This window comes from Chenopodium quinoa, unplaced genomic scaffold (assembly GCF_001683475.1).
Source record: "Chenopodium quinoa cultivar QQ74 unplaced genomic scaffold, ASM168347v1, whole genome shotgun sequence".
Taxonomy (NCBI): Eukaryota; Viridiplantae; Streptophyta; class Magnoliopsida; order Caryophyllales; family Amaranthaceae; genus Chenopodium; species Chenopodium quinoa.
The window spans coordinates 1,045,896-1,117,984 of record NW_018745063.1 but is presented as its reverse complement, the minus strand read 5'-3'; the positions used below and the strand labels follow the sequence as shown (position 1 = coordinate 1,117,984).

Sequence of the window (72,089 nt, the reverse complement as noted above, 5' to 3'; positions counted from 1 at the left end):
AGAGGTATCGAAAAAGGGTAAATAAACAACCCAAGGGGGACTATTGGCCACTAGGCCCGACACCACTATCACCCGCATCCCCATCATAAAAGATACCTGATGGGGGGCCATAGGGTTCCTAACCACCAGTGTAACTGGGTGGCCACCCATAATGACCTTTGAAAAGGTCAAGTTAGGATGCGGACAATTGTTCATAAGGCTCGGGTTGGATGCAAAGCTCGGGGCGTAGTGGGGTGAACTTAGGGGTAGTTGGGATCACCCCTATAGTCACTGCCCCCCGAAACCTAGTAGTCATAATGACCGGAATCGTCAGGGAAATCACGCCTAAGCACATCGGGGTTTGAGACCCCTTTCCAATAAGGGTACGTTAGGAGGTTGTCACCACCCCAAAATGGCACGGGCCCTAGTTGGTGAAAGGAATGGTGTCCTTGAACAAGTGTACTATTCCGTTAGTGGGTTCATAATTATTAGAAAGCTAATATATTCAGTGAGGTCAAGTGATTGGAATGCCTGGGTGGAGGTCGCTTCCGATCAGTAATATTATTGAATAATTAATATTACAGCTTAATCTTGACTGAACCCTTCGGATCACACCCAAGCATTCAACAAACCGAAACGACGAATTAATTTGGAAGGAATTAATGAGTCGACTGAGTAAAATTTATTTAGACGTCGGAAATTCGAGCTTAGAGCGTCGAAACCGAGCGTCGGAAGTCGAGTCGAAAAATAGTGAAAGACGAGACGAGAAATAGTAATAAATCAACAAAAGACCAAAATACCCCTAGCATCGGAATGCCCAAGAAAACCGAGTGCTTAGGGCGTATGGCCTAGCATGGTGGCTAGCATGCGCACCAAGCCGAGCCTAAGCTGGCTGGTGCGTGCTAGCGCACCCATGCTAGCATCGCAAGGCTAGGCGCTGCCTAATGCGTGCTAGCATGCTAGGCGCAGCCTTGTGCGCGCAATGGCTAGCAAGCCATGCCGCAACAAGCTGCAGGAGCTACCATGCTAGGCACGCCAGCTCGCCACAGCTAGCAGCAGCATGGCTAGGCCATTGCTTGCTGCCTAGCAGCGCTGGCCAAGACCAGCAGAAGCCCGCACAAGCATGCTAGGCTTGCTGGCCAGCAGCGCCTGGCAGCCCGCATGCGAGTGCTGGGCCCGCTGGGCTTGCTGGGCGTGGCTGCCACGGACAGCAGCACATGACAGCCCACCTTTGCTGCCTTGGTGCCCAAGGGTGGGTGCCATGTGGCTTGTGGTCCTTGAGTGTGTTTGGAGTGAGGTGGCCGGTTATGGGAAAGGGAGTGGGGAGCAAGTTTGGTCCCCCCCTTCTCCAAGTGGTCCTCACCTAACCACTCACATGAGCTTGCCACTTGTTGATTTATTACTAGCTTGATTATTTATTTTATTTTAGCTTTAAAATAAAATGGAAAAATCATACTATCCCACATTAATGGAAGAGTAAATGATACTCCCATCATTTCCTATAAATACCCAAGTATGGGCATTTGGAATGATGCTTGAGTAAGAGTTGGAAAAGGCATCACAATTAGTGAAAACCTTTGAACTCAATATAATTACTCGGGTTTTATTGGTCGGGTCATGCTAACCCTAAGACATTGGACCTAGTCGGTTTTGTTGGTGCGGGTAGACTTCGTAGGAGGTCTCCGTGTGAGCGGGAATTGAAGCTTTCAAGTAAGAGCTCATTTTGGAGCAAAGCACGCGTCAAAGGTAATTAGCTTATCTTAATCTTGTGATTAATTTAATTATGTTTATGGTTTTATTTATTGCGAGTGCCGTCTTGTTTTTGGGTTTGTTTCCGCGGTGAGTCGGACTCACCAAACCCCAACAGCGGTATCGGAGCCTCGCTCGTTTATTTTTAAAATCATAATATTTTCAAGGTGTTTTTATGGCTTAATTTTTCTGGTTTTAAGTTACTAATTAGATTAGTAACTCGTTTTTCCAATTTTTACCTCGTGTTATAGATGTCTTTAGCTCCCGAACTCAGATTTCGACCCAAAAATAGTGAATTTTGGGTGGAAAAGGCGTTCCGGAAATGGTTTTTCCCTTTCAGGACTCGGTTTTTAGCCAAAAAACGACCAGAAATGCATTTTTCGAGGGATTTTTCGTTTTGACGAAAAATTTTAGTCTTTCTAACCTTGAAAATCGATTGCATATTTATGGTGGTTATGTATTTGGTTCTTTCCTTTATTTATATGCAATTTTTGACCACTTTAAGCATGATTACTTGGTAGTAATTGGTGCTTGAAAGTTTGGTTTTATTTTTTCACATAATTGCAAATTAATTGCATTAAGTGTGAAATAGTTGTTCTTTGTTGCTTCCAAGTACTAAAGATTCAATCTTTATTTATGATAAGTGATTGAAACTTTGAGTTACTAAATTCCATGAATTTTGGTTAAACTTTGTTGATTTAATCATTTTTTAGTTGATTGGAATCATAAAGTTTAAAACTTGTGATTGAAATTGGTTTGTCTTCATATTGGAAGATATAATTTTTCATGAAGTCACAAGTATTAAAGTTGGAGTTTTTATTGAACTTATGTTCATTTTTTCCAACTCCCTTTTATTTTGTCAAAATCTCAAGATTAATTTAAAGTGATTAGATTAATAGTGAGAATTTCCCTAATTTATTTTATTACACAAAGTTAAACCAATTTTATTAAAGAATGGTTCTTGGAAATAAATTTGGTTAATTGCTTTTGGATGAATTATTTAAGTTGGACTTGTAATTTTTCATTTTCCCTCAAAATTAATTCTAAAATTAATTTAGAATTGATTTATAATGTCACACACAAAAATCGATAATTTTCGAAGCATTAGCACGCAACACGAGGCCTAAGAGCCCCGAGCTAGCTCTCGGCCAGCTGGGCTGCTCACGCAACTCATATGTGGCTGTCGAGGCTGCTGAGCGCTTCGTTCTTAGGTGTGTGGTGCTGGGCGTCTGTGTGTGCGAGGAAGGGTGTGGGCTGCTGCTCGCGCCAGCAGCATAGCGCGCCAGCCAGCAGCAAGCAGCAGCATAAGGCTGTGCGCGCTGTGATTGATGTGATTGGATTCCACTTTCCCTATTTTTACTTAATTGCTCTTAGTATTACTTGGTTTACTCTCTCTCTATCTCACAACCTTTCCTACTAGTCTAATTTGCACAAATTGATACACTTAGTCCTTTTGGGTTCGACCCTTTACTTGCCACTAACTAGTTTAGTGTAAGTTTAGGTATTATAAATTTCTAATTTGGTTAGGATTAGTAGTCCTAACGACCTACTTTCACCCGCGATCACATTGTCGTCTTGGCCACATTAACATCAAACGCATCAAGAGACTTCTACAGGAAGGTGTTCTTGACTCTTTCAATTTATAATTATATGAGAATGCTGAGGGATGTTTATTAGGCAAGATGATTAAACATCCATTCTCCAAGTTGGGAGAAAGGGTAGGAGACTTATTAGGTCTTATACACACTGATGTATGTGGACCAATGAGCTCCACCACAAGAAATGGACACCGATATTTTATCACCTTCATAGATGACTATAGTAGATATGGTTATGTCTACCTAATGTCGCATAAATCTGAATTGTTTGAAAAGTTCAAAGAATTTCAAAGTGAAGTTGAAAATCAGCTTGGCAAGAAAATCAAAGCCCTTCAATCGGATCGAGGTGGTGAATAATTGAGCCAAGAATTCGATGACCATCTGAAATAAAAGGGTACACTTTCAGAATTCACACTTCAGGAACTCCACAATGGAACGGAGTATTCGGAAAGAGATACCGGACCTTGTTAGACATGGTACGATCAACAATGGGTCTTAATGATCTTCCTATCTCTTTCTGGGGACACGCACTTCTAACTGCGACACTAACACTGAACCGTGCACCATCAAAAGCTGTAGAAAAGATTCCATATGAATTATGGACGAAGAAACCTCCTAGGTTGTCTTTTCTAAAGATATGGGGATGCGAAGCATATGTCAAGAAATTGATTTCTCACAAATTTCATCCTAAATCTAACAAGGTTTACTTTGTGGGCTACCCAAAAGAAACCAAAGGGTATTACTTTTACAACAAATCTGAGAACAAAGTGTTTGCTACTTGCAATGGTGTCTTTTTGGAGAAGGAACACCTTTCCAAAATGACAAGTGGGAGGAAAATCGAACTCGACGAAGTTCATGAGGATGAGCAACAAAATCAGAATTACACTCAAAGTGCTCAATCAGCATCTGTTGACACAAGTCAAAATGATCAAAATGTGCAGAGTCAAACCGACAATGCAAATGCTCAATCCATTACCCTACGTAGGTCTTAGAGGCCGAGATCTCAACCTGATAGATATCTTGGTTTAGTTTTAACCGAGAATCAGGACATCCTGATTATGGATGGAGATGAACCGGCAACCTACAAGCAAGCGATGGAAAGCACCGACTCTGTTAAATGGAAAGAGGCCATGAGATCTGAAATGGATTCCATGTTTGAAAATCAAGTCTGGGACTTGGTTGACTTACCCGAAGATTATAAACCTATCAGATGTAACTGGATTTTCAAGATGAAAACCGACAAAGATGGAAATGTATTCATTTACAAAGCTAGATTGGTGGCAAAAGGTTACAGACAAGTTCATGGTATTGATTACGATGAAACCTTTTCACCAGTCGCAATGCTGAAATCTATTCGGATCCTCCTAGCGATTGCTACATATTACATGGAAGATGGACGTCAAAACCGCCTTCTTTAATGGTATTTTGGAAGAAACTGTGTATATGACACAAACTGCGATTCGATGAAGCCATCGATAAGTTTGGTTTTATCAAGAATCCAGATGAACCTTGTGTTTACAAGAAGGTCAGTGGGAGTGACATCGCCTTTCTAGTCTTTTATGTCGATGACATATTGCTCATTGGAAATAGCATTCCGTTGTTAGAGTCTGTAAAGGCTTCGCTTGGAAAATGCTTCTCAATGAAAGACTTAGGAGAGGCTTAGTACATACTAGGCATCAAGATCTATAGGGATAGATAAAAAAGGATGATTGGATTGAGTCAAAGTACTTATATTGATAAGGTACTTGCTCGATTTGGCATAAAGGAGGCTAAGAGAGGTCACCTGCCAATGTCACATGGCATAAACCTAAGAAAGAAGCAGTGTCCACAGACACCTGATGAGCGGGTAAGAATGAATCAGATTCCATATGCTTCTCTTATTAGAATGATCACGTATGCCATGATATGTACTAGGCCAGATGTATCGTATGCCTTGAGTGCTACGAGCCGTTACCAATCAGATCCAGGAGAGGGTCATTGGACCGCGACCAAGAATATCCTAAAGTACCTTAAAAGGAACAAGGTTAAATTCCTGGTGTATGGTGGTTAAGAGGAATTAGTTGTGGAAGGTTATACCGACGCAAGCTTCCAGACAGACAGAGACAATTTCAAATCACAATCAGGATATGTGTTCTGTCTAAATGGAGGGGCGTTTAGTTGGAAGAGTGCCAAGCAGAGTACAACTGCAGATTCTACAACTAAAGTCGAGTACTTATCAGCTGCTGAAGCAGCTAAGGAGGTTGTTTGGATTCGTAAGTTCGTTGGTGAACTTGATGTTGTACCCTTCATAAAGGGTCCAATAGCCCTCTATTGTGACAACAATGGAGCTATTGCTCAGGCCAGAGAGCCAAGGAAACATCGGAAGGTCAAACATGTCAAACTGCAGTTTCACATGATTCGAGAATGGAAATCAGAAGGTTAAATCAGAATTTGCAAAGTTGGAATGGATGACAATTTAGCCGATCCACTTACTAAACTGTTGCCTCAAGTGAAGCACAACAATCACGTTGAGGCAATGGGAATCAAGCATGTAGGAGACTGGCTTTGTTTTCCTTGTTTAGTGTTTTAGTTAAATTTTGAACATTTAATGTAAGACACTAAGAAAAACCATTCAAGTTTTAGAGTAATATAAATTTCATGCAATATTTTATCACTCCGTTTGCTATTTAATTGTGGTTTAGGATTAAATAATGAGTCCATTCGATTTTGAGAATATTCAAAATAGGGTATCAAAACCAGTCTTGGTAAGGAAACACCTATTAAGTGAACATTGAATATTATAATCGAAAATTATCCCTAATCAAGGTCATTTAAACTGTGGACGATTAATGACTAATTGAGATTAGTGTGTAGTCTGATTTATAGCAATGTTTCTTATGCTATGAGGACATGATTGTCATAAATCATTTGCACAAGTATTGGTTTAGAACCATACTGGATCGACCTATGAGAATACTTTAAGAGATTAAAAATCTTCATAAGTATACTTCTCATTATGGCTATCGGAACCTATATCCTCGACCATGAGTTTAGTGAGTTCACTTGTTTGCGTACTAGTCTGCTTTGATGTTGTCAAACGTCTACCGTAATAGGGGATTATAACGGCGACACTCGGGCGGCTAGTTTCTCTCAGTAAGAGGAGCTACAATACAACATTGGGAATGTCCCCTTACTAAAATAGGGAAGATGTCTTTGTTGTATACAAGGCCTCTCGTAGAGCGAGACTGTGAAAATGCATGGTCGTGCTCGGATGGATTTTAGAAATCATCTATTTATTGAAAGTCGGACTCGGAATCGAGAAACACTTCAGGACGTAATAAGGATGACGAAATAATCTTACCTTATAGTTCATGAAGAGACATTAAACGACACAGGAAACAGGTTGTACACTAAATGCACACTTGTCCGAAAGGACAAGTGGGAGATTGAAAGGAATGGTGTCCTTCGAACAAGTGTACTATTTCGTTAGTGGGTTCAGAATTATTAGAAAGCTAATATATTCAGTAAGGTCAAGTGATCAGAATGCCTGGGTGGAGGCCGCTTTCGATCATTAATATTAATGCATAATTAATATTACAGCTTAATCTTGACTGAACCCTTCGGGTCACACCCAAGCAACTAACGAACCGAAGCAACTAATTAATTATGAATTAATTAATAAGTCAACCGAGTAATTAATATTTGGACGTCGGGAATTCGATCTTAGAGCATCGAAAAAAACGTCGGAAGTCGAGTCGAAAGATAATAAAAGAAGAGACATGAAAATAAAAATAAATCAATAAGGATCAAAATACCCGTAGCATCGGAATTCCCCGAGCAAACCGAGTGCTAGGGGCATATGACCTAGCATAGTGTCTAGCATGCGCACCAAGCCGAGCCTAGGCTGGCTAGTGCATGCTAGCACACCAAGGCTAACATCGCAAGACTAGGCACTGCCTAGTGCGTGCTAGCGCTTCCTTGTGCGCGCATTGGCTAGCAGCCATGCCGCAACAAGCCGCAGCAGCTGGCACGCAAAGCGCGCCAGCCGCAGCAACATGGCTTGGCCATTGCGCGCTGGCTAACGCTGTTGGGCCTGCTGGGCAGCCACAGCAAGGCAGTCCACCTTGGGTGCCTTGATGCCCAAGGGTGGGTGCCACGTGGCGCAAAGTGAGAGGAGTGTGAGGTGATGTGTTGGTCGGTTTTGGGAGAGGGAGTGGGGAACAAGTTTAGTCCCCTCCTCCTCCAAATGGTCGTCACCTAACCTCTCACATGAGCTCGCCACTTGTTAATTTATTACTAGTTTGATTATTAATTTTATTTTAGCTTTAAAATAATATGGGAAAATCAAATTCTCCCACATTGATGGGAGAGCTTTTCACTCTCTAGCTTTTCCCTATAAATACCCATGTTGGGTTATTGGGAAAATCACTTGAGTGGGAGTTGGAAAAGGCATCACTATTGTAAAAACCTTTGTACTCATTAATCACTCGGATTTTGGTCGGGCCTTGCTAACCCTAAGGCATTGGACCGTTTTTGGTGGTCGAGTTGTGGGTCGACTATCGTTGGAGGCCGTCGTAAGTTCGAGGCTTGCTTTCGAAGTAAGAGCCCCTTCCGTTTGGGCAAAGCACGCTCCAAAGGTAATTATCTTATCTTAATCTTGTGATTAATTTATTTACGTTTATGATTTTATTTATTGCGAGTTCGATCTTGGTTTTGGGTTTGTTTCCGCGGTGAGTCGGACTCACCAAACCCCAATAGGCATGCCGCGCGCAACTCTATTTGTTGCCCCGCGACACCTGCTGCGGCAGAATGCTCGAAACCCTAAACCTAATCATTCCCTATAAATACAGGCTTAAACCGTGGCTTAAACGGACAGAAATTCACCTAAAACTCTGGCGAAATAACTTATGAACTTGTGCAACCTAGCCCTCTTGTCCTAAACACTCACCCTTTCGATATCTTGTTATCACGGTGGAGGTTCCCCAACAATAAGGAGTCCATAAGTGTTCTAAACGGAGATCTAGCAAAGAGAAGTGGTAAATTCTCAAGCACTTAGTTAAATCACCTTCTTTTTCTTGTTTAAAAGGACTTTAATTAAATAAATAGTGTTGTTTGATCACCTTTAAAATAATTAAATAATCAATTCTACATAGTATCTTGTGTTAAATAAAGATTAGAATTGAATTAAATAATTTTTGGTTGATCACTTAAGCCAAGGCGAATCTTGTTTATTTTCTTGTTTTTTTCACGAATTTAATTAAATAAGAATAACGACATTACAATGTAAATCCTACGTGAATTAATGTTTCTAAATAAAATCAACTAACATAGTTTTAGGTGTCGCGTTGCATATATTGTTTGGTGATGAAATTGTAAAAATGAAAAAGCTAGTAGAGGTTGTACTAGGGCTAGGATGACGATTCCCCTCTAAAAGGAACGTTATCTTAGTACCCTCGCTCCCAAACTCATTTCTTGTTTATAGACCAATTTGGGCATGGGTAAACTTATGATTTGTGCTAATTATTCCATGAATTCCACATGGAAGAAAGGCATGAACGTGGTTTATGAGTTTTTCCTAAAACTCATTAGCGACTCCTACTTGTTTCTTACAAAAAAGCGTGATGATAGAATAAATTCTAATTCAAGGTCCCCCAAATAGTCAGGAATTCAAATCCTAATACACTATAACAAGTGTAAAGTCCTAGGCTTTTAAGTGGCCAAGGGCATTTAAGGAAAGTACCCCTTACGATGGGATCACCCTCCGTACACTTTCGTGCAGCTTTATGGTAAGATTCGATGTTATATTTTTCGTATAATTATGAATCTTCCACAGCACAACTCTGGGGGTTGCGCTGGGTGTCGAGCGTAACTGAATTAGTAGCGCGCAGCAGCCCAGTGCGACTCTTTGAGATGCGTGCGGCTTTTCTGCGGCAGCACTAAGATGTAACCTACGCGCTCCTAAATCCATCATTATTAGGTTTTAAGCACGGGCTTAAGCCTAATTATGATCGAGTTTAGTTAATTGGACCTTTGTTTTGGCTTTTTCTTTAATTTGGGCTAGTCTTTTGTGTTTTGTGGCTTAACCAATTATCCATAAGTATTCTTCACTTCGATCCAACACGAAGATGGTTTTATTTATCGTCATTGCACTTCCTGTCGGGATAGGAGGCCAAAAGTAGATGTCTACAGTTTACAAATTTAGTTTGGCTCTAGGAAAGGGTAGAAAATGACCTACATTTTCCTTGTGTCAGGAACAAGTAATTCGATGCAAAAAAGTTTGCTCCTCCCGCAGGACTTGCTTTACCGTAAATGTTCGTGGTTACAGACTTGCTAATGTTTAAGGTGACCAATAATTCCCAAAACCATTTAATGTGTTTTACTTGCACCATGGCATTAAAGGGAGTTTATTCTAAGCTTTATGCTTTGACTTTCCCTTTATCTCTAGACCCAACCGCGAGAGAGTGGTACTATGGGCTAGATCCTAAATTCAAAACAACATGGGAAGATGTAGTTTTGGCTTTCATTACCCAATATGAGAGTAAAGTAGAGTTTTAATCGACTCTATGTGAACTTGAAATGCTTAAGAAAGACGACGACGAAGGTTTCCTTACTTTCTATGGTAGATGGCGGGAAAAGGCGGCTCACCTTGCACAAAGGCCACCTGAACTCGAGTTAATACAAAAATTCATTTACAATTGTCATGAAATGTACAACAAGAAACTACATTACCTTGGTTTAGACACTTTTCAAAAAGTCTATTATGTGGCTACTAGGATTGAAGATGATCTTGCTAAAGAAAAAGCAAACAAACCTTATCATCATCAACCTAGGAATAACTACAAAAAGGGGAATGATAATACCTCATCCTCTATTGATGTATTTGCGACCTCCATGCAATATAATAATACAAATCAATATAACATTAATGATTCTAGGAGTCAATGGACGAAAGGAAGAAAATTTACGCCATTTCCTGTGAGCTATAAAGAATTATTAGAAAAATTGAGCGAAAAAGGTCTACTTGCACCAACAGGGCCAACACCACCCACTCCACCAAAAAGAAGGTACACTCAATGGGATAGTAGTGCTTATTGTGCTTATCATAGGGGCATTGGGCATGATTTCGAACGTTGCTATGTCCAAAAACACAAAGTACAAGATCTAGTAGACGATGGGAGAATTCTCACGCATAAACCTAACAACAATGTATCCCTACTAGGGGCATTTCACATTGATGAGGACCATATGGGAAGTGATACGTTCAATCCTTTGGACTACATCACACCTATAGGAAAACCTCTAACCACAACACTCGTAGGGGCAACTAATGAAGTGATGGGTTATGGGACGATGACTTCCAAGACTTATATGTCTCTAAGTACGCCGCCGTCCCACCTCCATCTTGTCTTCAGAATGAGACAAATGGAGCGCTTGATTGGGATCATTTCTTGGGGAAGTCAAAAGACTTATCAAATCTCTCCTTGGATGAACAATGGCATCAAGCACAACTCATGGAACATCTTGAAATGGAGGCACGTTCAAAGCCTCTTGAAGAAAGTTGGTTCATCATACCTACAACTAACCCAAATGATATAGATCATCTAACTCATTCTAGGCGAGTTTATTAAGCACCACCAAATGGATCTTCGACCACACAAAATCAAACTCAAGGTCAAGTAAAAAACCCAATACCACCTCCACTTAAGGTGGAAGATCCATTTATCAAACAACTTCGCCAATCCAAGGCGATTGTTAGCATTTGGGAATTCTCTTATGAATGCTCTAATGGCTTTGTCTGTAAGTAAAAAACAACCACCTAGGATCTCGTTAGCTTAGCAAGAAATCCGACAAACCAATCATTTTCACTAATGATGATTTGCCTTCAAAAGACACTACCCAAAACAATGCATTATACTTAACTGTGGGGTGCAAAGGGTACAATATCCCTCTTACTTTAGTAGACAATGGGTCAGCTGTAAATGTATGCCCATTGCAAACAGATTAATATCTAGGCCTTAATCCAGAAAAATATTTTCAATCAACAACACAAAGCATTAGGGCCTATGACAACTCGAGGAGATCGGTGTGTGGAACTGTTAAGCTACCAATTACCACAGGCCCAATTCAAAAGATGGTTGAATTCCATGCAATGGATATTAAACCCACATTCAACCCTCTAATTGGACGTCCTTGGATACACGAGCTTGGTTTAGTACCATCCTCACTTCATCAAATGATTAGGTTGAACTATCAAGGGCTTCCTATGACTATACATGCTTCTCCTCTTAAAATAGCCATAAATGACCAATATCTCCAAGAAATAAACCGCGATAATGATGAAGAGGACATGTGGGGATTGCCGCAAAGCCAATCTGCACAATCGAAATGAAAAAAAGCCTTGAAGAACCATTCAAGCTTGATCCATATTCCACCCGGATAGTAAATAACATCTTGTTTAAGAGTAGTTACTTTCCTGGGATGCCTTTGGAAATAGGAATGAACAAATCTCTTTTACTTCCTATCCCAAAGAAAAGTCTCTCTTTTGGATTTGGATAAAAAACCAACAAAGGAAGAACTAGAGTCTCACGATGCCAAAAACAAAACACGTAGAGACAACAATAAGAAAGGGATGATCAATTTGCTCCCATTTTACCAACGAACCCTTAAAGGACAATTCATTAGGGAGGCAGAAGATTACCCTTGCTATGACTTTCCAAAACCATTAGCTCTGGAAGGAATCAAGATGCCTGGATTTGAGATATTTCATGATTGCTACTTCTTGAATAACGATCTTGAAATTTTTGAATCAAAACATCCAACCCCAGGGTGCTATGATAGGCAAGCATTCAACTTGCTATTTGGACTAGAGCAAAACCATGTTGCTACCATGACTAATCAGAATTCCATCCAAGATGAAGCTTTTGATCCAACTTCGTTGATCACCCCTTCCAATAAAACCTTCGAGCATGGATGGAGGAAATCTTTTAAATGGACCAATCATAAAGGTGACAAGCTGGAAATCGTCATAGTCGAGGGGAAGATGTTTGAAGAATCGGATGACGAGTTTAGCTTAGACTTTAAGGAAGCTGAAAATTTGAGCCTTGTGGCCATTACTGAATCTTAATTTTCTAGTTCTAAGGATGAAGATCCCAAAAAAAAATTCCTCTCTTGAAGTACTCTCTTTTGAAATCAATAATATGAGCTCTATTTCCGAGTATATCCCTTATCTTCAATCTTTTGAATGTTATAACCATCAATCTAATGAAGATGATAATATTAATAAATTGGTTGAACTAATGAATGAACGAGAACAAAAGAACCCTGTAATTGAAGAAACTAAAACAGTCAATATAGGAACTAATGAAAACAAAAGGGAAGTCAAAATTGGCTTAACTTTAAATTAGAAAGAGCGATCGACCCTTATATCGACGCTCAAAGAATCTGAAGACGTGTTCGCTTGTTCATACAAGGACATGCCTGGAATAGATAGGGAAATTGGAGAACATACCATTCCCTTGAACCCTACCTTTAAACCGGTAAAACAAAAACTTTGACAAATGAAACCTGATGTCGCTTTGAAAATAAAATAAGTACAAAGAAATTAGATGCAGGTTTCATTCACTTATGTAATTACCCAGAATGGGTAACAAACATCGTCCTAGTCCCTGAAAAGGATGGACGAGTTTGCATGTGTGTCGACTTTAGGGACCTTAACAAGGCTAGCCCTAAAGACGACTTTCCTCTACCTCATATTGATATATTGGTATATAACACTGCTGAACATCGATGTTATCCTTTATTGATGGATACGCAGGTTCACAACCAAATCCTAATGGCAAAAGAAGATGAAGAAAAGACGTGCTTTATCACCCCTTGGGGTACATATTGCTACACAGTCATGCCATTTGGTTTAAAAAATGCAGGAGCTACGTACCAAAGAAAGGCTACGACTCTCTTGCATGATATGATGCATAAAGAAATAGAAGTGTATGTTGATGATATGATTGTAAAGTCCAAACATAGAATGGGACACATAAAAGCTTTACGCTAATTTTCCACTCGTATAAAAGAATATAAAATGCGATTGAATCCACAAAAATGCGCCTCGGAGTAACTTCTTATAAGTTACTCGGATACGTAGTAAGCACACGTGGTATTGAGATCGATCCCTCTAAAATAAAGGTAATCGGTTATATGCCTACCCCTCAAACAGAAAAAGAAATTAGAGGGTTTCTTGGCAAACTACAATACATTAGTCGGTTTATCAACAAATTGACTATGGCCCTGTTTGGTAGTTAGCTTATTGGGGGTATATTAGCTTATTTGACTAACTTTAGCTGATTGACTAGTCAAACAAGCTAATACAAGTGTTTGGTAGTAAGCTTATTCCACTAAATAAGCTCTTTTTGAAAAAGCTCATTTTAGGAGCTTTTTCAATTAGTTTATTCATTAATTATTGTGAAATGACACTTATAACCTCATTTAATTTAAAATCCTATCTAAACTACCTACCCCATAATTAGCTTATTGGTCATTTCACATACTCAATCACCTTTAAGCTATCAGCTATTTACAAACACTTTTATATAATCAGTTAATACAATAAGTTAGTCGAATCAGTAATAAAATCAGCTAACTCAATCAGCTTCAGCTTTCAGCTTTCTCCCAAACAGGGCCTATGACTTATGAGCCAATATTTAAAAAATTGAAAAAAGAAGAAAAACATGAATGGGATGATCAATGCTAAAGGGCCTTTGAGAAAATAAAAGATTATCTCAAAAGTCCACCAGTTTTAGCACCACCAGTACCCAAACTACCTCTTAGGCTATACATCACGATTACAGACACGGCCACAGGTGCCATGCTAGCACAAGAGGTAGAAAAAGTTGAGCGTGCAATATACCACATAAATAAAAAAATCATTCAATATGAAACACAATATAGCACCTTGGAAAAAACGAGTTTAGCATTAGTGTGGGCAACTAAAATACTACGACATTACATGCTACCACTCACCACTCATGTGATTTCTCAACAAAATTCGATAAATTATTTGTTTGAACAACCACCTACACATGGAAGAATATCCAAGTGGTTGGTAATGTTGGCCAAATTTGAACTAAAATATATTCCTGAAAAATCAATAAAAGGGAAAGTAATTTCCGATTTTCTGGCCCAACATCATATTCAAACAAGTCATGCAGAAACTACTCATCTTCCGGATGAAAAGATTCTCATGACGCAAGTTGACAAAGGGTAATGTACTTCGACGGTGCATCCAATCAAAAAAGATGTGGTGTGGGAGTGTTACTCATAAGTCCAAAGGGGGAACATACTCCAATCTTTGTCAAACTAGACTTTGAGGTTACTAATAATGCTACAGAATGCGAAGCGTGCATTATTGGACTGGAAGCAGCAGCTAGCATAGGTGTGAAAAAATTAGAGGTATATGGAGATTCTAGCTTGATTATAAATCATATACTAAAAATGGAAAATAAAGAACTCTACAATGATATTATACCAAGCACACCTAAAGCAACTCATCGAGCATTTTGAACATATTGAGTTTAAATACCTCCCAAGGGATGATAATCAATTTGCCAATGCACTAGCAAAGTTAGCCTCAATGATCAACATTCCAGCTCACTTAAATATGATGCCATTATGCGTTGATAGAAGAGAAGAACCAGCATATGCAACGCAGTAGAGAAAATAAATGACATCGAAGGAGACAATCCTTGGTATGATCATATCTTCCAATATATTACCCATGGCACATATCCTGAAAATACTTCATCGAAAGACCAACGAGCCCTAAGAACACTTGCGGCCCAATATGGTCTATTAAATGGTCAATTATGCAAAAAAGGACCTAATGGTCAAAGCTTATTGTGTATAGACCAACCCAAATCCACACACCTTATGGAAAATACTCACAAAGGTGTTTGTGGACCTCACATGAATGGTAAAATGCTTGCTAAAATAATTTCACGAAAGGGTATTATTGGTCCACTATGGAACATCATTGCATACAATATGTTAAAAAAATGTCCAGAGTGTCAAATGTTTTCTAATTTACAACATCTTCCATCATCCGTACTATACAATCTCACTTCCCCTTGGCCTTTTTCGACTTGGGGAATTGACATAATTGGAAAAGTTTCTCCAACAAGAGCAGGAGGGCACGAGTACGTATTAGTAGCCTTTGATTACTTTACCAAGTGGATTGAGGCTGCTTCTTACGTGAATATCACTTCTAAACATGTCGCAAAGTCTCTCGAAATAAACATATTTTGTAGATATGGAGTTCCACACGAACTAATTAGTGATCAAGGATCTCAATTTAAAGCTGAAATTGAGACCCTCTTAACACGTTATAAAGTAAAACACCATCACTCATCTCCATATAGACCTCAAATGAATGGAGCTGTAGAATCGGCAAAAAAAAACATACCAGTCATCATTAAGAAAATGGCAGAAAATTATAAAGACTGGCCGAATAAACTACACTTCGCTCTATGGGGTTATAGAACGTCCATACGAACATCAATAGGAGTAACTCCATACTCCTTAGTTTTTGGAACGAACGCAGTTCAACTAGTCGAACTAGAAATACCATCCCTACGCATCATACTCGAAAGTAAGCTGCTGGAAGATGAATGGGTAAGAGCAAGGTATGAAGAGCTTTTATTCCTCGATGAACGACAATTAAGAGCTTTGCATCATGTACAAGTCTACCAACGACGCATTGCACGACATTTTAACAAGAGGGTACGACCCAGAAATATCATAGAAGGTGACTTTGTACTAAAAGAGGTTAGGGTTCCACAAACCGATCCAAGAGGGAAATTCAAAACTAATTGGATAAGACCCTACCGCGTAATTGAAATTCTATCAGGAGGAGCTGTCAGATTAATGGATATTGGAGGTGATGAAATTCGCCAATTAATAAACATTGATCGACTTAAAAAATATTACATATGAAATCCGGATAAACTCGTTCATTCATTAAATAAATCATTTTCTTTAGCATTCAATTAAAATATTCTAAGTGTTACGCACTTTAACGAATAACACGGTAAAGTTCAAAACAATTGGGGGGTAATTTAAAAAATTAAACATAGACCAATCAAGTGTTCAGATTTTTTCGAACATCACAAAAAACTCTTAACACTTGGGGGGTAATAATGTGAAAAAAAAATTTAACATTCGTAGCACAGGTTTTGCGCGCAACTAAAACAGTTGCGCGCGGATGTCACGCGCAATGGAATCTGTTCCACTCCCTTAGATGTTGCGAGCGCCACCTGATGACGAACTGCGAACCCAAAATTTTTGCACGAGAATAAAACTGCGATTTTTACTTGCGATATAAAAAGGGGCGTTTATCGAAAATAACATATATTCGAAAAATAAAAATTAAGCTTTGATTTAAGTTACTAAATAAAGTTTGATTAATTTTTCATTTAATTTCTACATAATAGGTTGAAGAAAAATAAAAAAAAAATTATAATAATACATACATTGCAAAGAACTACGCAAAGACCTGATTTCGTAATACGAATACGTAGGCAATCTTTATAATTCGGTCATATAAAAAAAAAAAAAAAAAATATATATATATATATATATATATATATATATATATAGGGGGAGGTTCAAGTGAGAACCTTTCTTAAAATAAGAACACAATTTAAGGTAGGAACTTTCAATACTAGCCATTGGATTAAAATGTATGGCCCAGATTGAAGGGTTTACCCCATATAAAAACTTAAAAAAAATCAGCCCCTTCCTCTTCTACTTTCTCTCCTCTTGAGTTCTTCTTCCTGGTTTCTTCTTTCTCTCTCCTCTTGAGTTCTTCTTCCTGGTTAAGCTCTTCTTCATGTTCTTTTATTTCATGTTCAAAAACTTTGTTAAAGGTTCAATTTTTCTTTAATATACATGATTATAGATATTCTACTCCATTTTCTCACAATATTATTCTAACCAAATGGCTCGGCAATTTTAATTTCGTAGATCTAATTATAGCGAAATCGAGTAATGTGTATGAATGAAGAGCAGCAAACTCTCAGGTACTTTTAGATCTTTCGATTTCAATCTTATAATTCGGGGGTATGAATGTATGATATCATCATATCAATTTGTACAACATTGTTTTTGCGTCAACAATTTAGATGATTTTGTGCACTTTTTGTCATTATTAAAGGAGATTAGTAGAATGAGTTCTGAGTTTTTTTGCACTTATTTCACAAACGTCAATTTACCACAAATGAAAATTGCTTACAAATTTAATTTGATTGTATAATCTATATTTCAATCTCTTTAATTTATAGGCTATTAGCTCAGATGGTAGAGCAATGTGTGTTATTGTACACGAGGTGTGGGTTCAACTCCCACATAGCCTAATATTTATGGTTATTATTATTGTATATCTTGGTTAGTTATTGATGGGTAAAGATAAAATTAGTTTAAAAGAGGTTCAAGTATTACTCAAATGATATGTAAAAGCATTTAGACCATCAGACTTGTGATAATAAGTTAATAACATATGACATTAATAGTTTTACAAAAAATTATAATCATGTATCTGAATAACAAGAACAAGTCTAATACAAGTGGACAAATGCATTAACATCTGCATAATAAGGCTCAAGAAAAAGCAGCAACATCTTCATCTTCAATGTAATGATGCGCCATTGACCAAAAACAGCAGCACAAGTCACACACTAGCACGAGCAAAATCACTAGAAACAACACGAGCAAAAACAACAGCATGAGCATATAAAATATAATAAGTAACAACATAACCACATGAAAACAAGATAAGCAAATTTTAATACCTTACCTAAGATAATTGTTTGGTAGGGAAATTCCGACTATCATGGTAAGCTTGTTCTCCACATGTTTTGCAATGTCTTTTCTTTTTTGCTTGTTGTTCCATTGACACTTCCTTTCCTCCTCTAAATCTCTTACCACCTCCACTTCCACTTCCCTTGGTATTGGCTTGTTTGGGTGGAAGTATCTCTACTTCCTCCGGAGCAGACAATCCTATAAAAGACTCTAATTCATATGTCTTGCTTTCGGTTACATTACCCTTTAACTCTATTAATTGTGTCGAGATATTTTCAATTCCCTTCAACACAATAGTGAGTTGTTTTGGGTCCCTTCCTGCTATATCCATGCAATTTAAGAATTTGCACCAATTATCTGAAATTAATTTTTCTTCACTTTTTATTTGTGAATTCCCTTCTTCAACATCATCATCCAAATTAAAAATAGGCTTGCTTGCTGCCATTTTAGTCCATCTTCTCAAAATATAGTAGCTTGGCACTTCAGGTAGACATTTTCCCTTTAAAACACACAAGATATGACGACATGGGATCCCTTCACATTCGAACATCTTACATGAACACTGAGCAATATGATTTAAAGGGTTATAAATTATCTTTCTTGTCTTGGAATTCTTGTAGCTTACATCTGCAATTATTATCAATTGCCCTTCATCTACATCTTTTTTTTCCTCAATTTCAAAATCCATACAAGCTCCCCAAAACTCCTTTTGAAACTTGTAAAAATTTGAGAAGGTGTACATTTCACTTGCATGCCTTTCTAAATCTCTATTTGTCCTCAACTCAGGCTTTGAAGAAGACATACATTGTCTTCTATGGACTGGTTGTACCTTTGCAACTCAATAGAACTTTCGTATCTCATCCAAAACTCCACTAAACTCAAATGTGGATTTGAGAAATTACTAAAGAAACTATTTTTGCTTTCGGACCTAGATGTTGTCCTCAAAACAGCTCCTAGAAACAAATCTCTAAAGTACGCAGGAATCCACATATCACGAATGTCATATAACTGTGATAGCCAACTATTATTTTGGAGTTTATATTTTTCAATAATTAATTTCCAATACTCCTCAAATTCAATTGAAGTCTCTGAACTATACACACATGACTTGAATTGAGTATTAAAATCATCATCACTATTTAATGAACATCCCACCTTTTCAGAAAGTTTTCTCATTATATGCCAAATGCAAAATCTATGAATGGATGAGTCAAATACCTGTCTTATTGCTGCCTTCATAGCAAGATCCTGATCAGTGATGATAGAAACAGGCTTATGACCTCCCATAACATCCAAAAACTTTTCAAACAACCATATGAATGAGTCGGTTTTTTCATCCGCAAGAAATGCAGCACCAAATGACACACAAAGTCTATGGTTATCCAACCCAGTGAAAGGAGCAAAAATCATCTTGTATCGGTTAGTATCATATGTAGTATCAAATGTCACTACATCTCCATACAAAGCATAATTTTTCCTGCAAATGCCATCGGCCCAGAACACTCTTTTTAAATGCAAATCATCATCAACCTCATATGCAAAATAGAATGATGGATTAATTTTTTTCTTCCTGTTGAAATTTTGAATGAACATGTCTGAGTCCGCATCATTAATATAAACTTTCAGATCTCTTTGAAAATTTTTCAAATCTTGCTTACTACATCCTACATTCCTAAAACTACCTACTTGCTCCTTCATTAGACGATGTGCTTTACTAGCTCCAATATTAGCCCGAGTATATGACTTAAACAAGCATCTATGCACACTTGTAACTTCTCTATTTGACTTCAACATGTGACGCTTGCTAGGAGTGGCGAGGACATGGGTGTGACCTTCATAAAATTTATAAATCTCATAGTTTCCTCCGATATTTTTTCTAAATCCCACCCAGGCATTACACCCTTCCCTGGTCAACTTTCTCTTCCTCAATTTTTTCTTCCCGTTCGTTGATGGTACTTTGAAACCCTCTTTATAGCAAACAAGCTTCTTATATTTGTTCTCACCATTATCTCCCTTTTTATTAGATGACTTACGGACGCTAAATTCAACATGATGAGCATAGTTTTTATAAAATTTCTCACCTTCCTCTAAACTTTCAAACTCCATGCCTATTTTTGGTTTCAATTCATCCTCACACATAGGCACCCATTCCTTGACAATTTCCATATGATTTTCTCCTCTGTTAGGAGTGGAATGCTCAATTTCTGTAGGCCCACTCCCAGATTCTTCACCATTGGAATATGAATGGTCCATGTTAAAATCTGAAAAATGGCATGTGGAATATAAGTTCAACTTAAACAATCAAATTAAATAAAAATACATAATAAAACAATAAAACTAATAAACAAAGACAACTTATTAATTAATAAAAGGACCACTTTACAATTAAAAAATTGTTACAGTAGTAGGCAGACCCTACAATTCATGTTTAATTATCTAGCTAGTTTCGTAATTAATAAATTAGTGCCCATCATGTTCTATAACTTACCCAAATTCCAAATTCAAACCTGATAGGAAGATATTCAATGGAGATTGGTTGAATTGTTCATCATAAGCAGAACATTAATCAACAACGGGAAAAAGAAGAAACCAGGAAGAAGAACTCAAGAGGAGAGAGAAAGAGAGGAAGGGGCTGATTTTTTTAAAGTTTTTATATGGGGTAAACCCTTCAATATGGGCCGTACATTTTAATCCAATGGCTAGTATTGAAAGTTCCTACCTTAAATTGAGTTCTTATTTTAAGAAAGGTTCTCACTTGAACCTCCCCCTATATATATATATATATATATATATATATATATATTATATATATATATATATATATATATATATATATATATATATATATATATATATATATATAATAAAGCTCATTTTATTCCATTCAAAATTCAAAAAAAAAAGAGGCATTGTTGAACTAGATAATAAATTAAAAAACACATAGTATTTATCCTCGATCGTCATAGTCGACGGAGGAGTAGTTTCAATTGCAGTAGTAGTTTCAGAAACCTTAGAGCTTTCCCCTTCACTCTTCTTTTTAACCCAAACATTGTTATTCAATTTAGGAATTGGGGTCTTTGCATATTGCTTTCCTTTTCCTTTAGCAATTGTTGGGGTCTTCTTGCGAGTATTTGGTGAAGGTTCTTTAATCTTCACCCCTGGTTGCGCAGGTTTAGGAGGGAGCCTTTCTCTTTGGTTCCTTTGAACGAGCCTTAGGAGATGAGAAGTCTAATTTTCTTCTCACTCCTTTGTTTTGGCCACTAGGAGGAGTAGTGGTGGCCGAATGCATCAAAGGTTTGGGTGGATTGCGAGCCGAGGCGGCTTGATTGTGTGATCTAGACCTGTTTAGTTCACCCTTGTCCGCCGCATTCATCCAAGCCTTGTAGAAGGAGGATAACACAAGCCTTGTAACCCCCCATATTTTTTAAATATTTTATAAATGAAATTTTATTTTATTTATAATATTTATTTGTTATTTTCCGAAATTTAATTTCAAAAGTTTCAAATTATTAATCCGAGTCGAAAATTATTTGAACAAATTATTTTATGCACCTTTATTGTACAATTTATGTCCAATCAAACAAGTCTAACCCATTTGTTTACTTAATTGACCCATTATTTTTATGAGCCCCAATCTTCCTATTTACCCTACAATTCTCTCCTATAAATACCCCATTAATCGCCAAAAATTTCCCACACAAAAAGTTTAGTCTTATTTTCTTTCTCCTTTGTTTATTAATTTATGTAATTATAATTATTGATTTATGGGTTTTGATTTTATTGTTTGAAATTAATTTAACTAGTATCAAATTGTATTTTGATGATTAAAATTTATAATTTTAGGTTTTATAAATGTCATAATTTTCAGATTTTGTAAATTTTATAACCTTGGGTTTTTAATTATTGAAAAATCATGATTTTAGGGTTTTTATGAACAAATGATTTAGGGATTTTATAGTAATGATGTTTTAAAATTTTGGTGATTATAACTTCTGATTAGTTTAACTTAATTCCATATTATTTTGAACACGTAAATTCGTGTTTTAATTTTTAGATTTCCGTTCGTTAATATTAATCTCGTTTTAATCCCGATCAGGTTCTGAACTCATCTGGTTTTGATACAAAAGTAGTGTTTTCCATGTGGAAACAATGTTTTAAGAAATATTCACTACCTATGGTAGTGAGAACCACCCTCTCGTGGCCAAATTCAACCTCTAAATATGAATTTCGTGCAGCTTTTTATTTTTAACGAAGTCTTTTTATAATTAAAATATTATCCTTTAGTTTGATTAATAAAATTAATTATGTTTAAAGTTAATTAAGCATAAATATATGTTTTTATTGATGTTTTAAGTGCTGGAAATAGTTTCTAAGCACTACTTTTGATGTTTTATAAAGAAGGTGTAATGACCCATTAAAAAGGGAGATTATTAGGGATTTTTAAATAATTTTAAGATTTTTATTAAACTTTAAACTTGCTGTTATATCATGTATAAGAGTGTATTTTAAGGTTTTTATGAAGAAAATTTAAAGAACTATATATAAGCCTTTAATTTTAACTAAAGGGAAGGTTTTAAAGTGTTGTTTGATTTGGATTTTGAAGGTTTTAAACTAAGTTACTATTGCTGTAAATTTGATTGATTGGGTATTGATTGAGATGTTATTGTTTGGTATAGGAGAGGAGTTTATTTAAGGTGATTTCTAGATAGTAAAGTGGCCAACCAATTTGTTTATTCAAGGTACGTATGAATTACGAAACCTTGCCTTTAGAAGCATGTTTAGGAACGTAACGAGAACCTAGTATCATTTATAGAGAAGACTGGGAATGATTGTTTGGTTATACATTGTGATTTCCGTATGATGTGCACTATTCTACTTTGTAAATATTATTTATGCATTAACTTTGCAAGATGCGCTTAGAGGCAAAGGTATTTGAATGTGTGGAATGATTTTTTTATTACTCATTCATGATTATTGAAATAGGATGAGTAAAGGAAGAATTCAAGTCTTATGAGACGAGGTTAAGGTTTTGATGTGCCTTATGCACTCAAGGTGTTTATACACCGAGATAATTAAAGGAATAAATAATAAATGTTGCTTGTCACCAATAAAACAAGAATTGAAATTGGAAAGTTGTTTTACTTGATTAAATTGATATTGGATTAATTGTATTGTTTTCATATGAGTCATCACCAATCTAAACTTGTAAATCACGTAAAGTGTAAGATGGATGAGCAATAAAACTCTAGATTTGGGCACATCTGGAGTAATGACAATCAGGGGTTGGGGTACACGGGGTATTAGCCGTGCACTTTTCTCGAGGCCGTCTGATCTACGAGTCTCTTATTTCAAATAATTTTCGAAAAATAGGAGTTAGATGAGATCTCATACTAACTACGGTCACGAAGTCGTGCCCGTGGTCGTTGGATGTTTATTGATGTTTCCGAAAGGAGGCATGGGGTTTTTCTTTTATTGATGTTCCAAATGGAGCATGGGTTGGACCACCTTGTCTATTGCTTAATCCAATGAATAAATATATGAGTTAGCTACTACCAACTAGTGAAGTCTTAATAAAATTGATAGATGAGTCGTGTGTTGAGTCTATAATTTAATGATGCATGATGATTGATTATTAGTAGCATGTTATGGATTTCTTATTTGTTTCGCAGCTTGTATGTACTCAGCTTTGCTGATTACGTGCTTTGTGTGTGTCTTTCTTTGGTCATGACCTTCGCCTTTCAATGACCCTGTGACGATCCAATTTTTACACTGTAATATTGGGGAGTAGATTGACCACAGGTTCTTACACATTCAGCATTCGCATCAAGGTTGTAGGATTTTGAGAGGAGTGTTGGTTACTTTTCACTACTTATTTTGCTACTTACTTTTGAATTCATTAAACTCAATATCATTTTATACTATTTTAATTAATTTGGGTTTTGAATAAGGGCCTTAATGGTTCCAAGTTGTAAGATTTAATTTGGTTTTGGTTATTGGTTTTAAAACTTATTTATAACTGAGTTAGTTTTTCCGCTGCTATTTTCTGATAAAGCCTTAACGTTTGAACACGTGGCGGTAGCACGCCAGTAATTCTCTTGAATATTGTTCAGGGTCCTCACGGGTTTAAAGAGTGAATTATTGGGGTGTTACAGAATTTGTACTACCCATCTTTCTTAGGGAGACTTGACCAATATTCCATCCAACGAGGGATCCATTCAGGTTTAAAGATAACATCTTTAGGGGCATCACAATCTTGAGGGGGGATAACTTGTTTCATTCCGTATTGTCTCATCACCCTGTAAGGAAAGATGTAAATAGTATTAGATAGGCCTAAAAGCCTAATATAGGGACAATTAAAACTATTCCAAACCATACTACTTATGTTCCACCAAGGAATCACAAAGCGTATGTTGGGAACCCCATGACAGAAAAACGACGTCCATTCTTCTTCATTCTTATGTTTGTAGAGAATTTGACGTCTAGGGAATGTTTTCACTTCATTAGCCTCAAAATTTTGTGGCTGTTCAGCAATTCACAAACGCTCCATGAGCCAAATCTGGAAAAAAAATAAGAAAAAAAGAAAGACGAAAAAAATTAGTTTGCACATAACACGAGCAGGTGGCGTGCACATCAAAATCAGTTGCGCGCTCCATCCGCGCGCATCGGAGAAGATTGCGCTAGTCATGCAAGTGCCACTTCCTTACTTGCGCTGTTTTACGACGGTAAAATAAAAAAAATGTACGTGTAATACGAGTGGACTTCCCGTGAAACCATTCTCGTTAGGGTCTCCTCTAAGGCAATTCAAGCATAGAACGGTTTCCGCCAAAGCTAAAGGAGCGGGTGAATGACATCCCTCTATTTGTTCTACTATGGACACCATGGAATAATCTCTGTATTCTTTACCTGTCCTAAGTAAACAATTGACAAGAAGACAATAATATAAAGCACGAATTTTAAAACGTTGTTTAGTCAAGTTGTCACGAGGGGCGACGAAATGTTCAATAAATTGAATTAAATCCACGCCTTCTTCTTTTCCAATGTTAACCATATCATTGTCATTCAAACCAAAAAATCTTTCAAATGCAGGTTTGGGATCTGACAAGCTAGGGGCATATGTCACAGGGAGAGTATTTTTAGGGAAGCCTAGTAGAGCCTCAAACTCGCCAGGTAATGGGACAATGTCATCCCCTTTGAAAAGAAAGAGATGGTGGTTCGACTCCCAATGATTGACAGCAGCATGGAGAAAATCAAAGTTTATAACTAGTTGCATATAACTCAATAGAGGGTCAAGGTGGTATATTTTGAAGGCTAGTTTATCCTCAGTTAAAAGGAAAGTGACCCATTGCTTCAACCGTTGTTCAAAGGTTGTTGCCATTGATCAATATGTTAAAAAAAACAAAAAAAAAAACAAAAAAAGAGAGAGAGAGAGAGAGGGAAAGAATTTAGAGAGTTTAATTCTTTTTAATTATTTATAGCACTACTAAGCGAATGAATGTAAGATGATCAAAAGCCTACACAAAACCACGCTTAAATAAACCCAAGAGGGGCCAAATTTCGGCAATTTTCGCTCTAAGGAAAGTTCACCCGCAAGTGGCACGCGCAACTCAATGTACATATGTTTAAAAAAAAATACTAAAAAAGTCAGGATGCTCGACGACTCCCGAACGGCTGCTGTACATCCTGCAAAATCTAAACAAAGATTAATACACAAACTGTGTAATAACTTTGATAAAAGAAAAAGAAATAAACTTACCACGAACCATTTGATGATCACGACATGATAAAGCCACGAGGGCTCTCCGATAAGCAGCTCGGAAAGCACGTATAGCCCTCACCATGTCATTCACGGTCTCCCGGGGTACCTATTCCAAATACAAGGACACTTAATGAACAAATGTATATGAAAAAATAAATATAAAAACAAACACATATATAAAATAAACATACCGACTCAACCGTCTAAGGAATAAACGGTATGTCCTCCTCCTCCGCTGCTGGGAGAATCTCGCGAATTACCGATCTAAAGGCATCGGTATACGTGACTTCCGCATTAGGAGGCACCCAACCACCTAGCTTGACTCGCTGAAAACGCAATAAAAGAGTCAAGTTTCCGAAAATAAAATAAAAAACATATGGTAAAATACTAACCGAAACAAAAGCTGAGAAAGGAGTCAGCCTGGATGCGATGAAAGCCTGGTAAGATGCATCCGGCAGCACCAGCAGCTTCGCTGGATAACTGAGGATCGTCTGAGCTCGATCCTCGGTTGACAGCAAGTCCGGACGCAACATCCGGATTGGAGGATCCCCAGGAACCGCAGGCTCCTCGGATGAAGACTGCCAGAGAACACGCTCGCCTAAAAACAAAGTGTCTATCCTTTGGAGCACTGAAAGCCCCTAATAAAGGGCTCGGAAATGGCAACGAATCATGCCAGACCAGACAGCCTCAGGGACTCCGACGATCAAACTCCAAGGACGGAGATCGATCTACAAACACAGCCACATGAAAATCATCAAAAAATAATAATAATCGAAGAAAAGACTCACATGTGCTATTAAAATACTCACCGACGCACGAGTCGCAGAAAGAATCCTCTGGGAAAGTTGCCGGCTAATGTGGCTCGCCTCTTCTTAATCGTGACCAGTTGATGGCCGATAGAAAAGCGAGCAGCCCCGAGCGTCCTGGTGGCTAAGAAAGGCAGGTACAAATATCTCCAAGCCTATAAGAAGCGAAAAATAATAAGAAAAAGAAAAAAATGGCGATTAAAAGAAAATTTAAAGGATAAGTACGTACCTCAAGAATACGACCATGCCACGTGAGGGAGAACTGAGGCACTTCAGTAGCTATCGCGCAATCCATCACCCGGGTCGCCTTGCCCATAGCTGTAAGCATACATGCATACGAAACCTCCGCCCAACTCAAGTTACCTACCTGCCCCAAATCACTGGGGCAAATAAGTAACCCAATACCGAAACGCTCTCCCCGATCACTCAAGATAGTGACGGAAAGAACATGAGCAATGTAAATCTGAGCCAGCTGCTCAGGTGTACACTGCCGATCAACCTCGTCAGCCGACAACTCATCGACAAGAACCGATTACGGACAAGACTGCACATACATGTGAAGGGCCGCCGCAAGACGGTCCCCCACGAGGTCACGCAGTCTCTCGTCTGACCCCCTTGACGACCTCCATAGCTACAGGCTCACCTCCAAAAGGAAAACCCATAATCATAGAGAAATCGTAAGGGGTAACCGTCATCTCTCCCCATGGAAAGTGAAAAGTGTTGGTGGAATCCCACCAAAACTACAACAAGCCACGAGGGAAAGCCGACAACAAGGCTGACTCGATAAATCTCAAAGAGCCGCTAGCTGGGAACTAATCCCCGAAAGCTCCACAATCTCATTCACCTCCTTGGGTAAACTCTCAAAACGACCTCGCAGATCACCAGAGCCATATAGACGCATGCTAGGCTCACTCTAAAAAAAGAATGGCACAAAAGAGAGTAAAAATGTGGTTATAACTTGTTTCGAAGAAAAAGAAAAAAAAACGGAGGCGCAATGGACTCACAATGCCGCGCTTACCCCTGATCGAGACGTGATGGTTTGGGTCCCACTTAAGGACCCTAGGGTCCCAGTTGGGAGGAGCCTCCCAATCCACATCCTCCTGGCGACGTCGATCAGCTCCGACGCATCGCTCCCAAACCTCTTCACGAGGACGGGTCACCCTCTTTCGAGGGCGAACCCACCTCGTCAGGCACGGGATCTCCCAGAATCTCCTCGACATCGACGAATGGGGGTGAATCCATGCTATGGATAAAAATTCTTTATTAGTTTAATTTTCTAAACTAAGTTAACGAACATGTTCTGGACCCATTTCGGAAGCATAACGGCTACCGCAAGGGCAAAACACAAAAATTGAATGCCACCCATACTAGGGGGCTACGATACCTGGAGTTAAACTCAGTAAATTAGGGCTTCTAACACCCATAAAATCCATCATATACTAGTTTCAACTAAGTATTCAAGGGATTGTATTCCGAAATCTCAAATAATCAACTATGCCTAGGCAAATATAAGTAACAATAATGCAATTGTCGTCTACCAAACAATCTTGAAGTTCGAACATGGCAAAAATAAGTTAAGTGCAAACTTCGCGCCAATTTTCGGATTCAAAATTTTCAAAACATTATTTATGAAGATATAATTAGTTCTAATACTATAAATACTTCTTAATCAACAAGTATAGCCAAAATGAGCAAGCAAAATAACAAGAAACAAACCAAATTCGAAGAAAAGTGCAAAAAAACGTACTTAAATGAAAAAATGCTCATACAAGGTTCAATACTTAACTATTTTTCATGAAATTTGTTGCAAAACACTCCTTAAACATAGCATAATAACATGGAACAAACAATTTCAAGAATAATGGTTTAATCAAAAACCCCCAAATTCGAAAATTGGGGTTTAATGGTTCAAAAACACCCAAATTTAGCCAAGAACAAACGAATTTAAACAAAAAACTTGATTGGATTATGGAAAATGTCAATTCAGGGTGAGATCTACTTCCTTTTTCTTCGAAAATAGCAAAATCCGAGCTTCTTAGAGAGAGAGAGGAACGAAAATGGCGAAGGAAGAAGAAGAAGAGTGCGAAATGAAAATCGCGCACAGCGATTTCTTTTTGCTGACTTAAATGTCGCGCGCAACTGAAACAGTTGCGCGTGACGAACCAGCACAACTTAGAACGATGCGCGCGCCTGGCCAGCGCGACCCACTGAGTTGCGCGCGGATACTGATCACTAAAATGACCATTATCTAGATTTTGATTTGTTTGATTATTTTTTCAACGGTTTTTGCTCGTTATTAGACGTAATGGCGCGCAAATTATCAAAATCTTTTTAAATTTCTTTGCACTTTGTAGTTTGCTTTCTTCATTGATAGTTTTTTGCATCATACTGCATGCACACCATGCTTTGTGCCTTCCCTAAGCATACCGTTTGAACGTTTTTCGTAAAAGTGTCTTAAGACATTCTGTAGTGGTGCTTTACGTAAAAGCTCCCATAGACAGGTTTGTCATTTTACTATACTGACGTTATAAAATTCCGGTTTTTCTTCTTTTTTCACGTCCACAGCAAAAAGGAAGGCGTCATCATGCAGCGTAAAAATACAAGGCGTTATCATACAGCGTAAAATTGTATGGCGTAGGTATTGCGTAAAATTTCACTTCTTCCTCAACTTTGCGAGATCTACCTCTCGGAACTAAAAGGTAGAGAATCACTTTTCTTTAGGCGTTAGCTCATGAGTCGACAGGCACCCCGAACCATTCATGAAAAGACACTTCTTGATTGGAAGAAATACGGTAGTTAGTGCACTTACTAGCTTACCGGACAGTTAGGGTGTCATCCACCCCATGTATGAAGAGCCGACGAGATGATGTCTCACCTATGTAGTCACGTGCCCCCAGTCCTGAGACACATGTACTCATCTTGTGGACAATACTGCTGAGAGAGTTTCCGATTTTCTTCTTTCTCATTGGATTTGGATTATGCCTCCAGTCTTGAGACATGTATATCTATCTTATGGACATCGAGTATTGCGTTTTGAAAAGCGAATTGTCAAGAACTCTATTCCGGCTGCGAAAGCCGAAACATTCTTTTTATCATCTTTTCACAGGCTAAAGTTTCAGTGATGTATCGAGGGACTTTAGACCAACGATGACATGATTGGGAGGACATCATCCCCTTTTAATCCTTTTTAAACCGATCTCTTCTCATGACATGACATCACCCAAAACACCTTTACTTGTAAAAGTGTTCTACAATTGCAAGGGATCAATATAGATTCTTTAGTGCGTTAAGACTAGAAAATATTTTTTCTAGCCTTAATAGCTACTTGTTTCAAACACTTAGCGAATCAATGATCGTTTCGACATCCATAACATTTCTGAAAGATTCTCTACTCCTTAAGAACTTCGCAGAATAAGTCTCGGATTTATTTCCTTGACTACTTTGATCCTCGTCTATCCTAGACTCGATCAAAGTGGGGGCTAACTGTAGACACCTACTTTTGACCTCCTGTCTCGATAGGAAGTGCAAAGACTATAAATAAAACCATCTTCGTGTTGGATCAAAGTGAAGAATACTTATGGATGACTGGCTAAACCACAAAGACACAAAAAGACTAGCCTAACCCAAAACAAATACAAAACAAGGTCCAATTAACTAAGCCCGGTCATAACTAGGTTTAAGCCCGTGCTTAAGACCCAATAATGACCGATTTAGAGGCGCCTAGGTTAAATTTAATGATGCCGCAGAAAAAGCCACGCGCATCTCAATAAGTCACGATGGTATGGCGCGCGCAACTAATTCAATTGCGCGCAACACCCAGCGCAACTTCTAGAGATGCGCTCGCGGGAGATTTCGAATTTCATAAAAAATATAAAATCGAATCTTACCATAGTGCCGCTCCCAGGACATTCAGTTGCGCTTCCCAAGTAATAAATGATGTAATGATTAGGATGTGCCCCAATAAATAGGGGAATCTCCCTATTTATAGGATCCTAGAAAAGTGTGCCCTACCCTAGGGTTTGATTACCTAGGGATTCGGGATGCGCCGTTTTGCGGCTACTTTGGGAATTACGCCTTGAAGGCCTCCAATTCCTAAGGGTATATCTGCTTGACACGTATCGGCCTCTAAGAGGTCTATTTGGAGGTCTTCTCAGGTGACACATGGCGAGCTCACATTGTGCCATGTGGCAGGGTAGAAATACCCAGATCACATGCCATCCATCACAAGTCCACAACCCAAATTAGCCAACCTAAGCATGATGCATGGTAATCAGGATAAATCTGATGATGGTGAAAAACTTAAAATTCCACCATCACAAGATAAACTCGTATAATGGCGCACCTCATAAACGTGTCACATATAAGGTTTGTTGCTTAGTATTGGCATACACAGGGCCGGCCTAGAGGGGTAGGCCTCGAGTGTGACCGCCTAGGGTCCACGTCAGAAAAGGGCCCAAAATTTTTTAAAAAAAATCAGTTTGCATAGCTGTGGAATTTTACTCCATAGTTTTTACTCTTAAAAAAAAGCTACTTTAAAAAATATAATTACTGCATTTAGTTAGCAATTAACATTAAATTACTTAGATGTCAGTTAGGTGGAGATAACAATGCAATATTACCTCTTCACTTCTTCTTCTAATCTTCTGGTTTCTATGAGTATTTGCTCCAAAATATTAATCTTTTCAATTGCATCGTTTCATATTTATTGAATTACCGAAATATTTTGCAAAGTTATTACTCCAGTATTGTGTAAAAAGACTTACTATTCAAATAATATAAGTTATTTTCATTGTCTTATATTTAAAGATATTGCGTATAAAAAGAAATTTGTTACGTAAAGGGCTCTTTTTTTACATTATGCTTAGAGCCCATAAATTTCCAGAAACGAGGCTAGGCATACCTTATCTCCATCCCATGGTATTGTGATAATTAAATTACTTTCCTTAGAGAAAATCTTACTACCTTCGTTTCTTTTTAGTTGACACGTAGGAAGTTTTTTTTAGTTGATACGTTTCCTTTTGGGTTAACTTTTTTACCTTGCATTTACAAGTTACCCCACTTGCTTTTTCATCCTTTCTCACTCTCTATCATCTTCTTAATATATGTGCCTAAATCAAACGTGTCAACTAAATAGAAACGGAAGAAGTATTTTTCATAAAAGCAAAAAGTTTTTTGAGGTTGTTTGCCAATTCTCAAGGGATACCACTATTGATGAATGGATCCTTCTCATGTTCCTACAAACACACATTTATAGGTGACAAATAATAAAGCATTGGAAAGCAACAATATCAATATATCCTTCGTGTATGGCATTTGTGAATTTGCATTCTCAAACTTGAGTAGATTGTATTAATGTAGGAATTAGTTTTGCATATTGGCTTATATTTATTATGTACTAAGGAGTGAATCTAGCTGCACGTGTTTAATCTTGTGAGTATATTTACTTTCTTTGTTTTTATTTACTTACAAGTTACAACACATCCTACATAAACAATTTTAGGTGATGATTAATAAAGGTAAACGAGTGATTTAACACCAGAAAAGGGGAAGGATTAGTTACCGTGTGTAAAACTATTTGATTAATTAGCCCATTTCAATTACATAATTTTGACTTTAAAGTATGTGCCGCAAGGCTGTGAAGTATATACTTTTTCCTAAGGAAAATTTAACAACAACAAATTAACTTTTGCCCCATTATCCCAAAATAGACCAACCTCTAAATCTGCCCAAAATAAACTAAAGTTTGCATTTTTTTTCTCTCAAAATAAACCCAACAAGTCACCTTACTTGTTATACTAGGTACAAATCCACGTGTCATTAACTCATTGGTCAACGGCTTTTTTTTTTAGTTTTGATAAATTTAAGAAAAAAGAAATTAAAAAAAAAAAAAGCCAAACACCCTTCCACATGCCAGCCACCCCACTACCACCCACTCGAACCCTGACCCCTGCCACCAAGGCCGGCCGACGCCCAAAACCCCCCTCCCCCGGTCGCCGGCGCCGCCTATACACATACCTTAATCTAATCTTCACCACCTCTAGCCACCAAAACACCATCAATTACCAACAACCACAATCTCCAACTGCCACACACAGCAGCCCGCACCTACAAGGCTACAACCGCCAAGACCCGCAACCCCTGCCTCACCTCAACAACAATCGCCACCCACCAGCCCACACCACTACTGCTACCGTGCTACATCTCTTCCCACCGCAACTCCACCACCAATCTCACAAACACTAATCGAACTCTTCATCAACAAATCAACAACGATTTGCCTTAAATCCGTCACATTAGCACTCTTTTGGAATGAAAGTGGGCTAGACGGTACATCGGTACGGTGGTGGGTTTCATAACTTCATGGTGTGCGTCAATTGGTGGTTTTGTGGTGTGGCTTATGTGGGTGGGTTGGTGGATTTGTGGGGGTACGGTGGCTTTGGTTGGTGCTTTTGTGGTTGGGGTAAGTAAGAAGGTGGTGATTTTGTGAATGGTCGAAAATGGGAGGTCAAGGGGAGGGGTAGTGGTGGCCGGAAAAGGAGGAGAGGTGAAGGAGGGGGTGGTTGGCAATGGGGTGAGGGAAGAGTGGGTTTTTTTTTTTAAATTATTTTTTTTAATCATTTTCTTAATTTGAAAAAGATAATTAAAGGTTTTTAATTAAATAAATAAAGGAAAATTAAAAAAATGACCGGTTTTTCAAGTCCAATCATTTTAGTTCATTTTGGGAGAAAAAAAATGCAAACTTTGGTTTATTTTGGACATATTTAAAGGTTGGTCCATTTTGAGAGAATGGGGCAAATGTTGATTTATTGTTGTTAAATTTTCCTTTTCCTAATATGAATTCAGAGCAAGACAGTTAGCTTTCTCTACAATAATTTACAATTTCAAATTCAAATGTATTGATCAAAACTCTTACGCTTTTATGCTTGTATGTGCCACTTCAGTGACTGAAGTGTAAAAAATCTCCTCCGTCGCCTATTTGTTTTGATTTATTTACACAGTGAGTGTCTCAAATTAGCCAAGTATGCTTAGGGTTACGATACCTGCAGTAAAATTATTTAACAGCAACAAACCAGTTTTGTTTACCGAAACAAGATATCTCTCACTCAAACCTACCAAGAGTCGATAAAAAATGCATCTTATTGGCTTGAGTCTTTGGACGGTAAAAAGTAAGAAGTGATATTACTACGCTTGGCAGAATGGCGCTGCTTCAAAGGTCGCATCCAGTCTCGAAGTTCTTCCTGGATATCTGCAGGTAACTCCTCTATAATGGTTGGATCAATTTCATCTACATCATAACTCCAATTTTCCCTTGCTACAGCATTCTCAGTATTTTGAAGCATATTGCCACCTAAAATATATGTAGTATCGCATTAGTTTCACTCTTGATTAGAGCAAGCTAATACAAAATTTATACTACAAAACTGGATTTTCAGAGCTAGAGTGTAACACAAAAGAACAAAACCAAACTGTTCAGGTGAAGGACAGAATATCAACATAGGTGTTGGTGATTAACATAATGCCTTTTCAGATATTTATTGTCATTAGTGATGTACAGAATTCATGAGTTGGTAACTCTCAAGAATCCCTCTTTCAGAGCTAGAGTGTAACACAAAAGAACAAAACCAAACTGTTCAGGTGAAGGACAGAATATCAACATAGGTGTTGGTGATTAACATAATGCCTTTTCAGATATTTATTGTCATTAGTGATGTACAGAATTCATGAGTTGGTAACTCTCAAGAATCCCTCTTTCAGAGCTAGAGTGTAACACAAAAGAACAAAACCAAACTGTTCAGGTGAAGGACAGAATATCAACATAGGTGTTGGTGATTAACATAATGCCTTTTCAGATATTTATTGTCATTAGTGATGTACAGAATTCATGAGTTGGTAACTCTCAAGAAATCTACAGCCTTTTTCAACCTAACAGTATGAGCTGCTGAAATATCAACAGATTAAATACTAGGACACGCACACTCTAAAAGACCCCCATAGAGATAAATACATTAACAATGCAAATTTGGTGAATCAAGCAATGGCTCACATGTTAAATATAAAAAGTACCTGAACACGTTGGCATATGGATTATCTGGAGTGTCCCATTCGGTTCATGCTTCAACTCGGAACAAGAATGTTCAGGTCTCTTCAGAAATTTCAAGATTGAAGGTGTCCCCTGGTTCAAAGAGAAAAAACAAAGCTTGAGAGCCTCGAGATAACAGCGAGGATTAAAGAGATAAACAATCACTTAACAATGTTACACCAATGAAAAACAGGGTATGAGTACAAGAAAAAAGTACTAGGGGTCCTTGAAAAAAATTAATGAAACAAAATCACATCAAACACACTCAGATTCAGTCAACTTTAAAGTCCAAGAACATAGGACTGGAATTACGCCTTATATATATATAAGAATACAGCTCTATCCCTCAATGGCACAAGTAAACAGCTAGGCTAATTTTTACTATTCCCAGCACCCAGGAAATGAACTGATATCTGTTTAACATGATGATTTCCTACCAACCAGAAAGGTATAAAAAAAAAAAAAAAAAAAAAAAAAAGTAGGCATACACCCTAATCCTCTTGAAAATGGCATAGCAGATCAGAAAATACTCCAACATATAGATTTCTGTCAAATCATACATAAAAGCAAAGGAAGAAAGGCATGTAATAAAGGGCCCAAATATATATCTAGTCAAGAGGACAAGTCAGAGGCGAAAAATTCTCAAACCCTGCTCCACTAACCGCCTGTTACAGCCACCGTAAGACTGACGACGACCGGGTTTTTGCAAACCCTCGTCTTTACCAATCTAAAATTACAGCACCAAAGGCAAAGGAAACAGAGCACCAACTTGGTTTTTTCGAGAACCGCCTCTCAACGCTTTGCTCCTCCCCTCAACGCCGTGTTCAGTTACGGCGGCCGAACTGGTGTTGCACACCATGACGGTACCCCCCGGCTCAGGGGGGACCAGAAAAGGCCCTTCGTTTTCCCCCCTCCCGCGAAGCGAAGATCATTCGCTTGGCGAATGAAGTGGGTCAACCTCTTTTTGGCTTCGGCCAAACACTTTTTCTCGCTGGTCGAGCGTAGACCCCCAGATAAAAGATCTACTGTGAGCTTCAAACAGTATAAATAGAGAATCAACAAGAACTGCCATTTGCCATAAAACTAAGCGGTCAGTGTATTTTTCTCCTTTTTTGTCCTGCCGGGGTTTGTGTTGCTCCGTGGTTACCCTGTTTTCTCTAGTCTAGTTAAGGGTTTCTTTCCTGTTCTTTTCTTTGCTGCTGAATTTTTTGAGAAAGTTTGTGTTCTGGGATAGCTTGTTTCTTCTTTGGGTGTTTTTTTCTTGTTTTTCAAATAGGCTGTGTTTCTTTACTGTTGAAAAGTGTTTTGAGCGTTTGAATTTTTGCTTTCTCTTTTCTTTTCTTAATTGCTTTTTGAATAGTTCCTCAAATGGTGTTATAGAGGAGTGTGATACTCTTTATTACCCTTCCTGCGGCTTTTCTCAACATGTTTCCAACCCAAAGATAAATGTTAAGGTTTCTCATTTACTGAAAAGTGAGTCCCCTTTAGTGCCAATCAAGTTGGATTGTAGTTTGCAAAAGTTAAGCAAGTTTCCCGTCAACTGGTTATCTCTTCAAATTCCGTCAACTAGTTTGCAGCGTCTAATGCTAGGGAGTGAGCTCAATTTATACCATTCGAGGTACATGTCAGTAGTATCAGTAAGGATTATCCCTAGTATTTCTAATAGTGAGGTTGAGGTTCCCTAGCTGAAAATCCCCAGGAAGAATAGGCCTCTTTTAGTCCAGTTGTTTCTGTTAGTGGTTCGAAGCACCAAGCACATCCACCTATTGAGGTCTTGCGTGCTTCTTTATGTCCAACCACTTTTGCCTAAGCTAGTTCTAAAGAGTTGATTATGCTCCCGAGTCCTACAGGAAGGATTGTTACTCAAAAGGGGACAGAAAGTGGTTTGCTCTCAAACCTTGTGTATCACAAACAATTGTCTTGTTCTGATTTTCATCCTTCGAAGCCAGGTGGGGATAAGAAGTGGAGGAGGTTACCAAGAGAAAGGGATATGGATCGTGTTATATTAGACGGTGAGAATTTGATTTTAGGTGAAAGTAGGGGTGTTAAAAGGTCTCATGTGGAGACCTTTCAGTTTATTGACTAGTATTATGTATGATGAAAAGATTGAAAGTGCATTTTTCTAGTGCCGGAGACGGGTTAAATCAAGTAGAGGGTTTTGTTGATGACCAAACCCTCGAACAACCATGAAAATGTTAAGTTGGAACTGCCAGGGGCTTGACAACCCTTGGACAGCAAGGCTAGTGCTGGAAAGAGAGGCCAAATACTGTTTTCTTAATGGAAACAATGTTAGACACAGTTGCCTTGCAGAGAATTCGTAATGTGAGTGGTTTTGTAAATGGTGTGTACATAGAATAAAAAGCGGTATCGGTCGCGATCGCGGAAACAGTCACGGTGTTGTGGTAACAGAAATGATCGTTCTTCGTGGACCGGAACGCGGTCGTCGCGGTGGAATTATTTTTTTTCATCTTATAGAGCATTATTGATTTTTAAAAATATATTTTGTTTACCTAATAATTTTCAATGAATATACAAAATAAATAGAAATCAAAACCACTTATTTTAGCAAATAAAGATTTTAATGAGAGAACTAAAAGTATTTTTTATAACATACTCCTATTAAGTGATTTGTAAAGTTCCTTTCCAAAGGAAAAGAGAGAATGCATGGGGTTAACCACTCAAAAGAAAATAAATAAATAAATGAAAGAACCACCAAATATTTGCCAGTTATCTTCTACTACCATCAATTTTCACCAGCCTCCACTCACTCATTCTCATCTATCTTCCCCTTTCTCTCTTTAAATTTTGATCGTGCAGTTGCAGCAAGCTACACCAATGGTATTTTAGATGAAAATCTACAAACTCAAGAATTCAAGCTATTTAACGGGCGTTAGACTTGTATCGTCTTGTACAACCGAGAATGCCGCGGAAACGACCGAGAATGCGGCGATTTATAAAAGCCCGTTACAAAACGGTAAATATCATAACAATGCCTTTAAAATCCGTTACAACTCGGCCGATTCGCGACGTAACGACCGAGTTATTATTATATGGGTGTGTGTCCTAGCAACGTGGGAAATTCAGGTGGTATTGGTTTTTGGTGGAGGGATATTAACGTGTCGTTTCTACCCATCATTTTACGGCTGATATTTGTGACCAAAACAACAATCAGGTGTGTAGGGGTATATGGGTGGCCACGGCGGGAAAATAAACATCTCACTTGGTCATTGATGTCCCATCTGAAGTCGGAGAGTTTGAAACTGTGTATTATGTTTGGAGACTTTAATGAAATTGTTAATTTGGCTAAGAAAGATGGTGGAATCCCTCGAGAGGAGAAACTTATGGATGCTTTTGGAGGAGCTATTGATGATTGTGGGTTGAGAGATTTGAATTTTCGAGGCAACAGTTTTATGTGGCATTGAGGCCATTCCCCAAAGATTTTTTTGAGAGAGCGTCTTGATAGATTCTCGAGCGATTCAGAGTGGTGTTATTGTTCCGTTGTTTCGAAATTCATAAATTTCTTATTTACAGAAATGCTAAAGGCTAGCAACTACTATGAAAGAGGGGAAAGGGGGAAAATGTTTAAGTTAGAAGCTTTGTGGTTATCCAGTGAGGACGGTGAACAAACAACAAGGTTGTCCGTAAGCGCATAGAAGCTTTCTTCGCGGGTTGCTAGTTGTTTTGGTAATGTTAAAAAGAGGATAAAAGATACCGAAAAAAAAATTGCAAAAACAAAAAACTCCAGATGCGCACATGCTGAATGGATGCTTATCTCTGGTTACGGAGTTGGACTACTTGCATAGGTTGGAGAAATCGTATTGGCATACTCGAGCAAGGGTGAATGAATCAACTACAGGGTTTACTTGATGATGGCAGTGTGTGGCGCAAAAGTAAGGTAAATCTAGAGAACTCGGTGGTCCAATATTTTCGTGTGTTGTTTCGGTCTGAAATGCCTACCAATTTTGAGGAGGCTCTAGGATGATTGAATATGTAATCACATATAGAAAAAATTGATATTTTGAATGCAGAACCCTCGAACGAGAATATTAGAGATACCCTCTTCCAAATGCATTTGAACAAGGCTCCAAATGGTATACACGCCTTATTTTTTCAAAAATTTTGGCATATTGTTGGTCCGAAAATTACTTGGTTTGTGAAAAACTAGTGGCATGGATTGGTGAACTTATCGGAGGACAATAAAACTTGTGTTGTTTTAATTCTTAAATGCTCAAAATATTACTGAATTTTGGCTGATTAGTTACTATAATGTGCTTTACCATATTATCTCCAAGACTATGGCAAACAAATTGAAACTTTTTCTTTGTGACATTATTACCACCAATTAGAGTACTTTTGTTCTGCAAAGGTTGATTACAAATAATGCTCTTGTCTCTTTTAAGGTATTCCATGCTATGAAGAGAAAGGGGTGTAGGTAAGACAGGTTTGGCATGGTCTAGAAGTTTGAATGGATCTTTCTTGAAAAAGTCATGTACATAATGGGTTTTTGTGGTGATTGGTTCAACTTTCGAGCGTTCCTTTTGCTTTCAATGGAAAATTCAGGTTCTGTTATTCCGTCAAAAGGTTTGCGTCAAGGTGATCCCATCTCTCCAATTTGTTTTTCCTCAACGCCGATGCTTTTTCAACCTTGATATCCAAAGCAACTCGTGAAAATCTAATATATGAAGTGAGGTTAGTCTATTTTATATATTTTTTATTCCCCGCTCAGTCATATTTGTAGTTATTTGAGCTCTGCGCAGCTATTTTTATTACTAATATACGTTGTCTAGTGTTTTTGTAGAGTTGGTATTATTTTGTAGGAATTTGCAGAATTATGATAATTCCCGAGCTTATTAAGCCACTACAAATACATTGGAGTCGGATCGTATTTTATAACTGTATATTTAAAGCTCAAGGTTGTTCTAAATAAATTTAGTTCAGTGATTAACGGCTCGAGATAGGAAGAGATCCAAGATTTTACAAGGTATTATTACTGATCAACCAAGGAGAAGCAAAGCAACGAGCTCGCTGCCTATTACAGGCCCAATCGGGCATAATTGAAGTTTTGTATGCTATGAATATGGTTCCGTGAAGTTGGGCCTACGGTTTTTGGGTTTTATGCTAAGAACCACATATTGCAGACATTTGGCGCAACCTTGGACTATACTCGTTAGTAGTAGTTTTAGTTCTAGGAGGTAGTTGTCACTTATCAGACTTCTTTTAGGATTTATTTGTGCTTACTTAACTTTTGTTAGGATTTTATTTTCATATTTTTATCTTAGTTTATAGTAGTCTGAGTCTTAGTGGGAAAGTCTTCCTTAATTATAAAAGAGAGGTAGTAGTAGTACGTGGAAGAAAAAAGTTTTATTAGTTTTTAGTTTTTAGTTTGTTAATTTCTTTTCTTAGTTTAGTTTTCTTTTCTACTTTTCACATCAACATTTATTATTTTGTTTTCTTATTACTTTAATACTATTATTCTCTTTATCTTAATTCTTGCTTTTTATGCTTTATTTAATTGCTTTGATTAGTTTAGTTTTAATTATGCACGAATAGTTTAATTCTAGGGTTGTGGGGATCCATAAATTATATGAAGGGGTAATCGTTGTTGATTGTCAATGCTTAATTAATTTCTTATTGAATGATTTAATGCTATGCAACTAGATTTGCGCAGGTCTATTATGTATGAGTTTAGCAATATTGATTTGAGATTCGAGAGATGAGAATTAATGTTTAGGCTTAATTTCAATAGGCGGACTAATTTATAAATAGTTAAGTTGAGATTCGAGAGATGAGATTTAATACCAGTAAATTAACTCTGTGATTGTAATACGTAGCGAAAGCCCTTTATGATTTGATTAATTGATGCATTGATGATTGATTATTATGTTTTACCCTAGAATACTGTTTATTGGTGAACCTATACCCTAGGCTTTTATTAATTGATTTCTCCCTACTTTATCTCCTTTAGTTTAATTTCATCATATCTATAATTTAGTTACTGTATAATCTAGATTATATTAATTAATTAGGAATAGAAAGACTCGTTTCCTTGTGGATTCGACCCTGCTTCCCTATCTGCATTAGTTAGAGAATTTAGGAATTACTTTTGATTAGGTGATACGACTTTAGCCTGTCAGGAGTCTCGCACTTATTTTTTTTTGCATATGATTGCTTACTGTTTGCTAGAACTACTGTTATAGAATGCTCCGTGATAGCTGATTTAATAAGCAAATATAAGCAGGCATATGGTCAAAGTGTATAGCAAATGTGTACGCTCAACAACAAGGAAATAAATAGTTGATATTTTAGGAGTTAAAGAGGTAGAGAAACATGAGAATATTTTGGATTGTTTATTATCATTGGGAAATCGAAAAAGGCGATTTTTGCGGGTTTAAAGGAGAGGATTTGGAAGAAAATTCAAGGGTGGATAGAGAAATTATTATAGAGATCCGGAAAGAAAACACTGACAAAAGTCGTTGCCCGGCAATTCAAGCGTATATGATGAGTATTTTTAAAATTCCGGATAGACTCATTGAAGAAATCCATTCACTTTTAGCACGGTTTAGGTGGGGTTCCTCGAATTCGTCTAGGAAAATGCATTGGTATAGTTGGGATGATTTATGTAGGCCGAAATCGATGGACGGTATGGGATTTCGTGACCTTAGAGTTTTTAACCAAGCTCTTCTAGCCAAGCAAATTTGGCGACTTTTTTCAGTAGTCTTCTTTACTCCACGCAATCCTAAAGGCTCGTTATTTTAAGCAAACTCAGTTTTGGAGACTAATAAAGGTTTTGATCCGAGTTACATTTGGTATAGCTTGGGGGGTTCCAAATCTTTGCTGCTGGACGGACTTCGGTGGAGCATAGGAAATGAAGCAATTGTACGTGTTTGGTTAGATGCTTGGCCGCCTGGGACTCTAGCAAAAGATACTACACGTGGTCCACATTATGACCCAGATATGCGGGATTTTGATTGATGCACCTTCAGCTACTGTCATTTCGCTTTAAGCTATATGGCTTTGGTTTCAGAGGAACAAGAGGGTTCATGAAGGCTTGTCCCTAAATGCTTCTCACACAGCAACAAGCTATGCAAAGCTCATTGAGGACTATTGTTTGTATGCCAAAAAAGTGTTAGTTGTCGTGACGGCCTCAAAAGGTTTTATAAAAGTAAATGTCGACGCCCATCTAACTAATTCCTATATGGGATTGGGAGCGGTAGCGAGAAACCAACGAGGTGAGCTTGTATGGGTGGCGGTTAGACGAGTTGAGAGTGTGTGAGAAGTGGAGAATGTCAAGGCAGCTGCGGCGACACGTTTAGGGCTTCCAGTGGCTAGCCGACTAGGTGTGATGCGACTATGGTTGGAAGGGGACTCTTCTTCAGTGTGAGAGGCAATCAACAATGGATCCATCTAGAGGTCGCTCGTCCAATTGGTAAATTTATGATAATACCAGTTTTTTATCATTATCTTTTGATGCTTTTATTTTTTGCCACGTTCGGAGAGTAAGTAACACGGTAGCCCACCTTGTGGCAAGATGGGATATTCGTGGTTGTTCAGAGTTTGTCTGTATGGCTCCGTTCTCGCAAAATCTTTGCCGATTTATAATAAAATGCTTGCCTAACTTTTCCTTATAAAAATAAAAATTAAATTAAAAAAAATTAAATTAAAAGGCCATGTAATAATAGGAAAATTAGGAGAATCTTGACTAAGGGAAGAAAATCACAATAAAATATGAGCAGCCAACCAGAGCTTTACAAAGAAGTCTTCCCCCTGACTATGGTAAATTTCAAATGATAAAGAGGTAGGTGGTTTTCAGAGACAATCAGCTGCAGAAATACCAAAGTTATTTTCACTTCCTCAACCATGGCATCTTCGTCAGAAGCTCAGATAAAATATATAATAAATGAGCCACTATTAAGCACAATCAAATTATCAAAACTAACATAATAAATAAAACAAGTCAGTTGTACCTTGGCTTTTGATTTTTTCACTTCTGGATCCCATCTTTTTGGACCAGAGATAGCCACGAAAGTAGGATCTTTATCATGAAACCTGTAATGTGGCCCACCTTGAACAAGGTCACTGCAATTTCTGCTTCCTGTGTAGCAACCCAGTATATTATATTAAATAGGAGGAAGAGGAGCAACTGTGATCAATGAAGTAAGAATGAGCACCATTCTAGAGAACTGAGACAACCTTTCCTGTATAATTGCAATGTTCTGTCAGCATTTACTTGGTCTAAAGAGTAGGGCTTTGTTGCTGGGCCCAACAATGTACAGGATGTCGTGGCTTTTTCTAACAATGAGAAGGAAGTAGCTTGTCCCTGGAAGATTCTATAACTATATTAGAATTTTGTTGAACATTAGAAATGAAATAAGATACACAAGTTAAGCAGATATTTAAGGTATAATTAATAACTTCCATAGCTTTTGGTAATAATTCTTATATAATGTATACTTCTATTTTTTTTTTTTTTAGTTTGGCTTTGATTAGATAAATATAGTAATTACCGTGAATTTTGCCCTTTATATTACTTTGTATATTTCAGCCTCTAGTTTTGCTTTGTAAGTATGTGCTTTTGGGCGAACAATGCTGCTTTGACATGCCAAGGGAGAAAGTCGAAGAAATAAGAGCTGGACAAATGTTCATCCGAGCAAAGTGGAGATGAGATTAGATCGCATTGCATAGTTATTGGTGGTGAAAGATTCTAATCTTGAGCCAAACCTTTTCAATTGGAAACAGTTGCATCATAAGATCGCCAACCAACGTATTCAAAGAACATATTTTGACCCATAAAAGGCTAGTAGCAAGCAGGACTTTTGTTTGGTCGGTAGCTGGCGTTGGCAGGAACAAAAAGAGATTTTTTGTCTTCAAAAGATTCAAACATTGATAAAAGAAGATGAGGAAAACAGCCCTATTGAGTATACTTAAGCAGATAAAACATAAAACCCGGCCCAAACAAATCCAAAAACTTCAACAACTCTGACTCATGAGCAAGAAAGCAGCTCACTACATGCTTTTTCCAAACATAGGTAACTGAACAATTAACAAGCCAACATGCACTGCAGTAGCATATGGTAAAAGAAGCAGAAACAGATTTGAAGAGGCCATTAAGAAAAGGCAGTCAACATTTCCCAAGAGCAAGTGGGCCTTCTTGAGGTTTGATGCGGATTTCAATCCAAATATTAGCAAGAGATTCAAAAATGAAGCTTTGTGAATTAATATGACAAATTTAACAAACTTTGGTACTGAAAATCTAAAGGATAGAACTCTAATTCTCGCAAGAATAGAGGGTCTCTTCCTAGTCGCAACAAATAACTTTTTGATTAACAGTCAAATAAGCAACTCTCAAAGAATACATTCCCAAAATAACACTCTGGTCACTCTCTAAATAATATTAAAGACATATGTGGCCTTGAGTAGAAATTACAAACTTGAAGTAAATAACAAAAATTCTAACATGTTAAGAAAACAACTAAGATTCCTAAAACAACTAAAATTTTTAAAATAGATCAAATTTATTAATGCGTATTTACGCAGCTATTTAAGTCTCTTGAATAAAAAACTTTATCTTTAAAGCTTTCTTTGATTTTGATATGTTTATTATACGATTATGGTTGTATGTATTCGTTTTTCTTGAGGAAAAACCAGTCAATGAATCTTAATGAAACAAGGATAGAACTCCCAAGACTCGGTTGAGAGATGATACTTGAAAGCTCAGTTCAAGAATCAAAGTTTAGCACAACGGCAAGGTTTAACAAACCATAAACACAAGATAAGCTCACATTTTTCATATAATAATCAAAACTCAAATCTGATTTTGATTTTTATTAATTCTTAACCACGTATTTATAAGCTAAACTATTAGCCTGAAATCGTGTAAAACAAACTCTAATCTAAATAGGAAATTTATCCTAACTTGTAAAGATAATATTTTGCAAATATGATCTTTAAAGTTCAGCTATCTTCTACTAACCGAATTAAACTAACAAATATATCCTAACAATTAAAATAAACTCCTAAGGCCTAGGCAAAAATCAAAATAAGCAATAACCATCAAAGTACGTATCAATTATCCTAAAAACAAATCTTAAAATTAACAATATTTAATATGCTTGAACATAAAAAACCCAATCCAAGTCGAATAATAAAATTACGCAAGCTAAATTACTAGGAAAGAAATTAAAGAACTATCACAAAATTTGATGAACCTTTTAGAATATTTCGAGAAATTTCAAGAAAGTTCCGTTAATGAGTCAAGAAAGGAAGCATTATTTGTGGAACACATTGATCATGGATGCTCCAGTATCAAGGGTCAATCTATATAAAGTTATCAGGGTTTCAACACACACAAAGCTGGATTTTGGGCATTGAAAGAGTCATTCCGAATTGTTCAATGAAGAATTAATCTAATTAGTTTGATCAAGTGGATCATTCCATATAAAAATGGGCTTAGAATTTTATTTTGGTAGTGTAATGGACCCATATAATTGCCCATTACTCAAGCCTCGTCAGTAGAGGAGAGGGAAAGCAGCCAACACCCAAGCACTTCCAGCACATGAGGCCAAGATGAATGAATGTATGCAATTTTTGAAATAGAGGAGGAGCAACACCAAGCAGTGGAGCAACATGACAGTAGCAGTAAAAAAAAGAGAAATGTAATTAAGTGCGCTGGTCTGAACTTGTGTATATAAGAATGCTTGTCTTAGAGAGAGGGATATGAGATTAGACTGTTGTATTAGAGAAAAGTATCCTAATTGGAGAGTGGTAGGTTGAAGCTACCAACTATCAATTAATCAATCCTCAACCTTTCGACCTATTTGCTATTTTTTGTGGTTTGCTTTGTATTATTTATGTTCTTGCTTGTAGTTAGTCGAGGTAGTCGTGAGTTTCTCACAAGTGTTATGGTATCAGGTCCTCCAACCATCGACACCAGAACCATCGTCTCAAACACTTATCAAAAAAAGAAAAAGAGAGAAGAAAGAAATGGTGAAGAGATTGGGTCTTTGCTTAGACCCACTTAGTATGTATTAATTATATTTAATATCTAGGAGATTAAAGCAATTTCCTTACCTCTAGTCCATCTTTATGGTATATAAGTCCATAATTATGTGAGTTAGACCCACTTGAAAACATAGACTATATATACATCACTAGTCCATGCAAGATAAGGGACCAAGTGTAGGCGTCCTCACAAGTTCTCACTTGATTATAAAATCTAATAATATTCCATAGATTATGATCCATAAAAATTTAAATTAATCAATCAAAGCCTTAATCCCATAAGTGGGGTCGGCTACATGAACCAAATATGATTATTCCGTATAGTCATCGACATAAACCTTTGGCAAAATTACACTCATTGACACCAACTTAAGAGTATGTTGCACAAATTGACACGAATTTGTGTCACTTGTTAAATTTACACTAACTTGTCTAAAAAAGAATAAAATTGACATTAAAGACACTAAACACTCAATAATAGTCTACATATGATTTATATAGTATTATCTTTCCAATATATAAAGAACTTTTTAAGGCAAATGATTGTTGAGAAGGAATTTTATACTTGTATAAGGGTTGAAAGTTACGTAAACTTAGTTGTTCAGTGTCATTTATGTCAATTTTGTAATTTTTGTAGCAAATTGGTGTCAATTCAACAAGTGATATAAGTTGGTGTCAATAATTGCAAAATTTCATAAAGTTTGTGTCAATGATTGTAATTTTGCCTAAACCTTCCTACTCCACTTATGTCGATGACTACACATAAATAGAGGAGGAAAATGTAATTACAAAATGTAGTTAAAAAAATTGGCAATTAAGGGAATGTTTAAACATGGTATTTATCGGAGTCAGTCTATGAAAATTGAATCGAAGATATAAAAGAGCAACTACTAGGCCATTTTCTTCAATGGGCAACACCCAAGTCTGAAATACTAACACAATGGTTAGTGCTCTATATTCTACTCTAATGATTTGTATTCAGCTGATTTTTTTTTCTTTACCATATCTCTAGTTAGTTTTCTGCTTTTGCTTTAAAGCAATAATTTAAGGTTAAGAGTTACTCAAAAAGTTTTTTTGTCGCCTAGCCTGTTAGCTAGACAAAAGCACATCTAATTGTGTCTATGTGCATGCATGGAAAAATAAGGATATACGTAGTATTACATTATATATGTTGTGTTTACATCCTCATTTCCAGATTAGGATAGTATTTTTGGGGCCTAACATTTTAGGATTAATATTTGTATTCATAATTAACATTCAGGCATCGCATCATCGCTGATACCAAAAGAAAAAGAAAAAAAAAAAGAATCAACCTGTATAGACACTCCATATCTGACCAAATTTGAAGCAAATTGCAAAACGGAACAAGTTAAAAAAGAACAATGAAGTACCAGATTATAACCTGATTCTTCTGAGATATTCTCTCATCCACATTTTGATCCAAACTAGATATGTCACGCATAATTGTGTTGTCTTCTGTCTCAACAAAAGCACCAGACTCTGAATTCCAGTTGTTCTCTGAAGCAACACAATCCCTTTCATCAAAACTAGAGAGGCATAACAGCAACTACTACACCATGATATCACCAACAATAAGATAACAGTAAGCATATGTATGAAGTAAACTTATAATGCTAGTAAAGTTATCACAATGTGATTCATCAACTTTCTCACGATGAAGATACTTCTCATATGAGCTGCTCACCATATTTATATAGGAATTAATACATTATATTAAGGATAGAAATTACTGTAGGTTTCAATAGCAGGACATGTTATGCTTGCTTAACTCTACTAACAGAAGGCCCCTCGCTAGTCATTTCATATATTCTTGGCCTATTTAATACTTCCTCCGTTCCAAATTAGATGACATAGTTTGACTTTGTGCACTATTTAAATAACATGCTTTGACTTGCTTTGTGATTTCGTGTTGAGAAAAAACAGTCATGTGGGGTCTTGTTAGATTTTCTCAACATCTATTTTTTAAACATCAAATTTTTGGTTTCAAAAAAAAAAAAGAAATTCAAATTTATATAATTATTGCTAATATGTAATCAAGGATATATGCATCAGTATGCATTGGCAAACGTTCCTAAATGAAATGTGTCACCTAATATGAAACGGAGGAAGTAAATCTCAAGAGCTCATCTATAGTGAATCATCTTCTGTAAGGTCAACAGATCTGTACAGGCATGAACCAGCTAGACTTTTACAGGCATTATCAAATATTTTGCACCTACTTGATTTTGCACCTAAACATTTATTTCTTCTTCTTATCCTCCCTTTCTTAGTTTAGGGATATATTAATGCATCAATTGTTACAATTTATGTAGCTATTGTTTGCAATGAGCCCACAACCTCCCCCAATCACTCTGGTGTACGGCAGGAGACAAAAGCAGACACTGCAGCAGAGCAACAATTCACCACATCAAGCACAGCAAGCACAAGCACACTAGCAGCAACGGTATTCTGAATGGCAGGAACTTTGGAGTTATTCTCTTATTTTACTGTGGTAATTTAGCTAGTAGACAAGTAATAGTAAAAGTATTAATTAAGGCTTTGGCCATTTGTGGTAGTACATGTCTAGTAGTATAAATAGAGATAACTAAGTAGAAATCCAGAAAATTGTATGTTGAAACTTGGAGAGTGATGGCCTCAAGCCATTAGCGTTGTACGAAGCTTAAGCTATTTATCTTAAACAATCTTCAATCTTGAGTAATTGCCTGAGATTCACCCACGCACGTTGCATTTGGTATCACCATGGCGCCGACAGCTCCGACGGTTACGGTGGAAAGGGTAGCCGCGTTAGAAGAACGAATGGAGGAAATACTAGAGAAGGTCGGAGAGGGCGAAAATTCACTTCAACAAGTTCTTTCGAGAAACCAAGAAGAGGAGGCTCGCAATAACAGAGCAGCCATTGAGGACGTACGGCAAAAACTTGAAGCACGGATGGAGGTTCCGAGAAGACCAGAATCAACAGAACGCCTGGATGAAAGGGAACCAAGATAAGTTTTTTGACGAGATTAAGGCCCTGATGACGAACCTAAAAAACAGAGGCATCCGACGAACCTAAAAAACAAAGGCATCCGACGAACCTAAAAAACAGAGGCACCGACGATTCACGGCGAAGGACTTGGTACCGGTGGACTCGGGGGACTCCGATTTGGAAATTGGGATCCCGGCGCCGGCGCAGGGTTCGGAAACTTCAACCACGATCAACAAGAAGGACGAGGAAGTTGGAAGTACAAGAAACTTGAAATGCCAATCTTCGACGGAACTGACCCAGATGGGTGGATTCTTCGGGGAGAGCGGTACTATCAGTTCTACCGGCTATCGGAAACGGAGAAGCTTCAAGCGGCTGTCGTTGCAATGGATGGCGATGTGCTCCGTTGGTATCAATGGGAGAGCAAGCGTCCATTAATAGGGTGGGAGGACCTCAAGAACCGGGTCCTTAATCAGTTCCGACTAGTTAACGCCGGCAGCCTACACGAACAATGGTTGGCGGTGGTGCAGACCTCCACCATCGTCGACTACCGGCGAGCGTTCATAGAAAAGGCGTCCCTGAAAGCTTGATGAAAAGCCAATTTATAAATGGTCTGAAGGAGGAGATTAGGGTGGAGATTCGTATGTTGAAACCGCTGACCTGGAGGACGCTATGGACCTAGCTATTCGGGTTGAAGAGAGGAAACGGGTTAGCCAGGGAAAGAAGATGGGTGGGGCCTTTTCCAAACCCGGGCCATACTCCTATTTTAATAGGAGCCCAGCATCTACCTTATTTGGGACTGGGTCGGCCCAATCCATACCCACAAACACCCAGCCTTTTAACCCAGCCAAATCCAACCCACAAAACACTTCTCACCCAAATACCCAAACTCCTCAAAGCTCAACGTCCTCTGTTAATTTCCAAACACCAACCTACCAAAACCGTACCAATCCTAGTGCTTCCTGATTAGTGGGGTGGTGAGGAGGCTGACCGAGAAAGAAATACAAGAAAAGAAGGCCAAGGGCTTGTGCTTCAAATGTGACGGACGTTGGACGGGACCCACCCACGTATGCGCGGCAAAGGGGTTAAGTGTCTTGCTAGTTCAGGAAGACGAGGAGGAAGAGAACGGCGAGCTGACTGCACTCGGAGGTCGAGGTGGAAGAAAGTCCGACCACCATATCAATGAATTCACTGGTAGGCATTTCTAACCCAAAATCTATGAAATTAATGGGAGAATTATACGGGGAGAGGGTGGTGGTGATGATTGATCCCGGAGCGACCCATAATTTTTTATCGCTCAATGGAAAAATTGAGGAGACCGGTGGTCGGGGAGGGTACTTTTGGTGTGTCCTTGGGGAATGGGGAAGCCATAAAACGGCAAGGGAAATGTCTTGGAGTACGATTGAAGCTCAATGAGGATCTGATTATAGAAGAGGGTAATTCAGATGAGTGCAAGGGTAATTCAGATGTGACTTTGGGGGTACAGTGGCTCGAAAAGCTTGGGGCTGTGGTGAAACCGTGAGGATCAAGGGAGACCCCAGTTTGGCTCGCATTGAAGGCTATGATCAAAACATTACTAAAACAAAAGGGGGATCTGCTGATTGAGTGTAGCCACATGGAAGGGAAGAAGGGCAACAAGGTAGTGAGGCTCCAAAATTTTTACAAGGGAAGGAATTTGAGGTGGTGTTCAACAGTCCAAGTGGCTTACCACCGGAAAGGGGGCATGAACACGCCATCGTTCTCAAGGATGGCAGTAACCCAGTAAGTGTTCACCCCTACCGATATCCGCAATTTCAGAAGGACGAAATTGAGAAGATGATTAGGGAGATGCTTGAAGCAGGGATCATACGGCCTTCCACCAGCCCCTTTTCAAGCCCCGTGCTTTTGGTGAAAAAGAAAGACGGCTCGTGGCATTTTTGTGTAGACTACCGGGCCTAATACCCCATTCCCGTGATAGACGAGCTCTTAGACGAATTGAAGGGGGCGCAAATATTCTCGAAGCTCGACCTCAAGGCCGGCTACCACCAAATTCTTGTGAGGCCGGAAGATGCCCACAAGACAGCATTTCGAACCCACGAAGGACATTACGAATTTCTCATAATGCCTTTCGGGTTAACAAACGCTCCCGCCATATTTCAATCTTTAATGAATGAGGTATTCCGACCTTATTTACGTAAATTTGTACTTGATTTCTTTGACGATATTCTTGTGTACAGTGCTAGTGAAGGGGAACACAGAGAACACTTGAAGGTGGTTTTGGCGACCCTCAAGAATCACACCTTGTTTGCTAATCTCAAGAAGTGCGAGTTTGGCATGGAGAGGGTGGCCTACTTAGGCCATGTGATCTCAAGAGAAGGTGTGGCAGTTGATCAAGAGAAGGTGAGAGCAATGGTCAGCTGGCCTACTCCTAGGGCATTAAGGGAGTTGAGAGGTATTCTGGGACTCACAGGGTATTATCGCAAGTTCATACACCATTATGCTCAAATCGCCTAACCTTAAGAGAACTCAAGAAAGACAACTATGGGTGGTCTGATGAACAGGCGTTTCAAAGGCTGAAGGATGCCATGACCTCCACGCCCGTATTGATAATGCCTGATTTAAAGAAGTCGTTTCTGGTGGAAACAGATGCCTCAACTCGCCGCAGTGTTTATGCAAGAGGGCAAACCAGTAGCGTGTTTAGGGCCGGGAGGCCGGAACAAATCAATATACGAGAAAGAACTCATGGCGGTTTGTCTAGCCGTTCAAAAGTGGAAGCATTATCTTTTGGGGCGTCGATTCATTGTACAAAGTGACCAACAGAGCCTAAAGTACATCACCGAACAGAGAGAAGTCGACATGGAATATCAAAAATGGGTCAGGAAATTGATCGGATTCGAATTTGAGTTGCAATACAAACCGGGGGTGGCCAATAGGGTGGTCGACGCCTTGTCAAGGAGGGGCAAAGCTGAGACCGAAATAGAATGTGGGGCCTTAATTGCGGTTCAAGGAGTTAACTAGGAAGAAGGAGATACAGAGAGATGCATCAATTCAGAAATTGCAGCAAGAGGTGGAAAAAGGTGAAGGGGGCAGAGGGTACACCGTAGAAAATGGGTTGTTATTGTACAAGGGCAGACTGATTATTCCCCGAAATTCAAGCGCCAAGGAAACTTTGCTCAAGGCTTATCACGATTCACCGGAGGGGGGCCACACCGGCGACACCAACACCTACTTGAGAATGGCGGGAGAGTGGTTCTGCCTGGTATGAGGCGCGATGTGACGGAGTACATTCGGAATTGCATTACCTGCAGCGCAATAAACACTCACAACAATCGTCGGCCGGGTTGTTACAACCGCTTCCAATTCCAGAGAAAGTGTGGGATGACATAACAATGGATTTTATTGAAGGTCTTCCAAAATCGAGGGGATTGACACGATATTGGTGGTAGTGGACCGTTTGTCTAAATATGCCCATTTTATTGGCCTCCGTCATCCGTTCATGGCACAAGGGGTGGCTGAAATTTTTGTTAAGGAAGTGGTCAGACTCCACGGAATACCCAACAGCATTATCACGGATCGTGATCGAATTTTTGTAAGCAAATTCTGGAGGGAGCTGTTCAGATTATAGGGCACCCACCTTGGGAGGAGCACCTCGTAACACCCTCAAACCGACGGGCAATCTGAGGTGGTAAACAAGAGGCTGGAGACATACCTAAGGTGCTTCGCAGGGGAGCAGCCTAAGGCATAGGCAACTTGGCTTCCTTGGGCCGAGTACTCTTATAATACCGTTGTTCACTCCTCCACGCACATGTCACCCTTCAGGGTCCTCTATGGTAGAGAACCTCCCAAATTATTGAGGGTGGGTCTGGACCAAACGACTGTAGAGAGATGGAGAGGGTGGAGGAAACTCTACAAGAAAGAGATGTAATGTTGGACGAACTCAAATTCAACTTGGTTCGTGCACAGCAAGTGATGAAGGCTAATGCGGATTTGAGGAGAAGAGAGATGGAATTCCAGGTTGGGGATCGCGTATTCCTCAAATTACAGCCCTACCGCCAAAGGTCACTAGCAAGGCGACCCTTTGAGAAATTAGCAGCAAGATTCTATGGGCCATTCGAAGTGATAGAGCGTGTGGGCAAGGTAGCCTACAGGTTGCTGCTGCCAGAGGAGTGCAAGTTGCATCCTGTTTTTCATGTATCCCAGTTGAAACCAGCAAAGGAGAGTGTGCCAAGTTCCCCCAACATTCCCTCTCAGATTACCCCAGAACTGGAGCTACTGGCAGAGCCCGAAGAGGTGTTGGACTGTAGGCCGAAGCTTGGGTCAAAGGAAGGACTGGATGTACTCATCAAGTGGCGTGACTTGCCGGTGTTCGAGGCCACTTGGGAGGATGCTGCTTCACTCACCGCTCAGTTTCCCTTCTTCCACCTTGAGGACAAGGTGGCACTTCTGCGGGAGGGTATTGCAATGAGCCCACAACCTCAGAGTGAACGGCAGGAGACAAAAGCAGACACTGCAGCAGAGCAACAATTCACCACAACAAGCACAGCAAGCACAAGCACACTAGCAGCAACGGTATTCTGAATGGCAGGAACTTTGGAGTTATTCTCTTATTTTACTGTGGTAATTTAGCTAGTAGACAAGTAATAGTAAAAGTATTAATTAAGGTTTTGGCCATTTGTGGTAGTACATGTCTAGTAGTATAAATAGAGAGAACTAAGTAGAAGTAGATATCCAGAAAATTGTATGTTGAAACTTGGAGAGTGATGGCCTGAAGCCATTAGCGTTGTACGAAGCTTAAGCTATTTATCTTAAACAATCTTCAACTTGAGTAATTGCCTGAGATTCACCCACGCACGTTGCATTGTTATACTTCTTTTCTTAAACGCAACATGTAGGGGAAGTACAGTTTTTTTGGAGAGGAGACAAAGATAAAGAATTAGTCCCATATGTGAGGAGAGAGATAGAGATAAACCATTTTCACTAGTAATGTTGCACTTATTATGGAACTTCCAAAAAAGGGAAGAAAACAGGGGAAGTATTAGAAAAGGATCATGGATGGAAATCAATAAAATACATACACAAGATTTTTTTTTTTTTTTTTAATGAGGGGACATACATAAGACATAAGGTAGGAATTAAGACACTAGTTGTTGATTTGTTTCCTAGAGTTACTTCGTGATTTTTGGAATTTTTGGCTTCCCCGGTCCATTTATTTCCTTCTTAAGTGATCTAAACAATTACCAATAGGCTTAGTCCTAGCAAACTTCACATGTTAGCAGACTGAAGGGCAAGTTTACAGACAGCTAATGATGGGCAACTGAATTTGAACAGGTGGTGAAGATATGTTGCTCCAAGTTGTCTTATGTTTGTGCCAGTGCTATTTGTTATTAAATCCAGTGATAAATGCAGAAAACAATACACAGGAAGTTAATATTACCTGTTTTCCATTCAAGATTCGGTTCATTATTTGTGTCTTCCGATGAAATAGTAGAAACAGCACATTGACTGGGAAAGAATTTCCTTATTGAACAAGTTCCCTACCCAAGCAAATAAGAAAAAGTTCAATTATTTTTAGAATGTAAGAAAAATATAATAATAATAAATGTAAGCAGATAAGAGTTAAAAATGGATGGAGCCCTGAAAACAATTTTAGAAATATTGTGGCTAAAAACAATCTTCAAAATAAAAGTATTTTTTTTATTATTTTATTTTATTGTTATTATTAGTAAACCCCTTATAACAAAATATATCAAAAAAACAATGATTTAAGGAATATCACTATTAAAAATGATTGTGACATTAATAAACTTGAATTAGGAGATATTACTTAACACTATGTTTGAATAAAAATATTTAAGGGTAATCAGGGATATAATTTCCCTCATTTAAATAAAAGACATAGGGTAAGCAAAGGAAAAGGAAATGGAGGGATCCATTTTCCTTCCCATTTTAATAAACCATATCCCTCAATTGTTGGGGAGATTTGGAAGGAAAATGAAAGGTCACTCTCTACCTCCCCTTACTTTTCTCTTCCCTCTTTTTATTTCCACTCCTTTTCATTTCACTATTCCTCCAAATAGTGTAAATTATAACTAATAAAGGCCCCCAAAATCTTCCTACTCTCTCAAAAACAATGAGCTTTAGTTATGATTAATGGGTAATGTCAAGGAACTTAGGAGTGGTTATTGCTTATATTTTACTAAATCTTTTAACTCGGGTATATTAACCAATTTGCAATTAGTGTTTTATGGAAAATAAGTTTTAATGGTTGTTGTTAAGTGTCAAATACTCCTCGTTGTTGACACATTCTTTTTTGGCACGAAAACTAAGAAGTGAGATATAAAGACAAAAGATAAAACTACTCTAACCCGCTTACCTAGCCCAACCCCACCTACATCTAATCCACTGCCACAATACCATAACTACCTTTGTATATTACTCCACCACCACCATTATGATGAGCATCTAGACATATTGAACCAAAAGACTAATTATCGGCTTTTCCCTCTATTACCCTAATTGGATGGCCTTTTTCATTCTCTCTCATCTTTTCTTCACTCACAACACCTTTCACCAATGAGTGAACCATGAAAATAACCCCAATGGTCAAGTGCTTAGTTGCTTCATTTGGTGAAATCAATGTGGATTGGAGGCAAGGAATTTAGTTTTAAAAAGCGCCCACATTAGGTGTGCCTAGGTGCAAGAGCTAGTGCCTTAGCTCTGCAAGGCGGAAAGACCTAAAGAAGGTGAATGCCTATGCGCATTTTTCTAGGCTGCTTCATGCGCCTTATGTTATAAGGCGTCAATAAATAATAACCTTAATTCTAGAGTTCACAAAAACTCCATAACTCCCAATTCTATTTAAAGAACCCTAGCCAATGATCACCCAGAATGTTCAATTTCAATTTCAATGGTTGATTCTGCCGTTTAAAGGGTAGGGGAAAGGGGGTGGATTTGCGTGGTGGGCCGAAGAAGATGGGGTGGTTTTCAAGGAGGGAGAAAAGGGGAAGGGGTGGAGTCGCTTGTTTTGGCGGTGGTGGTTGGGCTGGTTTTGACAATCAAGGTGGCAGGGTGTGTCGGTTGGGGTTGGGCTACCGGCGATACGGGTTAGAGTTGCCCGTGGTGGTGGTGGAGCTGGGTTAGGGTTTAGGTTTTTTTTTCTTCTTTTTTTTTTCAAACCAATACATTAATGACACGTGTACGTAGTGGATCCCACTAACGGATTTCATCTAAGAATTCGCTAAGTGGTGGTGAAATTTAACTTTTTGGGTTTTTTTTGTGGTGTTATAATAATAAATGTTTTAGGCTTTGTGGTGTTATTATCAATTTTTTTCTACTATTTTGGGGTGTTATAAATCAAAATATCCAATATATTATAATAATAATAATAATAATAATAATATAAAATGAGGTGAACTGAAATAAGTCCAAAAGAACAAGGCCTAAGAGTAAAACTAGGATGCTTTGGTAAATTTTGATGTTACATTTGGAAAGAAAAAAATTAACATATAGTTACCAAATTATCTGTAATAATACATCATACATTTAATCCTCTAAGACGGGTTTATTATTCAACTAATACACTTTAGTCACTCTACTATATTATTTTATATAAAAACGTGTCTCTAGATTTACACACAATTGATGCTTTACACAACACTTATCTTGGAATTACTACAACAATGGTAGTTTGTTGTTTGTTAGCGTTGCTTACACTATCCTGTTGGGAAAGTAAGCTAGCTTAGACAACAAGTACATGCAAAACTTATATTTCAAAGTAAAAAAAGACACCCCAAAAAGGGTTAATACCATCTCACCTCTAAAGGCCTAACTAGTGCCAAAGTGGAAAAAATCATAACTTTTTTTCTCTAGAAACCTATATTTCTTTGGTTTACAACAGAAAGCAATCATCAAATTATTTATATTAGTTTTCATGATGTTTTGTTGTGTGCTTCCCCTCCACTATTTTAATGCAGCACATACCTTTCTTTCTTTCAGTTTTCCTTTGCCATAAATTAGGCCTCCTTATAACACACTGATATTTGCTATTTACAAACTCTTTTTCTCACATATTTACCATTATCACACGTTCTTAATTTTGGGGTAGTATTACCAAATCCATAATGTTGTTCGTAAGAAATCTGAGAAAAGGGAGACCAATGAGCCAATGGCTAAAATTTAGCTCTTAAACTAGTAAAAATGACCTTTGATGATAAAATTTGTACATACTTGTGCGGAAATTATTTTGCTAGCTGAGATAGAAAGACCAGTTATTCCCCATTCGTTGTTCTGATTTTTTTCGCTCCTAGCTCCATATGTTCCCAAAAATTCCCGTAGACCAGCATGAAATAGGCTCAGAGCATCCTCTTGAATTTTTATAATCCCATATCGCAATGGACATGACTTAGAGGGGAACCTCTTTTGAGAATCTGTGTCACTTGACTGTGCAGTCAAAATACCAAGTAAAATAACACACAGAAAAAAGAAGGGAAAATCGGAATACAATTACAGCACCATGCATCTGTAGATCAAAGAATGAGCTGTAGTAAAAGATTTACCTTATTTGCTCTCACATGCAGAGTAAGAGTGTGAGCTATCCTCTTATTCTGGTCCAAGTCTGCAAGAATACGCTCACTGAGTTCTTCACACAATTTCTTAAGCCAATGTGAAACCTGTACTTAAAATTAAAAGGTCACACCAAGAAATCAGATATGGCAAAAGAGTCAAACATGTAATGCATGTCAATCCTTAATGGAATCAATTCCCAAATGATTAAAAGGTATATTCAAAATTTAGAAGAGTTTCTCAATCAACGATCATTCTCAGGCACAAAACTCTTTTTTAAACTATTTGTTTGTGAGGTGGAAGGGAAAAAGACCATCCCATATGAACAGTTGCAGAAGGAAATGAAAATATGATGGAATGTGTGGGTTTGAGCTACAGCACAAAGCATACAAAAATACTTCGTATATCATTACTCTAACCAGCAAAATTGACCATCTTTGCTAAGCATTCAAGAGTGCATTATGCAATCAACACGGGTCGTGACTATACCCAAAGTCATTTAAGTCAACAGTTCGGATTTTTGGGTTTGAAAATGGACTTTATCAATGACAGAACTATGCATGCTGATGTCTCAGAAAAAGAGGTTATAGTTAAATAATTTCAGCAAGGTGACTAAATATAAAGGCCTTCAGGTTCACTTCTACATCATCACATTATGGATAAACGAGAAGTTATAATAGCCTATTCGGATACTTAACAGCAGTCAAGAAGTTATAAAAAATAAATGCCCATTAAGATTCTTTACAGCAGTCAAGAAGTTATAGAAAATAAATGCCCATTCGGATAATTTACAGCAGTTCAACTTTCAAACAAATATCTTTGCACAATTTGAACATTAGGGATCATACTGTCATACATGTATAACTACCAATTCAAACTGAATACAAGGGACGAAATAATTTATCCTATAGTTCATAGTTGAAGCAATCGCAAACAATTATCTACCACAAGGAGAGGATTAACATACTGTGTCAATTGACCTCAAGGCTCGAGGACCCGGAAATGTCTTCCCTGAACCATGACTCTGGGGTAAGATCCGACCTTTGACCTCTTCCCCACTGACACCCCTTGCAATATTCCACAACCAAGTACTTTTTGCACAAGTCAATAGAAACAAAGTGAAATTTTTAGCCCTAACAAGGTTAATCAAAAGCAGGTGAAAGTTTCTAAAAATTATTCATACATTCATATATTAATCTAAATGTTCAGAAACTCATAATTATGCAAATAAATTATTTTGATTCTGCAAAAGCAATAAAGAATTTAATTAGAATACAGCAAGGGAATGTCAACCATAAACAATAAGGAGAGTCTACTAGGGCCTCAAACTATCATGAAGCAATATATACCAAACCATTGAATGAGAAGATACATTCCAAAGTTTTCAATTACAATTGACAAAGGGAATATTTTTCAAATTAATCAATCCATGCCATAATGGCCACAAAGTGTAACACGACTCCTAGACATCAACTTCTCTAAGCTCAACAGTCACTATTACGTATACTAACCTGAGACTTTTAATAGACATCAGGGACTATTAATCATGACAATTCTTACCACTGAATCATATCAACAACATAATCTGAAATAAGGGAACCCAGATTGACTGGTTTCTATATCAAGTTCTGTATGAAGTATACTAACCCAGTATTGAAGCCACAACGTTCTTGAAGCTTCTGCTCTGAAAACTGCAACAGGTCTCCAACTGTGTTGATCCCTAAGTCACTTTGTAAGGAATCTCCAAGCTTTCCCCCAAGCTGTTTCCTGAAATATAAATTGTGGCATCAAATATTGTAGCAAGTACAAACAAACGACCAATGATCACATGGATGGAAAATGATTTTTTCATGCATACAAAAGATATGACACGTAATAAATTAAATAGCAGAAAAGGATTAGGCTTTAATAATAATTAGCACTAATATGGAAGCATAGTAGAGGAAAGACAACATACATTTTCTTTATAGGCCAGGGCCCAAGAAACTCTTTCACAGAAGCAGATGGCACAATAGTCTGCTGAGCAGGTTTGTTTAAGCCACTAGCTAATTTGGCCAGCATCTTGTACAAGATAAAAGAAAAAAAAAAAAAAATTGCTAATGAAACCCCAAGAGATAAAATGACAACAAAAAACAAAGTCCAACACCAAAGACAACAATTTCAATTAGACAAAAAAATATGATCCTACCTTGTTATGAGCAATCCCTGCAGAACAAGTAAATTCAGTTTCTTTCAGGACATTGTTCCTGAGTTCTGCAACAATAAGGGCCCCACAAGACAGCAACTTATCATTATGGTCAGCATCACTTCGTTGAAGCCAAATTCTCACACATTCTTTAGCATCAGTGCCATCCTGAATGAAAATCAAGTTGACTAATTGTTACAATACAAGACTAACCACTAGGGGTGAGTGTAGCAGGGTACCCTATTCAACAGGTTCCGGTTCTAGAACAGGGTACCCTGTCTTTCAAAGTAAGCTTATTAATTACTTGACATATTGTTATAAATTCTTTTATAAAAAATGGATGTTCACAGTAAAAGCTTAAAACTTTAATACAATATTACAAATCTAACAAACCAACACTAATTGTCTAGAACATTTAATACGAAACTACAAATACTTATATAAAATACCATTAATTAATCTTTAAGACTAAGATGAAGAATGAATAAGAGGAGGGAGAGAGGTACTTTTGTACAATTTTGATATAGGGCCATGGAAAAAAAAAAATGCGGTCGTGGTCGTGTTTGCAATAACGGTCGCGTTGTCGCGGAAACGGCTTGAAATGATTAAATAGAACGAATTGGGATTTCGCGACGTAAATTTTTTTTAAAAAAAATCATAGAAGTAGAACTTTTAGCTTGTTAATTCACATGCTTTGTATTTATACCATATTATGCCCAAAACAATTACAAACATTAAATTTCAATTCGGAGTAGAAAGCACCATACTACTTTTAAAAAAAGGGGTAAAGAGGGGCAATTAATGGGTCACAACTCACCATAAAGGTAAAATAAGGGCTTGTTCTCATTGACTGAACTCAGAGCTAAACTGAAATGAATATTTTATAAAAGAAGGTGATAAGGAGCTGAACTGAACTGAAAATAAACGTATGAGAACAGGCCCTAAATAAATTTTTTTTAAAAAAAGATGGAACAAAGCTGTCATAACTGCAATAAAAATGTTGAAGAAAGACCAAAAAAAAAAAAAAAAAAAAAAAAAAAAGGGCAGCATGTGACTATTTGACTCAACTTTTTTACTTACTTTTTCATAAATTGTACGGTTTCAGAACGGCTATATACCATTACGGAACGGCCAACTCGCTGATTTGAGTGTGAACTTTAACTCAGCGTTATATAACGGCCTTTTCCGAAACGACAAATCTGAAACCCGTTATAAAGCGGGCGTTACATAACAGAACGACCGAGTTTTTTCCCATATATAGGGCGTTTATATTTGGGCTTAAATGATAGGTTCCGTTTTTGAATACCTTACAACAACCTATACGAACAGGGTACCCTACAAGTTTCGGGTCCAAAATTTGGAAGTTGGAAGTTGGAACCGAAACGTGATCTACAAGTCCCGGTTTTGAAACCTGCAATTCCAAACAGGTTCCAGTTCCAATTGTAGGGTACCTTAGATTTTTGCCCGCTCCTACTAACCACAAGGAAGATTCAAAATAACAACCACAAAACAAAACAGAGTTACCTTCTATTGTTAATACAACACTAATCTTAGTGGATTTCATAGCTTAATTGATTCTATAGTTGATCTCTTGCTTAAACTCAATGGTGGAGATATCTTTATTTGATTTAGCTTTTGAATTTGGTAGAATCACCCTTAGTAAGTAGATTCTTAGCTAGGGATTAGGGTGAATCATGTTTTGATGGTGATTTGAGTTAGAATTTGGGAAATTAATCAAAGTTACCTTGTGATTAAATGTGATTAGGTGGTTTGCTTGTTGATTTATGTTGGTCCTTGTTTGGCATGGGAATGTGAACTTGGATCACCATAATTGATAGCATTCTTGATCATATTTCTCCTTGGATTGAGTCTTAGAGGGATCTAGGCTTGTGAATTTGAGAGTTTCTCTTGATTGGTATTGATTGCTCATTTAATCCCAGGCTTTGCATAGTAATGATTGATTGATTCCCTATTTCTATCTCAATTGCTTGAAGTCATGAGGATCCCAACTCCCTAGTATCTTTATCATTTGATTACCTTTTCGATTTGCATCCTTAGCTTGGTTATAGTTTAGCTCAAACATTCACTACTTCACTTCATAATAGCTCAGTCTTAGGCCATTGCAATTAGCTTCCCCTTTCCTCATGGTTCAACCTCATGCTTGCTACTTACTAGTATCTTGCTTGAGCATTTCTAATTTGTTTGATATCTAAGATTTAGTTAACGACCTATCAGCTTGTCATGTTGCAACTAAGTTAAAACAAAGGAACAACACATTAAGCACCGGAATAAATTTAACCTTACATCATCAAGACCAAGAACATGCGACTTCAAAGCCTCATCATCCAAGTCATCCAAGCTCTCTGGAGGAGTCTCTGCTAACATGGTTTCTGCTGCATCAGTAAGATCAAGATAAACTTCATCAATTGATGCTCGTTCACACCGACCCGTCTTAGCAAGGATTGAAACCACCTATACATCATAATTACTTGTAAGGCACATTTTACTGGTTTTACAAAAGATGTATAAGTAAAAACAAAGAGCATCTTGAAATTTTCATACACCTCTGAACCTGCATCACGGTAAATACTAAGATCAGCTTTGCCACGTGCAATTGGCACTTGAACCAGCTGAATTTGTGGACAAACACTTTTAGCTTCATCACCACGCATGGAACTAAAATGCAAGTATTAAAATCAGGCCAAAGATAATAACAAATAAATGAACTGAATCCTGCACTTAGTTATTATAATACCGTTTAACACCATATTTTCTGGCCTCATAGCTAACAGCAATCAAACCACCTCCTTTCCATTCATTGTATTGAACAACAGCAGTAGGTAAACCCCTCAGCTGTGGTTGTTTCCTCTGCTCCACTACACAAGGCATGATATATGTATAGGCTTAGGAAATGGTTTACAAGAAAGCATACAATTAAACGCCATAGTGGATGCAAGGACTGGAGCTGAGAGCCTGAGACTAATCAGTACAATTTTTGTACAAAAAAAAAATCAATATTATGTAACAGTGTAAGCATTACAGATAATTTTTTTATTAGTTACACCCTAAAGTACATCATTGATTCATCAAAAATATACTGTATATAGACTTCGCACGTTTTATTGCTGTAAAGAACACAAAGCTCTATAAATGGATCCACAAGATTACAAAGATATTTAAGGAAATTCTACAGTAAATAGACTAAAATAACAGAGAGCAATATATGCCACCACAAGGGCAACAAAACACTTAGATTGCTATATCACACTGCAAAACAGCAATAGGAGTCAAGAACAAACAAGTTTACATTTTTAACCAATCAGTTAGAATTTAACTATGAACAATACATACAAAAGTCTATCTCCCACTTAATCCATTATATTATTATGATCATGAACAAACAAGGGCTTATGATGCAACTCTCCTCGTGCAGAAAACCTTGCAAATCAATTATTTTAAGCACAAAAATCTAATAATTAATGTAATCCCATCAAAAATCCCCTCCCAATTCCTAAACCTAACTATTCAATCATTTCTAATTACGCATTTTAGAAATGAAATGGTCAAAATTAGAGGTAAAAAGGTGTTAATCAACAAATACAACTACAAGAATAACTATATGAATGCCACTCTCGTCGCCCAAAATGCACAGTAAGACCTCGCAAATCAATCAATTTAAACACAAAAATCAACTAATTAATGTAACCCCATCAAAACCCCCCTCCCAAATCCTAAACCTAACCACCCAATCGTTTCTAATTATGCATCTTACAAGTTAAAAACACAATGGTCAGAGGAAAAGAGGTGTTAATCAACCAGAACAAATACAAGAATAACTGTATGAATGCTTAAACAATCAAACAGATTCAGAATTACCAACCCATAAATTAAAATTAAAAAAATAATAATAAATTGGAATAGAATTGAGTAAAGAAGAAGAGTAGTATACAGACCTTGAACATAGAAGCAGTCCATGTCGAGGTGAGCAATGACCCTTGCCTCTGACGAAGCAGGTTTTGCGACCGGCATTTTGTCCGATGTTTTCTCTTCCTTGTTAACCTTTTTTTCCCTCTAATTTCAACGTAAGGGGCTAAGAAACCAATTTCAAATTTAGGGGTTAAGACAGCCTTGGCTTCCAGGTAACTTCCACTAAAAGAGGAAAAGATGGCTATCTTATTTTTTTTTTGACGGGAAAGATGGCTATCTTATCTAGTACTTGTAAATAACACACCCCCAATGTAATTATGTAATGTATCAAAATTCTAAGGTGATTAAACTTAGGAAAAATTGTCATAAATAATACAACCTTTGCTCGATTTATTTTAAATAATACAACTTTTCGTTTATACCTGAATATTACAACTTTTATACCCCTTCTATTTTTAACAGGCATAGAATCGAGGTTACCTGTTACAAAAGGTGAACTGATGACATGGCTGTTATTTTTCTGACGTGTAAATGATCGTTGTACAATGGATTAAAAAAGGAATCTTTTCTACTTCTCTTTATAAATAAACCCCAAACCCTTCCCCCTCTGTTCTTGCGTCTTCTTCCCCAAATTCAATTTTTCCCCAAATTCACTTCTACTGTTTTTAAAAATTTGCCTTGAAATTTAGCAAATTGTAATTGGGTAGTATGTCTGGGAGGGGACAACCATCCCATTCTGGTGGGTCTGGAAGATCAATTACTTCAAGAAGGGAGGTTAACCCTAAAATTCGATGTTCTTGTGGGAAGGATGTTGTTGTGAGGACTGTGAAAAATGGTAGTAATAAGAGGATGAAGTTTTACGGATGTCCACTTTGGGCGGTGAGTTTAATTTTAATTTTTTTTTTTTTTTGAAATTGTAAAGCAATTCAAGCAATTACTTTATTTTGGGGATTTGTATTGATTTTTGTAATGTAGGATACACAATGTGAGACTTTCAAGTGGATAACTACCACTAGTCACATGGAAGATCTTGAAATGAAGATTATGGAGAAGGATACTGAGATTTGTGAATTGGAGTTTGAGCAGAAAATGAAGGTGGACAGGATAAAAAAGTTAGACCTGGAGAAAGATAAACTCGGGGAGGTTGTTGATTGGCTCAAGACAGAAAATGAAGAGCTACAACATCAGCTGAAGAAGTGTAGGAAAAATGAGAAACATTTATATTTGTTGTTGTTATTGTCATGGGTGATGTTTGCTTTTGTTATGTGTAAGCTTAATTGAGTGATGTTGTAACACTCAAGTGTTGTAAAACTGTCAGCACTAGAATAGCCTACCAAATCATTCCATTTCAAAGGACTCTCTGGCCTATCATCTTCCCAATCATAATCAAGCTTAGTGTATGGATCTAGATCCTCAACAGTTAGTTGAAAAATGATGTTGTTGTTTGGGTCAAAGATGTGTCCAACAGAAGAAGGCTCAGGGTTATCATTGACAGAGGTTGTAGCTTTTGTAGAAGTGGTTGGTTGAGTATAAAAGGAAGTGGCTGGTTTAGGGCAACAAGAGAGAGTAGCATCTGTTATGAATAAGTGGGAATCTATCTTTTTCCCTTTCCCAGTACTTTTTTTATTAGGGGTTGTAGTGGAATCAGAAAAGTGCACATGTTTTCTTGGACTTCTTCTAGGTACAGTAACAAGTTGTGTGGGTGGTCCCCTTTTTGGTGTTATTTTTTTTCTTTTTGTGGTCAATGGCTTAGGACTCTCTTTATTCTTGCTGCTGACTAACAGTCTCCCCACTCTCATTTTTCTCCTCCAAAGACTCTCTAGAGTCATCACTCTCTTCAGGGTCATTATTTGTATGCTTAACATACAATTCCAAAGACCTATTATGCAAAGAAGCTGGCCCATCTCAATAACTTCAGCATCACCACCTGTAGGGAATAATTTCAAGCCTTTAAAAAATCCCACTAGCTTGAACCCCGCTGTGATCATACACTAAAGTACGGTGGCGTCCAAAAGGGAAGAAGATAGAGCAAAAGAGTCGCCAACAAGTTGTTAAGGAACTTGTAAACCGTTCACGAGGTGAAGGTTACACCCCTTAACGATCCAAGAGATCGTCAACTCCATAAGGTCATGAACCAAAATAGGGGTTCGGGGATGAAGGTACAAATCCAACCTAAAAGAGATTGAACCTGCCCTAATAATAGGCCTCTACTTTATTCTGCTCATATTCATGTGCGCTTTCTGACTAACATGCAATCAATAGGATTAACCCTAAACCTGTTTAATCTATGTTGGTTGAATTTAATGCACAAACAAACTATTATTGGCGATCACTTGAATTATAAATCACAATTAACCTAACAAGATTATTAATTATCTTATCAAGCGTGATTGCAAATACCAATTCCCTTTAACCTGCAATAAAAGGTGATCAAGCAATAACAATATAAAATATATATCAAGCAACATAATAAATAATCATCATCAATCATAATCATAAATGTTAGAAAGAACATAGGAAGCATCATATTTTTAATCACGCTTAATATTAAAAAACACCCTAGACATGATACTAAGAATATCATAATAACAATATAAACATGATGTCTACATCATAAAATCAATTAAGTACTTACTTGGATGCCTCGTACCTCTTTCTAATTACAAAATACACACGTTAGTAACTTCAAGGAAAATAATAAACAAAGCAATTAAATTAAATAATTGAAATAGAGATTTGGGACCAAACCCTTAGAAATTAAAACCTTTCACGTCTAGGGCGAAGGCAACTTCGAATATGGCTAGGTGTATCAAGATCTTGTGAATGCGGAATTTTGTGTTAAAGAATAAAGTTTAGAAAGAATGAATCAAAGATTAATGATTCATAAACTAATTTGTTGACGATTGAAGATTGTAGATGATGAATGAAAACGGAATAAAAAAAAAAAAAAAAAAAAAAAAAAAAAAAAAAAAAAAAAAAAAAAAAAAAAAAAAAGATGAAATGAAAAAACGGAATTTATAGGGCCAAGCGCCAATGGCTGGCGTCTGGCACCAATCCTGGTTCCAAGCGCCAAGGCCTGGGGTTGGACGCCAAATCGGCTTTTAACACGTTTTCGAAAATCTGATAATTTTACCGTACTGGAAGATAAAATAATATAATTTCAGTCGAAAATGCTATTTGATCTAATTAAAACTCTAAAGAATCCTAATTGAATTAAGAATGATAAGAACCTTCTAGAATGTTCTAGAAGACCAAAACCATTCCTAATTACATTAGGAATGATAAATCATATTAGGCCCTCCCCTAGATCATTGGGCCGTACTTAAAACTCAAACTGGGCCCAATTTAGTAAATTGGCCATAAATTCCTCAATATTCATCGGAATTGGGCTTATAATATATCGTTGGAAAGGTCTTTGCAAGCCCCATCCAACTACACCACTATTGGACCCATATCATGGACCAACCAAACTGGATTGGCTGTTTTCTTAAAATAAAGTTTTCAAAAACAGAGAGAAGAGAAAAGAAAAGAAATAAAACTTTCCGCAACACTAGACCTTTCCACACTTTCGTTTCATTCGATTATGATTCGACGTGAAAGGCACTCATCACTGGGTTTGGTTTTGGGGAGACACAAATGGGTGTCTACAGAAGCCCCCACTTTGACTGAGTTTGGAGAAACGCAAGTTTCGAAAAACGAAAGTCAAAGTAACGATAGGGACGGAGAATGATTCAGAATGTTCTGCGATCCTAAATCAATATTATAACGCCGATACCTGCAAAACTAGCGTTAGTTAAATAGATAACCGATTGCTTTGATGACCTCCTGCAAGCTAGAGCTAGAGAATGTCATCCCGCTTGAAAACCGCTAGAGAATGTCATCCCGCTTTGATGACCTCCTGCAAAACGCGTATCTTGCACCGTCGAGCACACGTTTCTGAAAGTAACCGATTGCTTTGATGACCTCCTGCAAGCTAGAGAATGTCATCCCGCTTGAAAACCGCTACGCCTTGTAACTGCTTCCAAATTAGAAGATTGCTTCGTCTGAAACTATCCTCTCCGCCGTGATAATATTCCACGTCCAAGGGAATACCATCGAAAATTATTTCTCTTGAAATAATTCTCATCCGCATTATGATCACGTTCCATGCCTCAGGAACTATGATCGAAGACAATTTCGCCTGAAATTACCTTCAGTTGTTTGTGACAACTTTCCGCAAGCTAGGGAATGATGCCGAAGACATCCTCTCTTCAAGTCTTCCTCATTTGATGCGATAATCTCCCAAAGGAAAATACCGAAGATCCACGCCCGTCGATCTTTAAAAGTTCGCCTGAACTTTGCTTTTTTGCTATGCCTGTACGTCGGCGCTCTTTGCTCTTGAACCTATATGTCGGTGCCCTTTTTTTGCTAATGAACCTGTATGTCGGTGCCTTTTGCTAATGAACCTGTATGTCGGTGCCCTTTGCTAATGAGCCAATGCTTAGGCGCTTTAAGCTTAGTGAGACGATCTTTTCATCAGGTCGATCACTTCATGTAATCAAGCCGATTACCTATCATGTCAAATTGCTCAAAGGGGCTAACTGGCGTACCAAGGAACCCAAAATATATTGCAGAAGGCTAGCACTACCCCAAAAGGTGGCTGGCTGCTTTGGCGTCGCTGAAAATCGATCAGCGCCAGCTTTATAGCATTAGCGCCATGCGCTGAAATTGGCGTCTGGCGCCAGGCACATAATGTGACGCCAATGCCTAGGGACTGGCACCAGCACGGGAATCACTTTAAATTCCCGTTTTCAGTTCATTTCGTGCTCTGGTTTGTTGCGAACGCTGCTCGAAAGAAGTCGGAACTTCAATTGATCGTTGCTCATTCGTTTCTCAATCGAATTTGCTCAAATTTGTTGCAAATCAAAGCTCTTTTCATCCATATTCCCGATCTATGTAAGTTTCCTTCCAACTCACACCGGTTTTTATGAATTATTGGCATGTTCATTCACGAATTTCATTAAAATTCGAAACTTATAATGCTCAATTTGCTTTATTTATCAAACTTTATGCCGTGAAATTGCTTGTTTATGTTTTTATATTGCCTTGGGAGTAATTTGAGACTTGTTTGACTCAATTTGGCAAAGAAATGAGCAATCCGCCATTGTTGGACCTCCTAAGGTCGTGGAAAACAATGTGGCTCGTTCTTGATGTTTTTGCTAGCAATTCTTGTTCAGTTTGTCACAATAATCACTATAGTGTTGCAAGAAATTGTTTGATTTCTTAAAAAATGCTTATCATGCTCAATTCGAATTTGTGCTCTGTTTTAGTACTACGTACTCTGTTTTTGCGAACATAGTATCATGCGGCTAGGCAAACCTTTAGATACTATAGAACCTTGATTTATGATGATTCTGCACAATGTAGCATGGCTAGACAACGAGGCTCCGGTTCACGGTCCCGAAACACTAGACAGAAGCATGAGCCCGTGGAGGACGACACTGCACCGTCCACTTCGCTTGGTCAGTTTCCAGAGTGGGATGAGCAGACCTTGTTCTTTGCCCCTGTCCACCATATTTCTGAGAGGGTGAGACGGGGAACCGAGCTGGAAGGACACGACATCACGGCTCTGGCTGCAATGGTCTCGGTGATTTGTATAGGATGCCTATCGCCAGAGATCGAGAGACGAGACTCCTATGGGAGTCTTGCGGATTGGTTTCCCTATTTGAGACCTCCGAGGCTATGGTCGCCTCCAGCGAGGGTCACCACGTAGTACGCGCTCTGGTGGAGTTCTTTTGGGACACCACCAACACATTTCATTTTCCATGGGGTGAGATGATGGTCACTCCTACAGACTTCAGTCACATCACAGGACTGAAGTTCTCTTATGTGTCGCTGCCATTCGACGGCGGTATCGACGTCTTTTCTCCAGAGGTCGAGGAACTACTGGGGCCGATTGCTGTTCGGGCCCGAGCTGAGGTCGAGACGACTCAGTTTAGTGCTAGAGGGATTCGCCGCTCGACGCTGGCAGCGGCTCTTGATGACGATGCGACCACCCGAGAGCAGCGGGTGCGCATCTTTGTGCTGATGTTGTTGTCGGGGACATTCTCCCCTGATAGGGGTAGTAGGGCGTTGCTTTACTACCTCCCTGCTGTTCGCGATCTCCGGCGGATCGGGACTTATGATTGAGCCAGCTTGGCCTATACTAACTTTGTTCGCGCACTGAGGGACTCGTGTCGCCACCAGTCTCTTAGGACGAATGTCGCTTTGTCTGCTTTCTGGAAAGTTGTAGAGGTAAACATTATTCCCTATAAATTTTAGCTCTATATGTTTAGTTAGCATTCACTCATGCTTTAGCTTTTTGTAGATCTGGTTCTATGAATACTTTCCTTCCATTGCGCCGGCGAGACCATCGCCGAGGGGGTATCCAGTGAGCGCCTCTTGGGGCGGCCACCATGTGGACCTGTCTACTGCACGTGTCCGGAGTCGGATCATCTCGGTATGATTTTTGGTGCTTATCTTGCTCTTCTGCGACGTTTTATACATGTTCTTACCCGATTGGTATTTTTATAGGGACCTGAGGTAGTATACCGGCCATGGGGTGGTTGGACAGTCCCTGGATTAGCTGCACAGTACTCTGCTGAGCGCCGTTACTTTCTGGGGACCTATGGAGCAGTTGCGTATTTAGGAGAGAGAGTTGCTAGACAGCACTCTTCCGATGTCTTTGTCGTTCCTGCTCCTCCACCACGCCACATGTTCGACGAGAGAGAGTTGTCGAGCATGGCTGAGGAGCCTGGTTCTTTTTGGCGGTCCCATGTGATCCTTGGGCGGAGTTATGCTAAGGACCTACTTCCTTTGTTAGCTCCAGCCCCCGTGCCGGCCGAGGATGGTGAGGGTAAGATTCTTGGCTTTTTGTTTTTCGCTGAGTAGCCCCCAAGTAACACCTTATTGATTTCTTTTCTGTTTTATCAGGATGGTCCCACTAAGTTTGTGCCACCCCGTATGTCCATCCACTACCAGGGGATGTACGGGCCGATCGTGGAGATGATTTCTCCGGCTCCTGAGGGCGAGCGCTTCGTGGAGCGGTCGATTCCTCGTCACCAGACCAGGGTAAGTCTAGCTCTAATTCAGAATCTTGTATTCAGTTATCATGCATTTTTACTGACTTAACTTTTCTTGACAGTTCTCACGCGAGGTGGTTTCGGCTATGGCACGATGCATAGATGCCTTCCGGAGCCAACTTGTCCGGATGAGGAACGCAGCTACCTGTCGTCGAGACGACGCTGTCCGAGAGGTAACTTTTCTTTACTTATTGTTTCTGCACTATGCTTCAGTTTTCACCTTGTTTCTGATTTATTTCTTTTTGCAGGGTCAGCCGATTGCTTCTCACACTCGTACGAGGCCTGAGGGGCGAAGAGAGCCGGCGAGGTCTAGCTCGAGACGTCGTCGCACTTCGTCAGGAGGTATAGGTGGTCGTTCCGAGGCTGCTCGAGCCGACGTTGCTGAGGGCTCAGGCTCTTCTTCTGAGGAGGTTCCGGCTGCACCGTTAGGAGAGGCTACCTCGGCTTTCAAAGGTGGTGGGATGTACGAGGTTGGCTCGTCATCGCAGCAGCCTCCGCGGTCTCAGCCTCAGGTTGGCCTTGGCTGGAGCGGTCCTGTTTTGAGTTTCCCTCCTCCTACGGAGACTGGAACTGGTGCTGAGGCTGGAGCTGGTGGAGAGATGACTCCTCGGACGGCTTTTATGGCATGATGGGCCTACGTCCTCCGGCGCCGTAGTTTATTTCTGTATATGCATTTTATTTTGACTTTTTATAGAACTTTGCCTTTGACATGTTACTTAGACACTCTGTTCTGAAAATCTATTATTATGTATTATTATTATGTTAGTGTATGTTAGTGTGTGCAAATGTGATAACAATTTTGCGCAAAAATTCCGTCATTTTTATTATTGATGGAGGGTATTATCCGACTCTCTCCCCCAAAAGGAAAAAAAAAAAAGAAAAATAAAAACGGAGAGAAAGGCTGATTTTTGAATTTTAATATAATATAAAAAAAAAAGAATAAAAAACAAAAAATTAATCAACTAAACATAATTGCTATATTTAATTAATTAATAAAAGGATAGAAAGTTATTTAGAAGAAATTAAAACGGGGCCATAAAGTCATTAACCGACTCCAATTTAATATCAAAACGCAAAATGAGCACGCGCGGCTGTCCTGCTGACTTGGCGCCAGCCTGTGGCGTGTGGCGCCAGGCGCTATTGCTAGCGTGTGGCGCCAGGCACTATTGCTAGCGTGTGGCGCCAAGAGCTGTTGTGTAGCGCCAATTTCGGGTGTGTGACGCCAATTGACGCTGACTACGTATTCCAGTCAGGTTGAAATTCCTCACAATTTGTGCATAAATAGCCCCCTGCTCAGTCGATTATTCACATAATTCCAGCGAAAAAAAATTATTCTTCTCTTTAGGAAAAATAATAATAATGTCTCTAGCCACTAAAACCTTCACCCAATATTCTCATGAATGGTGTCGATCTCTCAACGCTAGAGAAAGAAAAGAATTGGATTTATTTCACTTGGGGGGAATATATGGCATAAAAGGGGTAGATCTAGACATAGACTTCATTCATACCGCTTTAGAATATTGGAACATTGACACACATTGTTTTAGAATAGGGTATGACG

At 38.2% G+C, this 72,089-nt stretch overlaps 3 protein-coding genes across 5 annotated transcripts; all 3 read right to left on the bottom strand.

Moving 5' to 3' along the window:
• Positions 1 to 18,147: 18,147 nt before the first annotated feature.
• Positions 18,148 to 18,894, bottom strand: LOC110709297 (protein FAR1-RELATED SEQUENCE 1-like). Its single transcript, XM_021887510.1, has one exon. It carries the CDS (start codon positions 18,892 to 18,894, stop codon positions 18,148 to 18,150), a length of 747 nt encoding a protein of 248 aa, XP_021743202.1.
• Positions 18,895 to 18,929: 35 nt separating this feature from the next.
• LOC110709295 (protein FAR1-RELATED SEQUENCE 5-like) lies at positions 18,930 to 27,030 on the bottom strand. The gene is made up of 5 exons (XM_021887509.1): positions 26,944 to 27,030; positions 26,301 to 26,486; positions 26,169 to 26,234; positions 25,906 to 26,014; positions 18,930 to 20,413 (listed from the first exon to the last, which is right to left on the bottom strand). Exons 1-5 carry the CDS (start codon positions 27,028 to 27,030, stop codon positions 18,930 to 18,932), a joined length of 1,932 nt encoding a protein of 643 aa, XP_021743201.1.
• Positions 27,031 to 33,572: 6,542 nt separating this feature from the next.
• LOC110709240 (DNA polymerase eta-like) lies at positions 33,573 to 64,011 on the bottom strand. 3 transcript variants are annotated; one of them, XM_021887453.1, is made up of 16 exons: positions 63,455 to 63,853; positions 62,257 to 62,377; positions 62,066 to 62,177; positions 61,806 to 61,973; positions 59,505 to 59,669; positions 59,274 to 59,377; positions 58,964 to 59,083; positions 58,284 to 58,407; positions 57,310 to 57,423; positions 56,981 to 57,193; positions 54,189 to 54,288; positions 47,195 to 47,310; positions 42,985 to 43,111; positions 42,759 to 42,886; positions 34,779 to 34,887; positions 33,573 to 34,062 (listed from the first exon to the last, which is right to left on the bottom strand). In XM_021887453.1, exons 1-16 carry the CDS (start codon positions 63,528 to 63,530, stop codon positions 33,851 to 33,853), a joined length of 2,109 nt encoding a protein of 702 aa, XP_021743145.1. In that variant the 5' UTR covers positions 63,531 to 63,853; the 3' UTR covers positions 33,573 to 33,850. The 3 variants fall into 3 exon arrangements, 2 of the variants coding, with proteins under 2 accessions (XP_021743145.1, XP_021743146.1); XM_021887454.1 differs by lacking the exons at positions 33,573 to 34,062; positions 34,779 to 34,887; positions 42,759 to 42,886 and adding exons at positions 43,299 to 43,421; positions 43,513 to 43,656 and having other exon boundaries at positions 43,012 to 43,111; positions 63,455 to 64,011; XR_002508889.1 differs by lacking the exons at positions 33,573 to 34,062; positions 34,779 to 34,887 and having other exon boundaries at positions 42,761 to 42,886; positions 47,184 to 47,310; positions 63,455 to 63,860.
• Positions 64,012 to 72,089: the final 8,078 nt, after the last annotated feature.

Coding starts and splice junctions, on each gene's coding strand:
- LOC110709297 (XM_021887510.1), bottom strand. CDS start 18,894: ATGTACACCTTCTCAAATTTTTACAAGTTTCAAAAGGAGTTTTGGGGA.
- LOC110709295 (XM_021887509.1), bottom strand. CDS start 27,030: ATGGGCAAGGCGACCCGGGTGATGGATTGCGCGATAGCTACTGAAGTG. Junction 26,487..26,943: donor GGCATGGTCGTATTCTTGAG/GTACGTACTTAT, acceptor GTTCTCTGGCAG/TCTTCATCCGAGGAGCCTGC. Junction 20,414..25,905: donor TGATCATCAAATGGTTCGTG/GTAAGTTTATTT, acceptor GCCATTTTTCAG/ATTTTAACATGGACCATTCA.
- LOC110709240 (XM_021887453.1), bottom strand. CDS start 63,530: ATGCCGGTCGCAAAACCTGCTTCGTCAGAGGCAAGGGTCATTGCTCAC. Junction 59,084..59,273: donor CCCTGGCCTATAAAGAAAAT/GTATGTTGTCTT, acceptor TTTATATTTCAG/GAAACAGCTTGGGGGAAAGC. Junction 34,063..34,778: donor CCATATGCCAACGTGTTCAG/GTACTTTTTATA, acceptor CATATATTTTAG/GTGGCAATATGCTTCAAAAT.